At 42.0% G+C, this 71,108-nt stretch overlaps 1 pseudogene; it reads left to right on the top strand.

The window, feature by feature from the left end:
* Positions 1-21,819: 21,819 nt before the first annotated feature.
* Positions 21,820-69,433, top strand: LOC132534684 (protocadherin-23-like; annotated as a pseudogene).
* Positions 69,434-71,108: the final 1,675 nt, after the last annotated feature.

Genomic DNA, 71,108 nt, shown 5'->3' with positions numbered 1-71,108 from the left:
AATATTATTAATCCTACCAGTTAAAATCCTTGCAACAATTGCTAAGGAAGTTCCAGCCTTTACCAGCTCCCTTTCGCCGCCTTTCTCTGCCCCTTCCCAAACCCTATCAAGCCATTTCCATTTCCAACTTGCTACTACCAGGTCCGACTTTTAAAAGCCTTGGTTCTCTGATCAATAAATAATTGAATCACCTCGCCACCACCAGCTCTGTCCCTGGGTCATCTCTCTTGCATTGCTGAGTAAGTAGCAGCCCAGGTTGGTTCCTGTCACGTTCTCTCCAACCCAGAGAGTACGCACCCGAAAGAGGCACCCCCACGCTAGCAGGACACTCCACCACCTGCGAAGATTCCCCTTTGCATGGTGTTCACACATAGTGACAGGGGCCTGGTCCTCATGCATGGCGAAACATATGCTCTGCCTGGTGAGCTATCTCCTGGTCCCCTCAGAAGTCTTTTAATCTGAGAAAGTACATGTCATTCTGAGAGGTGATGCAGAAACAAAGAAAGAATTCTTTGAAACTTGGGATATATATATTCACTTGAATGATGTGTTGTTAAAGGTCCTACCCATCCTCCTCCTGCCATCCTCCTCCTGGAAACAATGGTTCCTTGGGTTAAAGGACAGAGTCTGGGAGGAATCACTGGGAATGAAGAAAACACTTGGCTTACAAGCTTAAATGTAACATGATCATGATGATGACAGCAAGAACTACAAGTTACTGAGTTTTTGTTATTGGCCAGGCATTGCTATAATTTCTTTCTTTCTTTCTTTCTTTTTTTGGTCATCACTGAGGTTCAGTGCCTACACCACAAATCCACTGCTTCTGGAGGCCATTTTTTTTCCATTTTTGTTGCCCTTGGTACCCTTGTTGTTGTTATTGTTGTTTTTGTTGGATAGGACAGGGAGAAATCGAGAGAGGAGAGGAAGACAGGGGGAAAGAAAGAGACTACAGACCTGCTTCACTGCTTGTGAAGCGACTCCTCTGCAGGTGGGGAGCCAGGGCCTCAAACTGGGATCCTTACGCTGGCCCTTGCACATTTTTTCCCATTTTGTTGCCCTTGTTGTTGGCCTTGTTGTTGTTATTGTTGCCATTGATGTTGCTGTTGTTGGATAGGACAGAGAGAAATGGAGAGAGGATGGGAAGACAGAGAGGGGAAGAAAGATAGACACCTGCAGACCTGCTTCACTGCTTGTGAAGCGACCGCCCTGCAGGTGTGGAGCCAGGAGCTTGAACCGGGATCATTGCACGGGTCCTTGTGTTTTGTGCCGTGTGCGCTTAACTGCTGCGCTACCACTGGGCCCCCATTATAACTTTTTTCTTTGCCTGTTTCCTCTAGTCTTCATATCTGTTCTGTAATATAGGCACTGTAACCATATTTCTTTGCTGATGAGGAAACTGGGTCTCAAAGACCACCAGAAATGTTGTCCAGGATGGTCAGTCAAATTGAGGAGAAGGTATCTGATCTGCTTTTTACTCTGAGACCTTGCTCAGAACCACTGCCTAGTTCTCTTTCTCCTGTGTGTTCTGAATGTACCCTAAACTAAGAAGAATTGAAAAAAAATCTATTGAAGCATTTTTTATATATATAATTTATTTCTTTATTGGGGAATTAATGTTTTACATTCAACAGTAAATACAATAGTTTGTACATGCATAACATTCCCCAGATTCCCATTTAACAATACAACCCCCACTGTGTCATTCATCATTATTGAAGCATTTTTACCATATTTTACTCTATATTATTTTATACATAGAAAGAAAAAATGACAACTCTCAACATACTATATCTTAGCACTCAGGAAGATGAAACTAAGCTGATTTTCTGAAAGAGCATCATCCTAATATGAAAAAGACTAGAGACAGTGTTAAAACTAAAACTAGTGGGGCCAGGCAGTAGCACACCTGGTTAAGCACACATAGTAAGAAGCACAAGGACCAGCTCTGTTTGAGCCCCAGGCTCCCCACCTGCAGGGGGTGTTGCTTCACAAGTAGTGAAGCAGGTCTACAGCTGTCTTTCTCTCCCCATCTCTGTCTCCCCTCCTCTCTCAGTTTCACTTTGTCCTATCCAACAACAACAGTAGCAATAACAGCAACAACAATAATAACTATGGGAAAAAATGGCCTCCAGGAGTAGCAGATTCATAGGGCAGGCACCGAGCCCCAGTAGTAACCCTGGAGGCAAAAAATAAAATAAAATAAAATAAAATAAAAATAAAAAAATATATATATATTAACTACAGTGGTCATGGTTGAAAGGCCATGTTTTAGTTGCACATACAAGTCCCTTTGAAACAACAGTTCTTCCCAAGATTTCTACAATATTTAGAGAATTCACTACTAGTTCTTTCTACCCCCATTATCCTATATTTGAATCATCCACACATTTATATTACTGGCTGCTTCCTCTTAAACACACTTCTTTTTTTATATTTATTTTATTTATTTATTCCCTTTTGTTGCCCTTGTTGTTTTATTGTTGTAGTTATTATTGTTGTTGTTGTTGGATAGGACAGAGAGAAATGGAGAGAGGGAGGGGAAGACAGAGAGGAGGAGAGAAAGATAGACACCTGCAGACCTGCTTCACCACCTGTGAAGCGACTCCCCTGCAGGTGGGGAGCCAGGGTTCGAACCGGGATCCTTATGCCGGTCCTTGTGCTTTGCGCCACCTGCGCTTAGCCCGCTGCACTACAGCCCAACTCCCTACTGGCTGCTTCCTAAAGATATTTAACTTGTCATTTATGTCGCTTATGACTAGATAAGAAATCATAAAGGCACTTTATTAGATCAAGCCTTCTCTTGGATTTTCTAACAGATTTTGAATTCCACTCATGAAAAGATGTCACAAGGGGTCACGAGAGAGTTAATCTATCAGTCGCCAGCCCTATCTTCAAGTTGAGTTTTTCCAATTATGAAAGTGGACTTTTCTTTGTAATTTTAGGGGTGGAATCTTGATTTAATCAGGATAACCACACATTTGGAGATTCATGAAAGTCTTGGTCTGTGCCCCCCCTGTATATAAAATAGTCATCTACTGGGTCAGTGAAATAGCCCACCAGAGAGTGCACTGTTTTGCCCAGTGTGTGAACCAGGTTCCAGCTGGGCCCCACAACACCAAAGGAGACTTTCGTGCTGTGGTCTCTTTCACTCAATCTCTCTGCCTCCTGACTTCTTTGTCCCTATCTAAGAAAAAAAATTTTTAAAAAATTAATATTCTAGCATGGCCCAGAAGGGTTTAATCTAGAATATATTAAGGTAGAGGACTATTAGGAATCAATATATTGAGAACAATGTGAATAGGCTCCAGGAGACAAGAGAATTGTTAAAATTAAAGAATGATTGCCTTAAAAAAAAAGTCAGCCTGGGGTGTTTAATGTACCCAGAAACCTCTCTCTCTACCCACACAGGCACGGAGGGCATAAGAAAATTGAAGACTCGGTGATATTCCTAATTCCATTACAGATTCATCAAGGAAAGTTCAGGTTCAGGGGACTTCATTTAAAAGGCAGAATGCCAGTAGAGCACTAAAATATACAGGCACCAAAAATACATGTCTACATCCTTGATCTATTTGGATTTTGTTTCTGAACTCCAATTTCATCAGGACCTAGAGAGAGAAGAGGAAAAAGAAGGACATTTGGAAGTAGTATTTAAGTGTAGATGTGACTTAGAAAGGAAGAGATGGCAGAATCACAGAAAAAAATGGGCACATATATGTAAATATAGACATATAGTCAGAAATATTAGTTGACTCACATCTGTGACCTTGGAAAAACTACTGCTGTTTCCAGTGGAGGGAATGGGGACACAGAATTCTGGTGGTGTGACCGGTGTGGAATTAAACCCATATTAGCCCATAATTTTGTAAATCAATATTAGATCATTAATAAATGTCCACAAAATTCTGAAGGATTTCCTTTTCATATAAAATGTTGGCGACTATAATTCTGTGGAGAACTGACCCCATTCTTTGATAGGACTTGATTAACAGTGCCATCAATTTAAAGATCACAGTTTTGTGAAAGAACTAAAAAAGGAAAGAAAAAAATGGGGGGGGATGAAAAATAGTCACAATGTCTTTATGCACATCTGGTCTTTATGAACTCTCTGCCCATCGGAAACTTGTAGATGTGAGAATGGATATGCACAAAAGACTCCAACATGAGGCCTGGGCAGTCGCACACCCCTTTGTGCACACACATCACCATACAGGAGAACCTGGGTTCAAGCCTCCAGTCCTTGCCTGCAGGTGGGCAGCTTCAGAAGTGGACAAGCAGATCTGCAAGTATCTCTCTCTTTCTCTTCTCCTCTCAAAGTCTCTCTGTTCTGTCAAATAAAATAGAAGAAAGAAAAAAAAAAAGTCCACTGGGAGCAGTGAATTCCAAACTCCAGCAATAACTCTAGTAGCAATAAAAAAAAATACAAAAGATTCCTGCATGGAGAGTGGAATTCCTGTAGATTGGAGAATATTGTGCCCAGCACACAGGAGGCCCTGCTAAAGAGCCCTTCACTGTGTTTCCTGGAGGAGTGGAATGTCTGTGAATGGCCTACAGCCATTCCACACATGACACATGCTGGGTTTTCTGCAGTAAATTGGAAACATCTGAGCATTCAGGTGAAGCAAGGATGTAAGCTCTGGTGGAGCACATGTTGAGGTCAGGAAAGCGGCCCTGGGGTGCATTGCTATACTCTGCTAAAATCAGGCAGTCAGAATTGTCAAGTCCATTGTACAGACTCCAGAAAATATCCTCTATGTAGATCCTTCTTTTAATATAGAGATGTTTTTGTTTCATTTCACACTTTCCCATCAGCAGGCAGGAAATGAAAAACCTGAGTTCTGAATGATGTGTGTTAGCTATTGATTATTTAGCAAGAGGGGCAGTATCGCCACTGAATTGTTTGTTGTTTATGGCTTGACCTAGACTATTGGTTTCCGGTCTTCAGCACAAACCAGAAGATGGAAATTAGAGAAAGCCAAAAATAGTGAGTAGGTCCTAGATGTCTCTAGGTCCCATTTAAATGGAAAGGTTATTTGGAAGGTTTCTCAGTGTTCATGTGATGTGAGTTTCAATATAGAGGCTGAAGTTAAAATAAGAACAAAACATCCTGTGTATACAAAAAAGTGGTTAGTAACATAGTTTACTACTCAGGAGAGGGTTCTAGCTTTAATCTTGAGTGGCACACAAGCCATGCTAGGATATTCCTTTTTTCTGTCCAAGGTTGCATGCCTGCATGATTCCACTGCTCCTAGCAGACTGTCTTTTCCTTTTGACCTCACATAGAGAGGGCAGGGGAAGTGGGAGGAGGGAGAAGGAAAGGAAGAGAGAGGCCACAGTACCATTCATTTTTGTTTGTTTGCTTGTTTGTTTGTTTGCCTCCAGGGGGTTAAGCACACATAGTATGAAGCACAATGGGTTCCATTCACAAGTGGTGAAGCAGGTCTGCAGGTGTCTATATTTATCTTCCTCCCCTCTATCTTCCCCTCCCCTCTCAACTCCTTTCTGTCTTATCCTATTAAAAAATGGAAAAAATGGCCTTCAAGAGCAGTGGATTTGTTGTTCCAACACAGAGCCCCAGCAATAACCCTGGAGGGGGGGAGGGAGGGAGGGAGAGAGAGAGACAGAGAGACAGAGAGAGAGAGAGAGACCCCTGCAGACCTGTCCCATTTACACTAGAATTTACAATTGTGTAAATTCTCTACATCTGTGATTTCTCTTGTTTACCTGCCTGGTGTTAATATGCCTGCTTCATTAGTCTGAGAAGAACCAGGAGGGGTGGGAGAAATTTCCTCTGATCCCTAGCGCCTTAATGATGATGGGAAAATGCTCATGATGAGAAGTGATGACCCATCTGGGCACATGGGCCCCAACAGCTCTCTCTGGCCAGTGCCCATAGCTTCCAGGCCCCTGTTATCTGGGCAGAACATCCTGATCACCAGGAGCTAGGCCACCTCCACCTCTTTGGCTTTTCCCTTCAAAGTATTGGATTGTTGGGAAAGTCATGACTCATTTTTTTTTTTTTTGCATAGAAAAACATAGGAAAATATATCATGACTTTCCCAAAAGCCCAATTATCTGTGTTTTGTGTAGGATTCAGGGGCCAGGAAAATCTCTGTCAGGTGACATCCTAGATGGGGCTGTTTTATGAAGAACAAACCCTCCTAGAGTCCTGGGGGAACCAGAATCACACTGTGTATGTGCCTGCAAGTGAAAAGTCACACCTACAACTCAGCTCAGTAGGGCTGACACTTAGAGAGCAGGAAGGAAAGAAAGACTTGTGTTTATTTTCTTCTGGCATCTGCCCCTAGCCTGGACCTAGTCCTCATTTACTGCCAAGGCAAGTCTCATCTGGAAAACTTAAAAATTTTCTAGCTCCAAAAAGCAATCAGTTAAAAGACATAAACAAACAAACAAAAACAAGGGTTATTCAGAAACAAAACAGCAGAAGAAATGTGTGCACAGTCCAACTCCTAGAGAAAGTCCCATGCACTTCCCCAGTTCTCACCTGGTACTAGCCTATAAAACCTCTGCAGGTCCACCAGGAAAGGGAAGCAGTGGGGCCTGCAAGGAAGGCATTATGGGTATTGTAGTTTGATTTGTTACAGCTATCTTTTTTTTTTTAAAAAAAAAACATTTTAATATATTTATTTATTTGTTTTTCTTCCAGGTTTATCACTGGAGCTAGGTAGTTCGGTACCAGCACTATGAAACCACTGCTCCTGGCAGTAACTTTTCCATTTTATTGGATAGAGTAGAGAGGAACTGAGAAAGGAGGAGAGATAGCAAGGGAGAGAGAAAGATAGATACCTGCAGACCTGCTTCATCACTTGTGAAGCGTCTCCCCCCACCCAACCCCAGGTAGGGAAGCCGTGGGCTTGAACATGGCTCCTTGCATGGGTCCTTGCGCTTCATACTATGTGTGCATAACCCAGTGTGCCACTGCCCAGCCCTGATGAGTTACAACTTTGTGGGCACTCTCCAATTTTATGATCTCAGATAGGTTCTGAATAGAATATTGACACAATTTTTAAATTTTTTATTTCTAAAAAGGAAACGCTGATAAAAACCATAGGATGAAAGGGGTACAACTCCACACAATTCCCACCACCAGAATTCCATACCCCATCCCCTCCCCTAATAGATTTCCTATTCTTTATCCCTCTGGGAGTATGGACCCAGGGTCCTTACTGGGTGCAGAAGGTAGAAGGTCTGGCTTCTGTAATTGCTTCACCGCTGACACAATTTTTTAAAAAAGCTTTATTTATTTTTGGATAGAGTCTTAGAGAAATTGAGAGGGAAGGGTGGGGTAGAGAGGTAAAGAGAGAGAGAGAGAGAGAGAGAGAGAGACTTGCAGCCCTGCTTCACTACTCATGAAACTTCCCCCCCTGCAGGGGGGAATGAGCATAAAGTTTTAATGGGAAAAGATAGTGGAAGGGAAGAGAAATGGATAGCTGAGCTCCAGAGATATTGCTGAGTTGTGTCAGGTAGTTAAACTGGGGCTACTAGTGACAGGATCAGTGCCACAATTTCCTTCTGCAAATACTTTTTGTTCTGGCTGACTGCTGTGTATAGATTTCCCATGAAAATATCCAAGGCTGGACTATTCATTAATTCTGCTCTGTGCCATAGAACCTGCTTGGTTTTCTCAATGGCTCATAAGGCAAAATGTTTTCTACATATTTTTTATATAAAACCAACAACCCCCGCATCTCATCATTCTGTAGATAACCATTATGTCACTAATAATAAAATGACTGTACAAAATCAGTTTCATAGAAGCATAAAAAAAATCCACACTTTTGTGTGTGAACATTTGACCTTTTCCATTTTTCTTATTTTACCATAAAAATGATGGAAAGTGAAGTAGTTTTAAGAAGAAATGTAAAGACTGCAGCCAGTAGTCATAATAGTCCTGGGTCTGCTGTCTGGTCAGTCAGCAAACAGTTATGTGCTGAATCTACTTAAACTTATTTTTCAATATTCATTTATTTGTAGGGCACAAACTGGTAATTAGTTATTGACTCTGTGAAAAACAAATTATTTATTTGGAGATGTCACAGGATACAAATGAGCTTCACACTGACTGATGACTTTTTAAAACTGTGTAGTTTATTTCTGCGCACAGAAGTCCCCAGTGGTGCTTATGAGAAACCCAGTTCTAAATCATTTGAAAACAATCATCCCGAGAACACTTAAAAAAATTAAGCTAGTAGGGGGTTAGGAGGTAGCTCAACGAGTTAAGAGCACATGGCTCAAAGCACAAGGACTGGCTTAAGAATCCCAGTTTGGAGTATGGATCAACCAGTCAACAACCATGTTCAGTGGGGAAGAAATTATAGAAGCCAGACTTTCCACCTTCTGTACCCCATAATGATCTTGGGTCCATACTCCCAGAGGGGTAAAGAATAGGAAAGCTATCAGGGAAGTGGATGGGATACAGACTTCTTGTGGTAGGAATTGTGTGGAGTTGTACCCCTCTTATCCTATGGTTTTGTTAATGTCTCCTTTTTAAAATAAATTAAATTTTTTTTAAAAAAAAAAGAATCCCAGTTTGAGCCCCCAGCTCCCTGCCTGCAGGGGGGTCGCTTCACAAGCAGTGAAGCAGGTCTGCAGGTGTCTGTCTTTCTCTCCCCTTCTTTGTCTACCCCAGCTCTCTTCATTTCTCTCTGTCCTATCTAACAACAACATCAATAATAACAATAACAACAACAACAATAAAACAACAAGGGCAACACAAGGGGAAAAAATAGCCTCCAGGAGCAGTGGATTCATGGTGTAGGCACTGGGCCCCAACAATAACCCTGGAGGCAAGAATAAATAAATAAATTAAATTAAAAAATTAAGGTAGCATGTGTGATAGAATGATGGATGAAATAAAACAGCTAAGGAAACAGAAACATTTGAGGAAGTTGTTTTATTCAAAGTGGCATCTACAAGGGTTGGTGAATGTCTACATTGACTCTTACGTTTCTGGTCATTTATGTCACCTGTGTCTTTGCAGTGCCCTGGAGCACTGCTATGAATCTGTTTGTGCCATGCCATTGGTTAGGCCACTTTATGTTCCCACACCAACAGTATTTTTCTCAAATCCCACCATAAAAATAAGTTGTTGGTTCTTGGATGATACAGATTATAGATTTTATCAGCATATCAAGATGCACGTGACATTCTAAGATAAAATGACTGCTTTCAAAAATATTTTTAAATATTTATTTACTTTCAGTATTCTATTTGTTTTTCACTGGATAGAGACAGAGAGAAATCAATAGGGAAGGGAAAAAGAGAGATAATCACACACACACGCACACACACACACACACACCCCTAGCACTGCTTTACTGAACAGGAAATTTTCCCTCTGTAGGTGGGGATCAGGGGGGTGTGAACCTAGGTCCTCGTACATTATAGTGTATGTACTGAACTAGGTGGGCCACCACCTGACCCTCTCCATGTTGATACTCTTACAAACTGAGGGATCTCCCCAGCTTTGCTTTCCAAAATATTACAAAAATATTCATCTTCACTTACAATGATGTCATCATAGCTGCTGTCCATTTATTAACTTACTTTCCTTTTAACAAGTAGCTCCTTGGGGTTTGCACATCCAGCTTTGCCTTTCTCTTGATCCATAGACTGGATTCATTGTTACCCTCATAGAGCTGGCAGCTGTAGCTTGTGGTTCATCTTGGTTTCTTAAAAGACTTACACTGGACCAATAAAAAATCTGAACCTGCAAATGGCACTTAAATTAATGCGCCCTTCAATATTATTAACTCTGATGAAAAGAAATCAATAGACATCTACAAAAGAGTCACTAAAATAGTGACTTTTAAAGTTGAATTTCATAATTTAGAGTTTATAGCAGTCATCAAGTGAGTGTTAGTTTTAAGGTCCCAGTAAGGGGAAAGATGTCAGAATCTTTTTACTCTGTGGCTTCTCTTGTTTACAAAGAGATTTTAAAAAGGTGGATCTCTTTGCTTTGCAACTTCTGTGATCACAAGATGGCAGTGTTTCTGAATTTTGCTGCTGCTACAGTAATTTGATTTCAAATGAAATTGAGCGGACTTGCCTTAGGAAGTCAGAATGAATGCTTGGGGCCTGGGTGCAACTTAGCATATAAAAGAAACCCAAATAACAAAGAAAACTAAGCTGACTCTTCAGAAGTGTGTATTTCTGGAAGGGCCAACTCATGTCTGGATTGGAATATATCTGAAAGCTTATCATTTTAAAATCTTTCCTAACACTCTTTTTAAAAAATTTTTGCCTCCAGGGTTATTGCTGGGCCTCGGTGCCTGCACTAGTCCACTGCTACTGGAGACTATTTTTTTCTCCTTTTGTTGCCCTTGTTGTTTATCAGTATTGTTGTTATTGCTGTCGTCGATGTTGGATAAGACAGAGACAAATGGAGAGAGGAAGGGAAGACAGAGAGGGAAAGAGAAAGACACCTGCAGATCTGCTTCACCGCTTGTGAAGCAAACCCCCTGCAGGTGGGGAGCCAGGAGCTCAAACCAGGATTCTTAACCCATCCTTGGCCTTCACGCCACATGCTTAATCCACTGCGCTACTGCTCGACCCCCTCATAGAGCTCTTAGAGGATGATACGGAAATCTTGGGAAGAAGGAAAGTGTGGAGGCTGGGAAATAGACTGGTTAGATAATATAGTCAGTAATTCTTAGGAATTGTTTTGGATGTTAAGAGAGAGGGAGAGAGCCCTAAGTCAGTGACTAGATAGATAGCTACACATGTTATTATCATCAAATGAATTATGTCAACAAGAGAAAAAATAAGCTCAGGGACAAAAATAATATACTGAGGTTGAAGTGACTAACATCTGAAAAATATTAGCTGGAGAAGACATCTTATTAAGAATGAAGAATTAGGGGTTTGGGCAGTAGCACAATAGGTTAAGAGCACATGGCTCAAAGTGCAAGAACCGGTTTAAGAATCCCATTTCGGTGGTTAGGGAGGTGGTGCAGTGGATAAACCAACGGATTCTCAAGCATGAGGTCCCGAGTTCAATCCCCAGCAGCACATGTACCAGAGTGATGTCTAGTTCTTTTTTTTTCTCTCTCTCTCTCTCCTCCTGTCTTTCACATTAATAAATAAATGAAATCTTAAAAAAAAAAAGAATCCCAGTTTGAATCCCCAGTTCCCCACCTGTAGGGGGGTCACTTCACAAGCAGTGAAACAGGTCTGCAGGTGTCTGTCTTTCTCTCCTCTCCTCTATCTTCCCCTCCTCTCTCAATTTCTCTCTGTTATATCCAATAACAATGACAGCAATGACAAGAACAACAAAATAATAACAACAGCAACGATAAAACAACAAAAAGGGGAAAAATAGCCCTCAGTAGCAGTGGATTTCTAGTGCAGGCACCAAGCCCCAGCAATAACCCTGGAGACAAAAATAAATAAATAAATATTAAAAAATAAATAAAGGAATGAAGAATTAGTATATGAGGGAGAAAGAGAATGTGTGATTTTTTTTTTTTTTTGGCCTCCAGGGCATCTCCAGGAAGACCAAATTAAAGAGAAAAGACTTTTGGATTAGTCTAAAAGAAGGAAGGAAATGTGTAGGCCACAGAGGGGCCTGGAACCACAAAAATCAAAGCTAATGATACCATGGCAAAGAGATGGTTGATTCAGTGAACTCTCTCAACCAGATTTGAGCTGCCTTGTTTCTTAAGTATATTTACTTATTGGCTAGGGATATAGAGAAATCAAAAGGGACGGGGGGGGGGGAGGATAGGAAGGGAGAGAGACAGAGAGACACCTGCAGTACTGCTTTATTGCCTATAGAGCTTCCCTGCTGCAGATGGGGACCCAGGACTTGAACCCAGGTCCTTGCCCATGTTAACATGTGCATCCAACTGAATGTGCCACAGCCTGGCCCCAGTTCTCTGCCTTGTTTAAGCAAAGATGGAAAGAAATCTGGATATGTTCAGTACAAATGCAAGTATTGTAGACCTAACTTTATGTAGTATCTCTTCTCAACAAAAGTCTGTTGGCTATGCAGCTCCAACAACCATATATATGGAAGGTCAACTGTACATATCACACACTTGAAAAGATAAACATTGTTATCTCTATGGAAGAAATTGTACACTTTAATGACATGTGGGTAATTTTAAAAATTACCTTCAACTGCTATGCCTTTAACTCTTCTGGCAATGGAATTGTCAAGGGATTATGTATAACACATTCTTAAATTGACATATAAGACCTCTAAGATCATATAAATTCAAATTATGGTCCTAGAAAGCTCTGGAATTTCAGTTCCAATTGGAGGTAAAAAGCCCTCACTGACAATGTGTTCTTAATGTTCCAGCTGCTCATATTTTCCCCCTTGGCTACATAAACCAGCAGCCTAAATCTAAATATAGCTATTAAGAGTGTGGCAGGTGGCCTATCCAGTAAAGCATACATGTTGCCATGCACAAAGACCCAGATTTGAGCCCCAGACCACCACATGGGGAAGCCTGCAGTGGGGAAGCTTCATGAGAGGTGCAGTGGTACTTCTTTCTCTGTCTCTTTATTTCTCTCTGTTTCTAACTCTGTCCCATATAAGGCTGATGCGCCGCTACTGAGCCACCTCCCTGGCCAGAACTGTAACTTCACAGCTTCCCCTTCTGCCTGGGTTGGAGACCAGGATTCAGAAGAATGAAAGAGCCCATCACCAAAGCCCACAGATGGAGCAGGTGGGTAGGGGGTATATTAAAAGACAGAAGAAAGGCTGGAGGTCTTCAAAGGAGATCATGAAGATAGTGATGGCGAAACATAACCTCAGGAGCTGGGTTTATAAATAAATATAGGAAAGGGTCAGTTATAAAAGCCTGTGGAGATAGAGGGGAAATTTCTCTGTGTCTCAGACACAGGAAGCTGTTGGAAGAGAAGCTCTACAAATGCAGTAATGGTGCTTCCTAAGCTCCTCTGGGCTGCTGTCTGATGGCTAAATCATGCGGGGTGCTTGGTGACAAGGGGATGCAGTCCTGCTTTCCTGCAAGCCTGTGCTGTCTGGATTGAACGCATCTCACCAGGCCGAGAGCTTCTGGAATTTTGTTTCTCTGCTTGTCTCTCTTCTTTGTACTGGTTGCAAAGAATTATAGAATGGAAGAAGTTGGTAGCCAAGAGCAGGTAGAAGAGCAACACCTGAGTTCCTGCAGTGGTTTCTGGCATGGTTTTTTCCATGAGGGCAATGCTGTGTTCTGGGGGAAGTCACTGGGTAAAAAATACTGGCCCAGCACCTCTGGATTCTAGAGACCTCCAACTCCAGGCCTGTGACTTCCAGGAGTCCAGATTCTCTTTTCAGACTTAGCTTGTACGGCAAATCGTTTAAAGTATTGAACCAGGGAGGATCAAGTGGTGGCAAATCTGGTAGAGAATACATGTTACAATGTGCAAGGACACAAGTCTCTGGTCCTCACTTGCAGGGGATAAGCTTCACAAGTGGTGAAGCAGTGCTCCATGTGTTCCCTCTTCCATTTCCCCCTTTCCTCTCAATTTCTTCCTTCCTTTTTTTTTTAACATATAAAAAGGAAACACTGACAAAAGCCATAGGATAAGAGACTCCACACAATTCCCACCACCAGAACTCCATATCCCATCCCCTCCCTGATAGCTTTCCTATTCTTCTCCCTCTGGGAGTAGGGACCCAGGGTCATTATGGGGTACAGAAGGTGGAAGGGTCTGGCTTCTGTAATTGCTTCCCCACTGAACATGGGCATTGACATGTCGATCCATACTCCCAGCCTCTCTCTCTCTTTCCCTAGTGGGGCAGGCCTCTGGGGAAGCAGGGCTCCAGGGCACATTGGTGGGGTCATCTGTCCAGGGAAGTCCATTTGGCATCATGTTAGCATCTAGAAACTGGTGGCTGAAAAAAAGAGTTAACATATAAAGCCAAACAAATTGTTGACTAATCATGAACCTAAAGGCTGGAGTATTGCAAATGAGGAGTTGGGGGGTCTCTGTTTTGTAGATAGCTAGTAGGCATATTTTAGTTATATTCCAAAGGGTCCATGACTATATTAGTTGTTTTTTTTTCTGATATGCAGGTGGATCCAAGTTATTGTCTGAGAAGATGATGTCATGGCTGGAAGAAGGACCAGAAAACCATATCAGGAAAGAGAGTAGCTCCCAAATATGGGAAAGGTGTCTAGATATTATTGACTGTACACCCCATCATCAAAATACATAAATAAGATAAATAAATATGGTATGACTCAAAGATGTATCTTACTAGGTAGAGGCACATTTACTGCCATGTTCTCAACCCAGATCCAAGCTCCAGTACCATGTGGGAGGTACTATTACACAGGAAGCCACTCCAGTGCTGTGGTATCTCTTCCTCATTCTGTCCCTCTCTGTCTTTTTCTCTGTGTCTGAATAAACCAGTGACCTGGAGAGGTGAAACTGCACATGTGTGAGGTCCAGGCTCCAGGAAAAAAAGTAGTAAGTCCTAACCTACTGGCAAGTTATGATAGTTGTAAGAAACGTCAGTGTGCCACCAAACAAAGAGATTCAGTGATTGTTAGAAATCATGTAAATATCGGCTTCATTTTTAGAGCCAGTTGTGGTATTTTTTTTTCTATCACAAAATGCTGAAAAACCATTGGGAATTGTAATGGAAATGTTTCATTAGACACAAAAGAAGACTATATCAGAAAGAAAGAAAAAGTATAGTGACTGTACCTTGTGGTGTTAAGAGGAAAAGGTTTCTTGCTCCATCAGTTTTCAGAAGGGCCTGGAACCTTCCTGTTGTGACGATGTTGCTTGTTGTTGATCATATAAGAGAAAAACAAGACTGACTGTTTCCAGTGTGCAAATACACATTGCTGCCTGCAAAGAATCCAGGCAAAATAGTCCCAGCCTGTGTGATTCAAGAGGATTTCAGCAAGGAGCAGCCCCCTACCAGATCTGCATATGCTTCCTGAGAAAAATAACGGACGAGTATACGGGGCCAGGAATTGGCGGCACAAGACTCCTCACCAAATATCAGTGTGTTGGAGGAGTCACTGGTGATGGTATCTGTGCCCACAACCTCTCCATCTGTGCATGCTAATCGTGAGTTGTGCTCGAACTCTGCCATATCCCTTTTATTTCCCAAACAACTGTGTCTTGATCAAATAGGATTCATGTGTGCCTGTCCTACAGAGGAGACACACTGCCGCATGTGGTTCTCTACCCCGACTGCCTTGATTCAATGGGATCTAGGCATTTTCCATCTGAACAGCTGTGGCTTGGGGAGAATCCAGGTGTTTTTCTCACTGAATATTTGTGGGATTAGTAGAACCCTGGGTATTTCCTTTGCTCTCTCCTGCCTGGGATGATTGTACCATATATTATGTATATGTATTTCAGTGACCTCTGCTTCGTCCCAGGGAATGGATCGACTTCCTTTTAACTTCACACACAGAGCAGTGTGTGAAGTTAAAACTATGGGAAGGATTAAGCTATTTATCTTCTTCTCCACTAGCTTTACCCTTCATGCTGCCTTAGACAAATATATGAATATTCTTTTTTAAAAAAAAATCCCTCTGTGTGAAAGCTAATAAATTGCCTTTCCCCATGGAATGATGGTTACTCAAAAAGAGCTGCCTTATCTGAAGGAGAGGGTCACACCTGTTCTGAGACGTCCACTTGCTAGAAACCTGTTGGACTTGGCTTTGGTTTCCCATGGAAGCAGTGAGGCAGCCTCCCCAGGCTTGGCAGCGCACAGCCCCTGGTTCGAAGAGGGTGTGTGGTTTTGGTTTTCACATCTCATACAATATATAGGAAACTGGAAAGAGTTCGCAGAACAGAACTAAAACGATTAAAGTATTGGGGGGAAATAAGGAGCTGGGATTATTTCATCTCAAGGAAGGTTTTCAGGGAAAGCAAGATGGTGTGTGTGTGTGTGTGTGTGTATGTGTGTGTGTAAGACAGAGGAAAATAACTTGAGCTGTGAAATCTGTGTGTTTGAGCAGGTTTGACTGGCCTTTGTAGCCGTCTGGTGTCTGGTGGGAGGCATGTAGAGAAGCTGATTGCAATTGTTGCAAAAAAAAAAAAAAAAAAAAAGGAATAAACAGTTGAAAAGTGAGAATGAGATCTGGGGAAAATCCTATAGGAACTATTGAGCTGTTGGAAAAGTCATGACAAATTTTGCATGGAAAAAATACAGAAAAATACATTATGACTCTTCTGACAGCCCGATAATTTAGCTAAGGGTTTGGTTTCAGACCTATAGTGTCTTATCTTCCAGACACTATAATCTTCTAATGTAGGAAGAACTTTGGTATACACAACTATAACATTCTAGCTTCTACAAAGATTTGAAAAGTCTGACTTAACATAGAATTTCCTTACTTGCTCAATAAGAAGTCATGTTGAAGCCAGGTGGTGGTGCACCTGGTAGAGTGCACACATTATAGTGTGCAAGGGCACAGGTTCAAGCCCCCTGTCCCTACCTGCAGGAGGGAGAAATTCATGAGCTGTGAAACAGTGTTGCAGATGTTTCTCTCTAGTTTCCTCTTCCCTCAAGTTCTGTCTCCATCCAAAATAAATATATATTTTAAGGAAGCCATGCTATATTTCTCTGATTAAATAACAAAAGTGTTACTTTAAATAATTTACTGAACAGTTAGTCCCTGTCTTCCCAAAGGATCAGGATAAATAACTAGGTTGATACTAAAAATGACATCTTAACACTATATCAAAATTATTCCATTTTCTGTTGGATGGACAACATAGAGTGAGTGGTGTGTGGAAGCAATTCTCAATACTAAGCATAATGTCTTTTGTTAATTTTGATCCTAAAGTGTGAGGGTGGACTTGATTCTCAAGACACCCAACCCATCAAGTTCAGGGTTATGATTTTAAGACTTTAAGAACATGAACTGTGTGGAAATACTAAAGCAGGCTATGATAGAAAACCTATTTCAATCATTCTGCTTCCATTTTCATTATGAGCTAGAGTCTTGCACATATACAGTGCCACCACTCCCAGGCTGCTTTTTTTCATTCATTAAAAAAGATGGGGGGGGTGGTAGTCGCAAGAAGAGAAAGGGAGAAAGACTGCAGCCCAGAGCCACCCCTAGTGCTGTGACACTTCCATACCATATGGCACCTGGGACTCAAACCTGGACAGTGCACACACAACAAGGCAGGTACTGGCTAACTATTCCTTCAACTCATTTTTACTTCTTAGCAAGATTTATACTACACACACAAACACACACACACACACACACACACACACACACACACGGCAATAGGCTCACACAGTTGGGTTGGTAAGTTCAAAATCAGTAGGCAGGTCTATAATCTGGATACTCAGACAATATTTCTACACATAATCTTGAGGAAGAATTTCTATTTCCCTGGAAAGGTTTAGTTTTTGCTTTTTAGGGTTAACTGATGAGGTGAGGCCACTCATATTTTTAAAGGAAAGCTCTTTCACATAAGGTCAACTGATTGAAAATATCAAAAACCCTCTACCAAGTTCCCTCACAGTAATAGCAAGACTATTGTTTCAAGAAGCAACTGATCATTATCATCAAGTTGATTCATAAAAATTAAATACTACAAGCTCCAAACAGTCTTCAACTCCAGCTCATTTAAAAAAGTAGTCCATTATCAAGAAAAATTTTCCTCTCAGATTATAAACAGTTCCTAGCTTTGTAATAGTTAATTTAAGTAATCCAAATAGCTAATAAGTGTTTAGAGCAATATTCAGTCCTGGGGAAGGGATTATAATTGTTATCCTTTTGCTGTAGATGAAGGAGCTGAAATTCAAGGCTTTTGCAAACAAGGTGACCAAGGTGACATAGGCATTAAGCAGAGGGAGTTGAAATCTAAGTCCAGATAGTCCTCTGGGCTCTCTGCTGCTCAATTATGAACTCCATGAATTTCTGCTCAAGGCCAATTGTTTAGCTTCTGAACTGCCTTTGAAATCAGTGCAGTGAGATCTGAAGAGTGCAGGAAAGACCTTGGGGAACTAAAGAACTTTGCACATGCAATTTGTTTGAGTGGTGGAATGGAGAACACTCACCTAGAAGTGACTATTTGGGAAATGCACAGCAAGCAAAGAAACAACTATTTAAAATTATACTTAAAGCAAAGTAGGTTTCTAGAAAATAGCATAATGGTTATGCAAAAGACTTTCATGCCTGAGGCTTCAAGCTCCCAGGTTCAATCCCCAACAGTGCTCTGGTCTTTCTCTCTGTATCTCTCTCATTGTACTAAAATATTTTTTTAAAAAGTCAGCTAGGAGTAGTGGAATTATGCAGGCAGGTCTTCTGGAGGAGATAAAAGAGTAATTTGTGCATCAAATTTTCATGTCTGAGGCCCCAAAGATCCCAGGTTCAAACCCAAGCACCACCATAATTTAGAGCTGAGTAGTATTCTAGTTAATTAAAAAATAAGCAAATATTATTTGTGAGGAGGATATGTGAAATAGGAAGGGTTTCTTATTCAATCCTGGGGACAGATCCTCTGGGGTTAGAAAGGTCACAGGGACACATCTTTGCCTCCCATAATTTTTTTTTTTTAATGAACTTCAGTTGAAGAAGTGTTTGCAGCTTGTGATAACTACGTTTTATGAATCCACTTGGTGAGGTGATGGTGCCTAGTTGCTTGGTGAAAGATTTCAGACAAATTCATAACCACCTAGTAAACAAATGGCTAAAGGAAGTGACTTTTAGGCACTTTCATTGCCCTGAATGACACAGAATGTCGGGGCTGGGTGGTGGCATGCCTGGTTGATCACACATTACCATGTGCTGGGACTTGGGTTCCTAACTGCATGGGGGATATGCTTCATAAGAGGTGAAGAAAGTGCTCAAGTGTCTCTCTGTTTCTCTGTCTTCCACCCCCATCCCTCTCAATTTCTGTCCTATTAAGTAAAGAAGAAAAGGGAAAGGAAAAAAAAAAAAAAAAAGGAAAGCATGGGAACCAGGTGTGGTGGGTTTGTGTGTAGGGACTGAGCACCAGTGCCAATAGTAATTATAATAGTAGTAATAATAGTAACAGTATGAAGATGTCAGGTTTGTGGAGGAGAGCCACTTGAGGAGAGGTGGACAAAGGCCTTTCTAAATATCTAGCTGGCCTTTGTGCTAAAATCTGGATGAGAAAGTCATATCTTTGTAAGGACAGAGAAATAACTCCCAGGCACATCTCCCAGCCAAACGTCTGGTCTAGTCCATTTAGGCGATCATATAGAAGGTACCATGGACTGAGTGATTTGGAAATGACAGATATATGCTTCTCATGGAAGCTAGAAGTCCAAAGTCAAAGTATCAGCAAGGTCAAGTTCATCCCACTGCCAAGCTGTTGTAGCTCTCCTGGCAAAAAGCAAAACACCCTGATATCCTGAGGATCTCTCCTGGTGCCATCATATTGTGAAGCAGCATCTTTTATTTTTTTATATTTATTTATTTTCCCTTTTGTTGCCCTTGTTTTTGATTGTTGTTGTAGTTATAATTGTTGTTATTGATGTCGTCATTGTTAGATAGGACAGAGAGAAATGGAGAGAGGAGTGGAAGACAGAGAGGGGGAGAGAAAGACAGATAACCTGCAGACCTGCTTCACTGCCTGTGAAGCCACTCCCCTGCAGGTGGGGAGCTGGGGGCTCCAACCTGGATCTTTAAGCTTTGTTTCACATATGCTTAACCCTCTGCACTACTGCCTGACTCCTTATGGAGCAGGATCTTAACAGGTGAATTTGGGACACATTCAGTCCACAACAGGTGCCAAGGTCAGAAAGAAGGCTGGATCCAGCCTGGTGGCACGGATGAGCTCAGAAAGGTGGGTTGGATCTTGGATGGAGTTTGACAAGGGTTGTGAATTACCATCCAAGTATAAGGGAAATAGACTGGTAAATTCTGAGAGGCTGATATAATTTGTGTAAGCTTTAAAAACATGGATCATCTCAGTGTTCCTTGTGGGGGGGTACATGAAAGGATCCAGAGTGGAAGCAAGGGCACTGTTGGTGAGACTGTAGAGAATAGCAGGGGGAGATAGTATCATGATTATGAAAAGAGACTCATGCCTGAGGCTACAAAGGTTCAATGTCATCTCTTTATTGTCTTAAGCCAGGGTGAGGAGGAGGGAGAGAGGAGGAGAAGAGACTGCAGAGAATGAGGTGAATGAAGAAGCCATAGATTCTTAACAAATCTGGATAACAAAAATAAAAAAGCTTTATTTTTTTTAGTAGTGTCTCCCACTTAAATGCATCATGCCTTTAAGATAATAAATCGTTTTATCATTGCTTTGTCAGATGGGACTGATGGTGTGTTTGTGGGTTGGCATTTTCAGATAACACCACTCTGTCTTAGAAGGCACCTGGCCTGGGTGCAAGCCAGGCAGGACCCCTGGGGAGCAACACTGTCTTGGATGTGAATTTTTTCCTGGAGCCTAAATGCAGAATTGGAGAACCCACCTTGTACTGCATCTGGAAGGCCATTTTTAAGAGGGCAGAGTCCTCCCTAGGCATGCTTTATTAGTGGCCATCCATCATTAAAAAAAAAAAAAAAAAGATTACAGACTACTGAAAGGAAACAAGAGACTATGGCAATTCATTGACTTTTTTTTTTTTTTCCTCTTGGGCTCAGACTGAGGCTGTTTTTCAAAGTGCTAGCATTAGTTGCCCAGCCTCCAAACTTAGGATCTCAGAGGCATCCACGCAATTCTGCAAGGTGGGGGTCCTCGCCCCCTCCCCCCTTCCTTCCTTCTGTGTGTAAATCAGCTTCATGAAACCTCCTGGAAGTGTTGTGATGGCGCTGAATGCATAAAAAGCGCTCACTGGTGGAATCTATTGTCATTCCTGCTGGCGGCAAGGAGAGACCAGACAAGCACCAGTCCCTGAGTAGTAGCGCGGCATAATCAGGCGCGGCTTGCACCATGTGTTACAGATTTCTTGCGGTTTCACCGAGGTTTTTCCAAGTTCTGCATCTCGCACCAACCCCCTTTTGCAGCCATCCTGGCCCCAGCTGTGCACAGTCCTTTGACTCCATCTGTCCTTCCGCTGGGGACTAGCCTCCCTTGCCAAATGGAGAACACAAGTTTACCTTGCCTAAGTGATCATCACCCCCCAACCCCTCTCCAAGCTCTCCAGACTGTGGGCGAGCAGGCCTGCAAAGCGGACGGTCTGGGGGCAGGAGCTGGGGGAGTGGGAGTGTGTGGCAGCTGCTCACCTTCCCCGCCCAGCCCGCGGTTCACCCCCGGGTGGGTCCGGCCTCCTCTGTCCACGCCCCCCGCGTCCAGGGCCGGACACCGAGCGCGCCCCGCTGCGGACAGAGCGAGGCTCCCGCTCAGGTTGGAGCTGGCCCAGCGTGTGCGGCATCACCGGGCTGGGGGGAGGGGGCGGGCTGCAGCCGGAGCCGCGCGAACCCAGACCCCGTTTGCGGCAGGGACGGGGCGACCCGGGGACTGCGGACCTACCCTCCTGGCCGCCCGCACCGCCTCCCACCTCCCCGCGGGCGGGGCCGCCCTCTCCCCACCCCTTCCAGTCGATCCCGCGCCCCGTCTCTCCGCGAGCGCGCACTGGAAGCCCCTCCACCCTTTTTTTGGCCGGAGAGCAAGCAAGATAGCAAGAGAGAGAGCGGGGGAGGTGGAGGGAGGGAGGATGCACCTGACTTTGCCAGGGGAGTGCGAGCAGCCTGGGAGCAGACGCCAGAGGAGGCAGAGGCGGGAGGCGGCACGATGACACCCATGGCGGCGGGCGGTCCCCAGGCGGCGGCGCGAGATGGCACCAGTTGAGGCTGTAACCCCGCCACCTCCAGGGGCCTCTCGGCTAGTTTGCCCAACAAAATTTTCTTTTCCCGAGCGCCCTCGCCGAGAGGCGCCTGGATGTGCCCGTCACCCCACCACACGCTGGCGGCCACCGGGGACCCAGGCCTCGCGGTGCGGAGGATGAGCGCGCGGCGCCAGCAGCAAGGAGCTCCCCGCGGGCTTCCTGGCGGCGGAGTCCGGAAGCGGAGCAGCCTGCTGGCGCTGCGGGTGCTCGCGTGGTTCTGGGCGGCCTCGGGCGCCTCCACCCAGGTGTTCAACCTCAGCCTGTGGTGGACGAAGGGCTTCTGCCCGACACCCCGGTGGGCGACATCCACGCCGGGCTGCCGGCCACGCAGCAGCTGGAGGGCGGCGGCTTCTTCCTGTCCGAGGACGCAGGCGATTCCCCGCTGCTGGAAGACTTCCAAGCGCACTCCGACATCCGCGTGATCCGCACTGCGTGGCGCCTGGACCGCAAATGGCGGGAGCGCTACAGCTTCGCGGCCACCACGTTGCGGGGCGCCGTGCAGGTGGACATCCGTGTCAACGACGTCAAAGACCACTTGCCCCGCTTCCCCAGCGAGTCGCTGCGGCTCGACGTGTCCGAGCTCAGCCCGCCCAGGACCGCCTTCTGCCTGCCGGGGGCGCAGGACCCCGACGCCGGGCTCTTCAGCACCCAGGGCTACACGCTGCTTCAGGCGCCCGAGGAAGCCGCTGGGCCGCTGTTCAGGCTGCGCTGCGGGAGCCCCGCGTTGTCGCCATCGCCATCCTCGGAGCCGGAGCCACTGGAGCTGGTGCTGCTGTGGCGCCTGGACCGCGATGCGGCGGCAGCGCAGGAGCTGCACATCCAGGCCTGGGACTGCTGGCGCCCGCCCTGCCCCAGCCGCCTGCGCGTGCCGCTGCGCGTGCTCGACGGGAACGATAACCCACCTGTGTTCCAGCGCGCCGAGTACTTGGGCGGCCGTGCGCGAGGACGCCCCTCCGGGCGCCGAGGTCAGCCGCCTGCTCGCCACCAACCGCGACCTGGGCGCCAATGGCCTCGTGCGCTATGGCCTCCGCGTCTGCCCGCCACCGGGACCTGGGCGGGGCCGGGGTTCAGGACCCGGACTGGATGGCGGGCTCTGGCCGCGGAGGCCGCCCCTTTCTGGGTGGAGGAGCTGAGCGGCGTCGTGCGTGTGCAGGGGCCGCTGGACGGGGAGGCGCAGGGGCCGCTGGACGGGGAGGCGCAGGCTTGGCTCCAGCTGGTGGTAGAAGCCCGAGACGCGGGGGACCCGCCCTAGGTGGCCACGGTTCGCGTGTCCTTCGCGGTGCTGGACGTGAACGACAACGCGCCCGCCATCCACCTGCTCTTCATCACCGAGGGGGGCGCTGCCCTCGTCTCGGAGGGCTCCCGGCCCGGGGACTACGTGGCCCGTGTCTTGGTGTCCGATGCAGATCGCGACCCGGAAGCGGGTTTTGAGGCGGCAGGCGGGGCAGCCGCGTCTCGCTGGCGCTGGAGGGTGCGGACGGGGCCTTCGCGCTGCGCCCCGGCGGCTCCCCGGACGTCTCCTTCCTCTGCTTGCAGGGGCCCCTGGACTGCGAGGCCCATGACCTGTATTCCCTGCGGCTGGTGGCCACCAACGCGGGGTCCCCGCCGCTCAGCGCCAAGGAGACGCTGCTGCTGCGGGTCTGCAACCTCAACGACCAGCCGCCCATCTTCAGCCAACACCACTACAGGGCTTCGGTGTCTGAGGCCTAGGCCCCAGGCAGCGCGATGCTGTGGGTCAGCGCCTCAGATGCCAAGGAGCCAGGCAGGGCTCACTCTCTGCTCCACCTCCCAGCGCACTGCACCCTGGCCGGGTGCGCGCCCGCCTACGCCATCGACCATGGACCAGGACAGCAGCACCATCAGCACCACCCGGGCCCTGGATCTCGAGACCCAGGACGCCATGGAGCTCAGGGTGGTGGCTTGGGACCTGGGGGAGCGCCCTCTGTCTGCCACCTGCCTGGTGAGCATCTCCATGGACAACGTGAATGACAACAAGCCCCTCTTCCTGCCGCAGGTGTACAATGCCAGCCTGGCCAAGCACACGCCGGTGGGACACTGCTTCCTGCAGGTCAGTGGGGCCGGCCCCGGGGTCAAGGGGAAGGCCTGGGGGTCCAGGGGGAGGTCTAGGGGTCACAGGGAAGGTTGGGGGGTTTCAGGGGAGGCCTGAGGGTCCAGGCATGAGACCTAGGGGTTGGTGGGGAGGCTTGGGGCTATGAGGGAAAGGCTGGGGGGGGGGGTTTGAGGGGAAGGCCTCTGGGGGGTGCAGGGGAAGGGGGGCCCTGGGGTCATGAGGGAAAGGCTTGGGGGAGGTCAGGGGGTCCACGGGGAGGTCTAGGGGTCACAGGGAATGTCGGGGGGTGGTTTAGGGGAGGCCAGGGAGAAGCCTGGGGGTCCAGGCAGCAGACCTAGGGGTGGGGGGCCAGGCTGGGGTTTGAGGGAAAGACTTGGGGGGCCCATAGGAAGGTCTCTGGGGGTGCAGGGGAAAGCCTGGGGGGGGGGCGGTGGTGAGGCCCATCCGGGAAGGAGACTCGTTAGGGACACGACTGCCTTTGGGCTTTGAACATAGGGCCCAGGTGCCCTGCTTTCTCTCTCCTCTCTGGTGCCAGGCCTAGTGCCCTCGTGCCTCCTGACCTCGCTGCCCAGCTGTAGGTCTGTGTGGTCACAACTGTCTTACCTACTGCTCAAGGCATTTGGATCTGCATTCTGTCCCCCAGATCTCGGTTTCCTCCGTGTTGGAGATACTGCACCCAAGTGAGTTTGGTTAATGGAAATGTCTCTACTTCGAGCAGTATGTGTGGCTTCCAGTGGAGTTGAGGCCTTCACACCTTAGTTGTGCACATAGACCAGCTGACTGTAGACACCACGCTGAAGCCAGATGCTAGAGAGCACTTGCTTACAGTTTCCTGCCCTCCATAGGAGGTCAGGCAAGTTGAGGACATCCCATTCCTTTTACCAACTATGGACTCAAGTGCTCCAGAGCTGCCTCCCTGCCTGAGATAGTGGGGCCATAGCACTCTTCATATTGATAGAATGGTGGGCTCAGAGTTCCAGGCTCATCTTCACTCAGCATGCTGGTGTTCTGGCCCCTTTCCAACTTGACTTCTTATATTACAGTTTCCAATTTCCTGTTATCCGATGTGAGATAACAAAAGCAGACTTCCAGGAATGATGTATTTATTCCAAGACAACAAGAGTAAATAAATAGAGCCAGAGAGGCCAACAGAGGAGTGAAGCTCTAACGCTGTATCTCTTAGGGCAGATTCTTCTAAGTCCTCTGCTGCTTATTTCCTGGTTCTTAGCAGGTAGGGCTCCAGCCTTCCTAACTGACATCACCTCAGATGATAACTTCGTGATAATGTAGTTGCTATTACATATTTTAAAATTTTATTTATTTTATTACTTACTTTTCCCTTTTGTTGCCCTTGTTTTTTATTGTCATCGTTGTTATAATTGCTATTGCTGTCGTTGTTGTTGGATAGGACAGAGAGAAATCGAGAGAGGAGGGGAAGACATAGAGGAGGAGAGAAGATAGACACCTGCAGACAAGCTTCACCACCTGTGAAGCGACTCCCCTGTAGGTGGGGAGCCGGGGGCTCGAACTGGGATCCTTAAGCTGGTCCTGGCGCTTCTCGCCATGTGCGCTTAACCCACTGTGCCACCATCTGGCTCCCGCTACTACATTTAAATTTTTTAAAAATATTTATTTACTCCGTTTGTTTTATTGTTGTAGTTACTACTGTTCTTGTTATTGATGTTGTTGTCGTTATATAGGACAGAGAGAAATGGAGAGAGGAGGGGAAGACAGAGAGGGGGAGAGAAAGATAGACACCTGCAGACCGGCTTCACTGCCTGTGAAGCGACTCCCCTGCAGATGGGGAGCCAGGGGCTTGAACAGAGATCCTTAAGCCGGTCCTTGTACTTTGTGCTGTGTGCGCTTAACCTGCTGCGACACCGCCCAACTCCCCCACTAATACATTTTTAAAAAACATTTTCATTTATTTTGTTTAGAGAGAAATTGAGAGGGAAGGGGGAGATAGACACCTATAGCACTGTTTTACAACTCCTGAAGCTTCCCCCTGCAGGTGGGGACTGGGGGCTTGAGCCCAGGGCTTTGTGCATGGTAGTGTGTGTACTCTGCCAGGTGCCACCAGCTCCTCCGCTTTGCTACTGTATTGTAAAAATGAATTTCATAACTGCTTCTGTCTTTTCACTTGACTGGGCAGTAATAAGCTTCATCCCTTTCTCTAGCTTGACTGGCGACTCTTTGAGTTGCTGAGATTATTAAAACTAGGCTAGAGAGTCAGTTAATGCTTGGCACTAAACTAAGGCAAATCTGTAGAAATGGAGATTTATTTATTTATTTATTTATTTTTATCCAAGGTAGAATTTGCCTGGGAGTGTCTTGGATTAGAAATGAGAAATTCCAGAAGCACTTGTCCTGGTGTTCAAGCCATAAAGCACAGTCCTGCAGGGAAGCAGACCTGCATCCCATAATCACTATCTCATTCTGGCCCATGCACCCTTTGTGTGTAAGCCATCAGAGCAAACCCAGTGTTTTAGGTTAAGTCCACTTGCCACCACAGGGCTGCCCCAAAGAAGCTGAGAAATGGAGAGGAGCTCACAGATGCTGCTGTGCACTGGTCATTTCTGCCTGGGTTTGCGAACATGCAATCTCAATTCAAGAGGTTGGACTCAATGAGCTCCAAGATATCCTTCTCCACCTGGGAGATCTGAGGATATAGCAGGAAGCAGGATCACGTGGCTGAGAAACAGCAGAGTGGATTGATTGGGGTTCTTCAGATTAGAACGGGTCTCTTGAGTTGTCTGTAGAATTGACATGATCCTGCCATGGGGTGTGAGTTCATCTCATTGTTATGAGTGAACATGTGGTGAATCCCGATGAATCAAAGCCTTCTTCCTAAGTTGCCAGTGTTTGCCGTAGCTCACACTAAATCACAGAGACTGGAATTCCTGGCAGCGCCAGAGTCTAGCCTGGATTTCAGGAACCACATTTCTTGTTCATGGGACTTTGGTGGCCTTTCCACAGCAGCTCTGTGGCCTTTCTGTGCCCTGTAAACCCTCTTTGTTTGACTCAATGTCTGACTCCAGAAGTGACCTCCATCCCATTCCTCTCTCTCTCTCTCTCTCTACTCTCTTAAACACTGGTTTAGAGAGACAAATCCATCCTAGACTGTGGAATGAGTCTGTCCTAATCAGTCACCACCAACTGAGTCTACCTGGTCTCTGTGAGGAATGGTACCATATTGGGGGTTTAGCCTTTGCCTCTGTTGCTGAGTAGTTGGATGTTCAGCAGCACCAGTCATTAGTTGACCTTGCTGAGTGAGACTGTTGGACCCAAGAATAGTCTCCATTTTTACTGTAATGGACTGGGTGCACTATACTAGCACTGCCTGGTACCTACGGAATGAGAAATTCTATTCAGATTGCTTACCTCCCAGCGCTGCAGAGGATGCTCTATGACAGACATTCACATGTAGTACACGTATTTACAGACTTGACATGCTGTCATGGATTTGTCCATACTTCTTCCCTAATTTTTCCTTTTTTAAATTTTTTATTTATTTATCATTTATTTGATAAAGACAGAGAGAAATTGAGAGGGGAGGAGAAGATAGAGAAGGAGAGAGAAAGATAGTTACCTGCAGACCTGCTTCACTGTTTGTGAAGTAACCCACTGCAGGTAGGGAGCCCTGGGTGTTCAAACCAGGATCCTTGGGTGGGTCCTTGCTCTTTGTACTATATGAACTTAACTTGGTGCGCTACCACCCGGCCCCCTCCCCTTAGTTTTTCTTTATTTTCTCTCTGCCCCCAATATTTTACCCTAATTTTCCCTTCTTGGCTGTTTTCAATTCTTCAACCAACTGACTGGTGTTTCTGACATTCATAGGATTTCATATATATTTTATCTTTTTTCCTTTTATTTGATATGCCAGGGAAAGAAATAGAGAGAGGGTATGTAGAAGATAGAGAAGGAGAGAGATAGAGAGATACCTGTAGCTCTGCTTTGGGGACTTGAACCCAGATCCCTGCACATGGTGCTGTGTGTGCTCAACTAGGTGTGTCATCACTCAGTACCAAGAATATATAGACATATATCCTAGATTTCATTCTTGCTATCACTGCAGATACGCCATCTAAAGCTCTCCCTTTGGAGAGATTTTTTTTTTTTTTTATCACAGCCTCACATTTTTTTCCAGGGTTGTCCCTGAGTGGGAATGTAGAGTGGTAGAAGTCCATTTTCAGCTTTAACCAACATATTGAACCACTTGACTTATAAATCTGGCCTGGATTTTTATCTTCCTTTGCAGCTGGAGCCAGAAATCCTTAGTGAAACTAAGAAAGAGATGTGTTTGTGCAAAAGAGAAGAATGATGTAGGGAACAGGGACACTTGTCTAGATTACTGTTTGGCAGTGGGACTCTGTTCAGGACTTCCAGATCTGGATAGACTCAAGGTCAATATGGCTGGTTGATAAAATGCTGCCAGCTTGCTACACCTTATAATTCAATCCTCATGCAAACTTCTGCTCGCATGTCATTTAGTGGCTCGTGGTCATTAATTAATCTCACCAAGGACTTGGTAGTAGGTCAGAATTTACTTTTTTTCAAAAGGATCCTCATGCATGGTAATGTGTGTGCTTAACTGGGTGCTCCACAGTCCAGGCCTCACTATTTTATTTCTTAGTTGTAGGAGGCTTAGGGAATAATAAGTTGTTCTTTGTTTTGGAGGGACTCTTCAGCTTGTTCCAAATCACTGAACACCTAACAGCTTCACTGGCGTGACAGGCCACTGAATTTTAGTAGGTCTTATTTTCCAGGGGATTAGCACATTTCTTTAACCAGGCATTCTGACCCAGGGTGCTGGCAGCTCACTGCACGTTGAACATTACTTCTAATTATGGTGCCCTCAGCTCAATGGGTTAGTGTGATGCTCTGTGGAATGTCCACAGGATAAAAGTTATTTTGGATTGGATCTTTAAGGGACAGAATTTGGTGTATATTTCTACCCATTCAGTTAAATGGAAAACAATTTATTTTGGTCACCACTTGAAATTCAGAGCTCCTGGCCAGCTTTATTAGATAGAAAGAGTGAGAAACAGAGACAAAGAGAGAGCTAGAGACACTACAGGACTGAATCTCCCCCACCCCCGTGCTTGTTACCATACCCACATGTAGTGTACTGGAGGCTCAGACCTGGGTCCTGTTCATGGAAAAGCAGGTGCCCTCTTAGGTGAGCTACATTGTTGGCCAGTTCATAAGAAGGTCAGATCCTTGGAGCTCTGCTTCCCCAGAGCCTCGCCCCACTAGGGAAAGAGAGAGACAGGCTGGGAGTATGGATCGACCTGTCCATGCCCTTGTTCACTGGGGAAGAAATTACAGAAGCCAGGCCTTCCACCTTCAGCACTCCATAATGACCATGAGTCCATACTACCAGAGGGATAAAAAATAGGAAAGCTATGAACTCAGACCTAGAGGGATGCAGAGGTCACATAGGCTCCTAAACTGAATATGGGCTCCAGATCAAATCAAATCAATGGGGTTTACAGACAACAATTTTTTAAATTTATTTTTTATATAAGAAAGGATAAATTAACAAAACCTAGGGTAGGAGGGGTACAACTCCACACAATTCCCACCACCCAATCTCTATATCCCATCCCCTCCCCTGATAGCTTTCCCATTCTCTATCCCTATGGGAGCATGGACCCAGGGTCCTTGTGGGTTGCAGAAGGTGGAAGGTCTGGCTTCTGTTATTGCTTCCCCGCTGCACATGGACGTTGACTGGTTGGTCCATACTCCCAGTCTGCCTCTCTCTTTCCCTAGTAGGGTGGGGCTCTGGGGAAGCAGAGCTCCAGAACACATTGGTGGGGTCTTCAGTCCAGGGAAGCCTGGCCGGCATCCTGATGGCATCTGGAACCTGGTGGCTGAAAAGAGAGTTAGCATACAAAGCCAAACAAATTGTTGTGCAATCATGGACCCAAAGGTTAGAATAGTGGAGAGGAAGTGGTAGGGGGGTACTCACTGCAAACTCTAGTGTACTTCTGCTTTCAGGTATATATTTTCCACTTGTTTATGGATACGTGTGAACATATGCTCTCTCTTACAGAACCTGGTGTATATCTAGGTTTTGGGACTTTGTTAGAAAGTGATCCACCTGGGATGGAATTAGAGAATGCTATGAAAGGAAAGGTCTCACCCGAGTAATGAAACTGAAGGGTTGTCATTCCACACCTGAGGTCTCTGGACACAGTCTGAGCTGAAGCATGTTGAGGTGGCAATCGTTGCATTGATTAGGTTGCGATCTGCAGATGCAATAATATTTGATATGGATTGGGAGAGGCATGTGGGGAAGTGGGCCCTATCCTAAGGTTCCAGGACTAGGAGTCAACAATATTTATACACCTTTCCCATATGAGGGAGCTACTCTCGTCCCTTATCCAGCTTTCTGTCCCTATTCCAGCCATGACATTATCTCCCCAGACAATAACTTGGTTCCACATGCATATCAAATTTTAGGCTCAGGGAAAAAACAACAACAACAAAAAGAAACTAGTATAAGCACAGGCTCTTTGGAATATAACTAAAATATGCCTACTAGCTATCTACAAAATGGAGGACACCCCCCCCCCCCAACTCTTCATCTGCACTATCCCATCCTTTAGGTTCGTGATTGTTGAACAATTTGTTGGGCTTTGTATGCTAACTCTCTTTTCAGCCACCAGATTCCAGATGCTAGCATGATGCCTAGTAGACTTCCCTGGACAGACAACCCCACCAATATGTCCTGGAGCACTGCCTCCCCAGAGCCCCACCCCACTAGGGTAAGAGAGAGGCAGGCAGGGAGTATGGATCTGGTCGGCATCATGCTAGTCAATGCCCATGTTCAGCGGGGAAGCAATTACAGAAGCCAGACCTTCCACCTTCTGCATCCCACAGTGAACTTGCGTCCATACTCCCAGAGGGATAAAAAGTAGGAAAGTTATTAGGGGAGGGGATTGGATACGGACTTCTTGTGGTAGGAATTGTGTGGAGTTGTACTCCTCTTATCCTATGGTTTTGTCAATGTTTCCTTTTTATAAATTAAAGAAAGAAAGAAAGAGAGAAACGAAGATAGAAAGAATAGGAAAGCTATCTGGGTAGGGGATGGGACATGGAGTTCTGGTGGTGGGAATTGGGTTGTGTTGTACTCCTCTTATCCTGTGGTTTTTGTCATTGTTTCCTTTTTATACATAAACTTTTTTTAAAAAAGAAAGTCTGATCTTTTTTAACGATGGTTGTTGAAAAGGATGCAATTGTTCTAGCAAAAAAAATCAAATTGACATATTTAATACAACTAGGACTATAACTTAATTGTAGTAATCTGCCACAATTAATTGTTTTTCCCAGGTTCCGTAATGAATGATGGAAGTCACTGTCTCTGCAAAGTTCTTCTGATGGAAGTCACTGTCTCTGCAAAGTTCAAACCTGTAAGTGAACCACCAATTTCTTTCTTTCCATCTGGTCTGGTGTTAGTTTTGATTTTATTATCTTTGGGCGCAGAATCACGAGCTTACCCTTGGCTTTTTCTATTGTGACCCTAACTCAGTAAGTGAAGGAATCAATGTAAGCTCTCTTTCAGCTGCTAAATACACATGATAGCAGCTAGATACTTGATGTGCAAAGCATGGCTGACTGTTAAATGCATCTTTTGCATGGATTCAGGGGTCATGGAGTATATGGAAATGCAGGTTTACCTATTAACTGAACTCCTTTCGTTATTTGACAACCTCCTCATAGATCTTTTGCTATAACTATTTCATGTTAATGTTTTTGAACCTCCTAGCATCAATGTAAACTTGAATCTTATGGTTGATACTAGGGTGGAGAATGTTTGCCGGTTCCTAGAACCTGAGAACTGACTCAGGGTTGAGAGAAATTCACTTCAGTCTTCTGCCCATGATCTGAAGTTGTCTGTAGGGACACACACATTACCCCCATCTGGGGTAGTGTCAAGTGTGAGCTGTCATCCCAAGCTCCTCCCAGAGTGTTTATTGATAAAGTTATGGATTATATCACAAAGGAATGAGGAAGTTCAAAGACACTTTTTAAAGAAAACATACATCGGGGGTAAATGTCAAGACACAAATAACAGGTGGTTAAACATCAGTATCAAAAGGTCAGAGCATTTTCTTTCTTTTTTTAAAATTTTTTATTTATGGCAGCGGGTTAAACGCAGGTGGCGCAAAGCACAAGGACCTGCATAAGGATCCCGGTTCGTACCCCGGCTCCTCACCTGCAGGGGAGTCGCTTCACAGGCGGTGAAGCAGGTCTGCAGGTGTCTATCTTTCTCTCCTCCTCTCTGTCTTCCCCTCTTCTCTCCATTTCTCTCTGTCCTATCCAACAACGACAACAACAATAATAACTACAACAATAAAACAACAAGGGCAACAAAAGGGAATAAATAAATAAAATAAATATAAAAAATTTATTTATAAAAAGGAAACATTGACAAAACCATAGGGTAAGAGGGGTACAACTTCACACAATTCCCACTACCAGAACTCTGTATCCCATACCCTCCCCTGATAGCTTTCCTATTCTTTAATCCTCTGGAGTATGGACCCAAGGTCATTGTGGGATGCAGAAGGTGGAAGGTATGGCTTCTGTAATTGCTTCCCCACTGAACATGGGCATTGACAGGTCGATCCATACTCCCAGCCTGCCTCTCTTTCCCTAGTGGGGAAGGGCTCTGGGCAAACAGGGCTCCAGGTGGGGTTGTCTGTCCAGGGAAGTCTGGTCGGCATCATGCTAGCATCCTGGAACCTGGTTGTTGACAAGAGAGTTAACATACAAAGCCAAACAAATTGTTGACCAATCATGGACCTAAGGGCTGGAATATTGCAGATGAAGTCTTGGGGGGGGGGGGTGTCCTCCATTTTGTAGATAGCTAGTAGGCATATTTTAGTTAAATTCTAAAGGGCCTGTAGCTATACTGCTTTTTTTTTCTTCCTTTTTATTTTTGCCCCTGAGCTTGAAATCTGATATGCAGGTGGAACCAAGTTATTGTCTGGGGAGATTATGTCATGGCTGGAAAAAGGACCAGAAAACTGGATCAGGGAAGAGAGTAGCTCCCAAATATGGAAAGGTCAGAACATTTTCATGGTGGTGAAAAACATCAGAAATGTAGCTAGGAGTGCTTAAAACTGCCATTGTCTGAGTGTCATTATGTCAGGTCCATTCCTTCGATGCCATAAGGTATTGAGTTTACTCCAGTTATCACAAGCACCATCTCCAAACCCTCAAAGTAGAAGCCAGACATCAGAGTTATGGGTAACTACAATGTGTGCATTACTGCTCTACTACCTGTGAGCTAGTAAAATATCTGCTATAACAAGGCTTTGCCCTAGAGTAGGATTCTTGCTGTAATGGGACAGAACTTGAAAAACAGGCCTTGTGATATTTTAATCAAAAGAAATATACCTGGCAGACAAACAACCATAATAACATATGGTTATCAAGCATAGAGCCAGAGGTAACAATCAGTAGGATTTATTTTCTTTTTTTCCCTTCAGTTTTTTTCAGTAGGCTTTCTTTTTTTATTTATTTTTTATTTAAGAAAGGATAAATTAACAAAACCATAGGGTAGGAGGGGTACAACTCCACACAATTCCTACCACCCAATCTCCATATCCCATCCCCTCCCCTGATAGCTTTCTCATTCTCTATCCCTATGGGAGCATGGACCCAGGGTCCTTGTGGGTTGCAGAGGGTGGAAGGTCTGGCTTCTGTAATTGCTTCCCTGCTGAACATGGACGTTGACTGCCTCTCTCTTTCCGTAGTAGGGTGGGTCTCTGGGGAAGCAGAGCTCCAGGACACATTGGTGGGGTCTTCAGTCCAGGGAAGACTGGCCGGCATCCTGATGGCATCTGGAACCTGGTGGCTGAAAAGAGAGTTAACATACAAAGCCAAACAAATTGTTGAGCAGTCATGGACCCAAAGGTTGGAATAGTGGAGAGGAAGTGGTAGGGGGGGTCCTCACTGCAAACTCTAGTGTACTTCTGCTTTCAGGTATGTATTTTCCACTAGTTTATGGATATGTGTGAACATATGCTCTCTCTCACAGAACCTGGTCTATATCTAGGTTTTGGGACTTTGTTAGAAAGTGATCCACCTGGGATGGAATTAGAGAATGCTATGAAAGGAAAGGTCTCACCCGAGTAATGAAGCTGAAGGGTTGTCATTCCATACGTGAGATCTCTGGACACAGTCTGAGCTAAAGCATGTTGAGGTGGCAATCGTTGCGTTGATTAGGTTACGATCAGCCGATGCCATATTATTTGATATGGATTGGGAGAGGCATGTGGGGAAGTGGGCCCTATCCTAAGGTCCCAGGACTGGCGGAAATACAGGCTTTCTAGTGGAGATGTGAGGTTCCTGCTATCTTAGGGTTCAAAAAGACAATGGATAGTTAATGTTATCATCACATAATTTGGTAATTGGGTTAACTTTGAAAAGTCCTTTTGTTAGGGTTTGCTGTATAATACCCAGTATCTTGTATGTAGCTGTGCCATTGGTTGCTTCTGATCTACTTGGTCTAGGCTTTTGAGAGAGTCCACATATCAAATACACAGCCTATATATTAAAAAGACTCAGTCTGTGTTTTAAAAACTTCGAGACATACAATTAATTTTCCCCCTCTCATATTAATTAACTAGTGATTTATATGACTACATTTTACTAGGAGTGTACATAAACACCATTCTCACCACCAAAAGTCTGTGTCCCATCCCACCCACCCACACCCACCCCCACCCCCACCCCCACCGGCCCAGGAAGCTGCATGTCTACTCCTCACCACAGGGTTTTTACTTTGGTGCCCTACTTTCAATTTAGTCAGATCCTGCTTTTAGTTTCCCTTTCAGATCTTCTTACTCAGCTTCTGTTGATGAGTGGGATCATCCCATACTCAACTTTATCTTTCTGACTTAGCTCACTTAACATAATTCCTTCTATCTCTGTCCAAGATGGGTCAGAGAAGGTGGGTTCATTGTTTTTGATAGCTGTATAGTATTCCAATTTGTATACATAGCACAGCTTTCTCAGCCACTCATCTGTTGTTGGGCACCTGGGTTGCTTCCAGGTTTTAGCTATTATGAATTGTGCTGCTAGGAACATAGAGGTACACACCTCTTTTTGGTTGGGTGTTATGGAGTCCTTGGGGTATAACCCCAGGAGAGGAATTACAGGATCATATGGAAGGTCCATATCTAGCCTTGTGAGAGTTTTCCAGACTGCTCTCCACAGAGGCTGGACCAATTTACATTCCCTCCAGCAAAGCAAAATGGTTCCTCTGTCCCCACAGCCTCTCCAGCATTTGTTGCTGCTGTCCTTTTTGATGTATGCCATTCTCACTGGAGTGAGGTGGTATCTAAATATTGTCTTAATTTGCATTTCTCTAGAGCAGTTTTTCATTTGTTTGTTAGCCCTTTGGATCTCCTCTGAGGTGAATGTTTTGTTCATATCCTCTGCCCATTTTTGGATGGGGTCATTTGCTTTTTAGTTGCTAAGTTTGCTGAGCTCTTTATATATTTTGGTGATTAGTTTCTTGTCTGATGTATGGCATGTGAAGATCTTCTCCCATTCTGTGAGGGGTCTCTTTGTTTGTTTAATAGTTTCTTTGGATGTGCAGAAGCTTTTCAGTTTGATGTAATCCCATTGTTTTTTTTTTCTGCTTTAGTCTTTCTTGCAATTGGTCTATTTATCAAAGATGTCTTTTAGGTGTAGGTGGGAAAGTGTTTTACCAATGTTTTCCTCTAAATATTTGATTGTTTCTGGTCTAACATCCTTGTCTTTGATCCATATGGAGTTGATTTTTGTTTCTGGTGAGATAAAGTGGTTCAATTTCATTCTTCTGCATGTTACAACCCAATTTTCCCAGCACCGTTTATTGAAGAGAGCCTCCTTCTTCCATTTAATGCTTTGGGCCCCCTTATCAAAGATTAGATGTATGGAGAGTGAGAGAGAGAGAGAGAGAGAGAGAGAGAGAGAGAGAGAGAGAGGGAGAGAAAGAGAGGCTACTCAGCTCTGGCTTTGGTGGTGCCAGAGATTGAATGTAAAACCTCAGAGTCTAAGGCATGAAAGTCTTTTGCAGAACCATTATGCTGTCCACCACACCCCCATTCACCACCCTCCCCTCCAGCCCTGTGAATGATTTTTAAGCCTCTGAATTCTCTGGCTTTAATTAGATGGTGTGAATGTGTGTCTGTATGGTATATATCTAAGAGAATCAACACCTTCTGCTTTCAGGTTGACAATTACTACTAGAAGGGAATTAGCTTTCTGATTGATCTTGCAGTTTGAAGACAAATGTAAAGTTCATGAGCTCTAGAAGGTGGAGACACTTTTTTCTTCCCAATTATACCAAGTCAAGTTCCAGCAGGGCTGCTTTTTAATTTTTATTTTAAAATTTACAAAAAGGAAACTGACAAAACCATAGGATAAGAGGGGTACAACTCCACACAGTTCCCACCACCAGAACTCCATATCCCATCCTCTCCCTTGATACCTGTTCTATTCTTTAATGCTCTTGGATTATGGACCCAAGGTCATTATGGGATGCAGAAGGTGGGAGGTCTGGCTTCTGTAATTGCTTCCCTGCTGAACATAGGCATTGTTGACAGGTTAATCCATACTCCCAACCTGCCTCTCTCTTTCCCTAGTAGGGTGGGGCTCTGGGGAAGTGGAGCTCTAGGACACATTGGTGGGGTCGACTGCCCAGGGAAGCCTGGTTGGCATCATGATGGCATCTGGAACCTGGTGGCTGAAAAGAGAGTTTAACATACAAAGCCAAACAAATTGTTGAACAATTATGGACCCAGTGGTTGGAATAGTGGAGATGAAGTGTTGGGGGGTACTCACTGCAGACTCTAGTGTACTTCTGCTTTCAGGTATATATTTTTCCCTGGTTTATGGACCCATGTGAACATATGCTCTATCTCACAGAACCTGGTCTATATCTAGGTTTGGGGATTTTATTTGGGAGTGGACTACCTGGAATGGAATTAGAGAATACTATGAAAGCAAAATTCTCACCTGAGTGATGAAGCTGAAGGGTTGTCATTCCATACCTGAAGTCTTTGGACACAGTCTGAGGTGAAGCATGTTGAGGTGGTGCTCATTGCATTGAATAGGTTGCGATCGGCGGATACAATATTATTTGATGTGAATTGGGTGAAGCATGCGGGAAAGTATGCCCCACCCTAAGGTTCCAGGACTGGGGGAAATATAGGCTCGATAGTGGAGATGTGAGGTTCCTGCTGTCTTAAGGTTCAAGAAGAGGAACAGGATTGGAATGACACCCCGGTGAGCCAGGAATCTTGATAAGAAAAAAGCTCAGCAAGGGAGCCTGCTAGGAACAGCTCTCTGGTCCCCAGGGTCTGGTTATGGGTGGGGGTGGCTGTGCTTCAGGAACAATAAAAAAATTCCCTTTCTTTTTTCTCTATTTTCTAACCCAAATTGAGTCACCTCCTTGGGGTCACGCTTAGAGTCCCTTATTTGCCATCCTGCTGAAGGCCAGGAATCCTACTATTTCCAGCAGTTGTTGTCGGGAACTCACGCCAGCAGCTACTCCCATGTTGTCATCTTGGCTGTGCCCCCAATTTTGGAACCATTTTTAACTTGACAGTTTGGAACATGAGTTTGAAGTTCAAAACCCATAGGGGAATTTCCAAAGCTTTGTGTTTTACCCTTTTCTAAATAATACCTTCCATTCCAAAGGCACAAAGTATTTTGTCATGAGTTCAGTATGTTGACTCCTTTAGTTCAAAAGTAAAGACTCAGGTCACTTATGGACAGTTGTTACTTTTCTAGCTATATAATTTTCTCATAAAGCAACAGACTCACGAAGTTAGAAACGTCAATAAATTAAGTTACCAGTAGAATTAGAGCAGTATCTTTTTTCCTTCTATGCTATACTACATGCTTCTCTTTATTTTTCCCATGCCTGGTGCGAATAGTTTATACTGATCCTGGTATGTGTTTTTCTAATATGGATGAATAGAATGTAAAATTGAAACCTTTTGGAAAGAGGAAAATTAATGTGGTCTTAATTTTCTCTCCACTCTGTGCACCTAATTGCCCATGTTTGAGACCAGCTCCCATCATATTAAAGGAAGCTTCAGTGCTGTAGTTTTTTTGCCTCTCTCTGCTTCTCTGTCTTGTTCTTTCTATGTGAAAAAATATTTTTGGTGCCTTGGTGTCCCCTGTAGAGCACTCACATTACATATACAAAGACCTAGTTTCAAGTTTCTAGTCCCAACTGTGGGGGTGGGGTGGCTTCATAACCAATAAAACAGTGCTACAGGTGTCTCTCTTCTCTATCGTAGTACCATTCTATCAAATGAGAAATAAAAACAAGCAAAAAAAAAAAAAAACAGAAAATGACTTAACTCTTTTCACACATATATATCATGCAAGAAACTCTCCTAGAATTATTCACGTTTGCATTCTATCTAAATTTAACATTAAAAAAAGTGCCACAAGAAAAAATGATTTGAATAAAACAGAGAGGGTGATATTTGTTCAGTGAAAGACACATCTAAATCTGTTTTTAGCATTATTCCAGTCTGACAAAAAGATCCTGTTTGTGTGTGTGTTTTTAAGGTATGTAAAGTGAGCTGACAAAATAGTTCCCTCGGATTATGTGCTATTTTTCTACAGGCTGGACAGCTATGTTCAAGCCTGGCCCTCACTGTAAAAGATACTGTGGCTCCTTCACTCTCTTTGCCTCTCTGTCTCATCTAAAAATAAGCAAACCAACAAAAGTATGCAAAGTATTGCCCCCGACTTCATAAGGATTGAAGACATATATTTCTCTTTACTGATTTTATTTTGGTTGACATACACAGAAAATAAGGAAGCTGCATCATGACTGTGCATTCTGTGTCTCCTCTATCACACTTGCCATTTTTACTGATGCACCAAATACCCCCAACCCGTTTTTTTTTTTAATTTTTTTTTCGGTCCAGTAGGATCCTCTTTAAATTGTCTTCTGTGTACTTTAACATGACTCCAGCTGCTTAGAGAGTTTCTTTGTTCTCTGATATGTGAACTTGTCCTGTCGTATAATTTTTTCTTCTAAGCTGAAATTGTTTCTTCTTCTTCTCCTCCTTCTCCCCTCCTGCTTCCCCATCCTCCTCCTCTTTCTCCTTCTTCTTGTTCTTCTTCTTCTTCTTCCTCTTCTGTTGCAGATTTCTCTGTCTCCCTCTCTCAATTTCTGTCTTTATCCAATAATAAGTAAAAATGTATTTGTTTAATTTCTTTACTGAGAAATTAATGTTTTACAGGCAACAGTAAATACAGTAGTTTGTACATGCATAACATTTCTCAGTTTTCCACACAATACAACCCCCACTAGGTCCTCTGCTATCCTATTACTCATTTCTTTTTCTAATCAATACTGGTACCTGTGAGTAGATAAGAAACATTTATAGAGTATAGTATCTACACGCTGTGCTTGTTCGCCTCACTTCAAAATTAACCTATTAATATTGTTGGCTTTCTATAACTGACTTCAAAATCATCCTCTTAAATCATTTTTGTGTATTCTATGCACTTTTTTGTTTTTTGAAATGTATTTTATTTACTGAAAATCACACATCATAAAACATAATGTACAACATGGCCTTGATATTGAACACAAAGACCCAAACCCACCTGCATATGCTATATTTCATACATGTTTTTGTTATATATGATTTCAACATTTTTCTTATATAGTTTTGCTATTATATATATAGTTGTTATATATTTGTTACATATACTAACATTTTCAATTACTGCTATAATAAAAACTCGGGGGTCCAGCAGTAGCGCAGCAGGTTAAGCACCCGTGGTGAAAAGCCAAGGACTGGCATAAGGATCCTTAACTTTCTGGAATAAGGACAAACGTTGGCAAGAATTCTTTTTATCTGCCATGATGTTACTCTTAATAACAAGAGAGTTTCTGATTATTTATAGTGCGAGCTTTTTCAGGTCTGGCTTATGGTGGTATGGAGTATTGAACCTGGAACTTTAGAGCCTAGAGCTAACTACATCTCTACCCTTGTGGTTATTTGTCTTTTTTTTATCATAATGCTCAGTATTACTTGAGTTTGTGTGTTCTTCCTTTTCTCCCACTTTTTTTTTTCTTGTTACAGTTTTTATTTATTTAGACTGTGAAGTGTAATTGTCAGCCCAGAAGTCTACTATGTCTTGCAAACTAATAGATACAGATTAAAAATGCAGCATCTTATTAAAGGGCTTTTTTATTTTATGTTTATTTTTTTAAAGGCAGACTGCTGCGTGCAGCGCCTTACTGAATGGAGTCTTGGAAGCTTGACTACCTATGTTCTCCTACAAATGGACCTTGAGAGCTTGTTTATCGATTCTAGCAGGGGGTCACAGCTACTCATATACCTTCGACCAAAGACCAATCTGTCTCTATTGAGGGAAGGCCATGCCATCAAGCACCCAGCTTAAGGAGGGACACACGTGGAACAGTGAAGGAGGAAGGGGACATCCACCTAGCCAGCCAGATCAGCTGAATCAACCCTGGAGATCAATGGGGTGACAGATGTTGCAGCCAGATCACCCTCACTTCCAAGGGCTTTTTTCATAAGTATGAAAAAGAATCACAGTGACCTCAGTTTTTAAATGAACCAACAAACTTGGCAGTAACCATTTTAGAAACATATACAAGTTTTGAAATGAGACTTCCTTTATGTTTTTAATGTGAAAGTATAACTTTTAAAATGATATTCAACACAGAGCTGTTTATCACAGTAGCAATGGTTCTGTAATTGTACTTAGCCTAACTACCAAGACATATGAGAATACTTCTATTAAATAGAATGTAATTTCTTACATTCTGTAATTTCCATGTAATTTTTTAATATTATTAAGCCTCCAAATACAAAGTTTTCAAGTATTGTATATTGATATAAAAATAACATACTGTTAACTTATAAAATATATAAAATTGTACTTTAAAACATTCAAAGTTTTTAAAATAATTATGAACAATCTTCATAAACCAGTGTAATTTAAATAGATCTGAATATTTCCAGTGGTTATTTTGGAAGGCTATTTACTGTTATTTGCATTTTGTTTTACATAATTCTCTGCATTTTTCAGTGATTTTTACTTACAGGGTTACTTTTAGTTTTTTTATTTCTGAACACACACATGCACACAAACTGATACCAATAAATTTATATGTGTGTGAAAGAGAAGTAAGCCAAATTCAGGTGTCAATATAAAGTAATGCTTAGTATACATTGAAATTCTTTAAAGCTATTATAATCGGTCAAATTTTGGTTGAAATTTTTCTGTTAACCAGGTCAACAGAGATATAAACACTATCATAGGACTGACAGAATGAGTAAGTTAAAAGCAAACCTGATATTCAGAGGAAACAGGTTTCCCCTTGTAATGGAACTTAAGAGACTTTCTGTTGGTCTTTACAAGAGGCTACTGAGTTGTATTGTCAAACAGAATAGACAGGATGTCCATGCTGACTGGGAAAGATTTCAACTAACCATTAGAATTGAATATTTGAATAGGTAGCGTGGACATTGAATAGACACATTCCAGACAGGGAAAACAAAGCTATAAAGTGATGGATGGGCTCTAGTGTTTCAGATCATTTAAGATGGCAAAATTAGAAAGTTTGTTTTGGAGACATGTTGATAAAGTACAATGTACAGATGGTAAATAGGAGATTCTGGAATAAAGAAGGAGATGGAAAGAGAGTAGGAGAAGAAGATCACCCAGGACTTAAAATATATTGTTTACAAAAGGAGGTGAATACTAAAAGAGAATAAAATTGTGAATATTTAGAAAAGAAACAAGAACAAAGCTTAATCATACATTTGTAGCAAGAAATTTTTAGTAACATTTATATGCATATGCATACATACATATATACAGTTTGTGGATAAGATGCAAAAGTAAATGCATATGTCATTCTGAATGACAGATATTTTTTCAATGAATGCATCATGATAGTCCATTTAAAAAGTAAAGAAAAGAAGAAATAGCCCTGAAAACATTAAGAGAGAAAACATTCCTGACCTATTTGAGTTCAAAATAATCCAGATGGCAGTGCATTTTTCACCAGGAAATCATGGAGACAAGAAAATAACAGCACAATATTTTCAAATGCTGAAAGCTTACCAGCCCTGAATTTTATATACAATAATAAACTATCGTTCAGGGATGAAGGAAAAAACAGACATTCTCAGGTAAAATCAGATCTACCTTAAAAGAATTGTGAAAGGGTACTCCTTCATTAAAAAAATAAATTAAGAAAGTATCTTGAAACATTAGGAATAATAAAAATTAATGCAATAAGTAAATGTGAGTCCATTATATTTTTTCTGTTTTATCTTGAGGGTTTTAAATTGTTTGAATTTTTTTTACATATGTGACAAAGTCCTTTGAATCTATTCACACATTCTACCAGCATAAACTCCTGGTTTTGACTTCAGCTGAAATTATATGAGATATAACTACCTGAAGGATTTAGTGAACAATCTAGTCATACTCCTTGACTTCAAAACTCTTCACTTGCAGTATTCAGTGCATTTCAAGAAAAGTGCTTTGGCACTCAATACTTGCTCAGTATCCATTGCTCCATTACTATGATGGAAGACACCCCACTGCATCCTGCCTGTTTGAATGAAATAAAGAAAAACTGTTCATACTCATCATTTTCACCACTCTTCGTGCCTTCTAGACCCAGTTAATAAGTGTCAAGGTGCCACTCTACTTAGAACTACTCTTTTTATGACTTCTGCTAAACCAGTCTTACTTATTCAGAGCTTTTTCAGAATTTTGAGATAGGGTGCACAGCGATTCGTATATCCTCGATGAAATCTATTCAGGTCCATTTAGTCTGGGGAGATTCTCTTTGACCTCACCTGGGGAGGGTCACATAGTGAGCACTGAGAAGTGTCAAGGTCGCCCTTATAGACAGGAAAGCCAACAGAATCAGCCTTCGGGATTAGTAGAATCAATGGAATGATGGGTGTTGCAGTCGCATCACCTTCACATCTGAGCTAGCATTTACTTCCAAACAAAAAGAACACACACACACACACACACTTGATAAAAAAGGAATGTTTTTAATTAATTTAATTTATTATTATTATTATTATTTGCCACCAGGGTTATTGCTGGGGCTCAGTGCCTACACTACAAATCCACTGCTCCAGAAGACCATTTTTTCCTATTTTGTTGCCCTTGTTGTCATTATTATTATTGTTTCCATTGCTGTCATTGTTGTTGGATAGGACAGAGAGAAATGGGGACAGGTGGGGAAGACAGAGAGGGAGAGATGAAAGACAGACACCTGCAGACCTACTTCACCGCTTGTGAAGTGACTCCCCTGCAGGTGGGGAGCCGAGGGCTCGAACCGGGATCCTTACACTGGTCCTTGCACTTTGCGCCACCTGCCTTAACCTGCTGTGCCACCGCCAGGCCCTGGAATGTTGTTTCTAAAAAGTCTCTTTCTTAATGTACGATCTTAAGTCTTCATCATATCTGTAATGTTTCTTGTTTTTAAATTTCCAAATTATTGAAACTATTGATATATATGTATGTATAATATTGAAGTCACAATTCTAACCTTTAAGTAACAATATGTCAAGATAATTGACAACCATGAAATGTTCGAATTGCATATTTCAAATTATTTTTAAAAGGATGATCAAGCACACAAATCGGTTGAAGCAAAGACTCTTTCACACACTAATAGAAATTAAGCAGGCAGACTGCTTCATTGTTTAATGGAAAAAAAAGCATAGTTTGAAAACTTTACAAATTAAGGACATTTAAATATTTTATTTGTTAAATTTATTAGTGATTTAGAAAATAACAGGGGTACAATTCAACACCATCCCCACCATCAGAATTCTATGGTATAAATATATACATTTCCATATTTATTTTTTTCAAATTATATTTATTATTTATTTATTGGGTAGAGACAGCCAGAAATCAAAACGGAAGGGCATTGATAGACAGTTGACGCACTGCTTCATCACTTGCAAACCTTTTCCCCTGAAGGTGGTGAATGAAGGCTCAGACTCAGGTCCTTGAGCATTGTGACATGTACACTCAATCAAGTGCACCACCACCTGGCCCCTTCCCATTTTCCTCAAGATAGTGGAGTCTATATATAGCAAACCTACAGCCAACATCATACTCAATGGTGAAAAATTGGAAGCATTTCCCCTCAGATCAGGTACTAGACAGGGCTGCCCACTATCACCATTACTATTCAACATAGTGTTGGAAGTTCTTGCCATAGCAATCAGGCAGGAGCAAGGAATTAAAGGCATACAGATTGGAAGAGAAGAAGTCAGACTCTTCTTATTTGCAGATGACATGATAGTATACATGGAAAAACCTAAGGAATCCAGCAAGAAGCTTTTGGAAATCATCAGGCAATACAGTAATGTGTCAGGCTATAAAATTAACATTCAAAAGTCAGTGGCATTCCTCTATGCAAACACTAAGTTAGAAGAAATTGAAATCCAGAAATCAATTCCTTTTTCTATAGCAACAAAAACAATAAAATATCTAGGATTAAACCTAACCAAAGAAGTGAAAGACTTGTATACTGAAAATTATGAGTCACTCCTCAAAGAAATTGAAAAAGACACAAAGAAGTGGAAAGATATTCCATGTTCATGGGTTGGAATAATTAACATCATCAAAATGAATATATTACCCAGAGCCATCTACAAATTTAATGCTATCCCCATCAAGATCCCAAGCACATTTTTTAGGAGAATAGAACAAATGCTACAAATGTTTATCTGGAACCAGAAAAGACCTAGAATTGCCAAAACAATCTTGAGAAAAAAGAACAGAACCGGAGGCATCACACTGCCAGATCTCAAACTGTATTATAGGGCCATTGTCAGCAAAACTGCTTGGTACTGGAACATGAACAGACACACTGACCAGTGGAATAGAATTGAGAGCCCAGAAATGAGGCCCCACACGTATGGACATCTAATCTTTGACAAAGGGGCCCAGACTATTACATGGGGAAAGCAGAGTCTCTTCAACAAATGGTGTTGGAAACAATGGGTTGAAACATGCAGAAGAATGAAACTGAATCACTGTATTTCATCAAATACAAAAGTAAATTCCAAGTGGATCAAGGACTTGGATGTTAGACCAGAAACTATCAGATACTTAGAGGAAAATATTGGCAGAACTTTTTCCGCATAAATTTTAAAGACATTTTCAATGAAACAAATCAAATTACAAAGAAGACTAAGGCAAGTATAAACCTATGGGACTACATCAAATTAAAAAGCTTCTTCACAGCAAAAGAAACCACTACGCAAACCAAGAGACCCCTCACAGAATGGGAGAAGATCGTTACATGCCATACATCAGATAAGAGTTTAATAATCAACATATATAAAGAGCTTGCCAGACTTAACAACAAGACAACAAATAACCCCATCCAAAAATGGGGGGGAGGACTTGGACAGAACATTCACCCCAGAAGAGATCCAAAAGGCCGAGAAACACATGAAAAAATGCTCCAAGTCTCTGATTGTCAGAGAAATGCAAATAAAGACAACAATGAGATATCATCTCACTCCTGTGAGAATGTCATACATCAGAAAAGGTAACAACAGCAAATGCTAGAGAGGGTGTGGGGTCAAAGGAACCCTCCTGCACTGCTGGTGGGAATGTAAATTGGTCCAACCTCTGTGGAGAACAGTCTGGAGAATTCTCAGAAGGCTAGAAATGGACCTACCCTATGACCCTGCAATTACCCTCCTGGGGATATATCCTAAGGAACCCAACACATCCATCCAAAAAGATCTGTGTACACATATGTTCTTGGCAGCACAATTTGTAATAGCCAAAACCTGGAAACAACCCAGGTTTAGGCTAGCACTAAATAGTTTTAGGCTAGCACTAAATAGTTAGATCATAAAATGGTCTCCATAAATGAATTTGTTTTTTTCCTCTCTAGATTTTGTTGTTAGAAGTATATATTTTTAAAATGAACAAGTGCCATGGCCCCAGTGGTAGTGCAGTCGAATAGGCCTTGGTAGCTCTGTCTCCCCTGTCATAAATAAATATGTCTTTAAAAGGGGATGAGAATATGCAGTCTTCATGCTAAAATGGAAAGGAAAATATGATCATTGCAATTTAATTTAGAATATATGATGCCTTTTAACTAGTGAATCAACCAAGTTGTAAAAAACACAAGTTTATTTGGAGTCAGTTTTAGAGACTGATAGAGAAACACAGTCTTGGTAGTAGCCAGGGTTTTAGGCTTCCCTTGTACTTACTATTCCTATAGTTCTATGTATCAAGTGATAAAGGACTTTGTGAGAACAAAGGTACATCATAGAGTTAGAAGACTATAAACTTCCATTCTGGCATTGTGTTTATTTTGACTACCCAGTTTAGATTAGTTTCAGCACTCCTTTAATTTCTTTACCCAATTATCTTCATCTGCAAAGAACATACTCAAAAAGACTACTATGGCTCCTTCTCACAAATGATCCCATTACTTTAGAAATGACCTTGATCTGCTATGAAAGACAATTTTACAAAGAAAAGAAAGAAGATAGCCCTGCCACTTCAAGTATGCCATGAAGGAGACTGGGAGATACATTACTCAGTGGAGTGCACCCTTAGCCATGTGTGAGGACCTAAGGCCAACCCACTGGATCACCATACACAAAGGAGGAATCACATCTGGAAAAAAGAAAACAAAATGTTCACCAGGATTTATGGGATCAGGCAGGCATGAAGCCCTGGCAGTGGATAGACTATACTATTGAGTGAAGCATGGATAGCTGTAAATAGAGGAAAGAAGAGACCAGAAACAGCGATATCAAGCTGGAGAGATGTCTAGAGTAGAAATATGTCCAACTATTCCACAGGATAATAAAAGCTACAGAACTTCTTTTAAGCTTTTGGAAAGTAAACGAAATTTCAGTGCAGATGTCAGAAACCTGCTTGTGAATTACATTCAATTTGCTACCTAATTTTCTAAATATTTATGGGAACTCAGCATAACTATTCATGTGCATATTGACTGTGGCTGCTATATTAGCCTTGCAGAATGACAGAATAAAGTAACAAGGATAACAAGATCTACAAAGATAAAATACATACTACTCATCCTTTTCTAGAAAGAGTTTGTTTTGCGTGAGAAAATTTTGCTATATTTGTTGTTTGAGTAAGTCAGTTCAATATTCAGAATTGCTCAGAAATATCAAAGTTAGTGTATGAAATGTAATATCTCTGCAAATGATGTTGTGTGAATATTTGGACTCCTTCCCCAAAAAAACACAACACTAACCTTGGAGAAAAGTGTTGTCAGGAATCTTGTTCCTCAATATCACTGACATTTATAACAGTCCTTATCATGGTTGCAAATGACACTCTCAATGTAATTGCCTTACTCCATGACCACAGTGGTGCCATAGATACATATAATATCTTTATTATTGGTGAATAGCAATCAAGTTTGAAAAGAAATTTAAACAATTCTTTGTTATACACAACTGTTTTTTTTTTAATCTCCAGTTTCTATTTGACATTGAAACTAGGTACATATTTATACAAACACAAAACAAAACAAATCTAAAAGCACAATTGTATAGTTGGGTTTGATTTTTCAGTCCGTTCATACCATTTAAGCAGTGGTTAGTAGAGTCTCTAGGATAAAATCAGAAAAAAATGTGACAAATTAATGAATAATGCAATATTTATGTCATTTTTGTTGTGACGTCTTTCTTTCCAATTACTAAGTGGCTACAGGAGCATCAAATTTCATCCGTTTTTTATTTATTTCTTGGGGAATTAATGTTTTACATTCAACAGTAAATACAGTAGTTTGTACATGCATAACATTCCCCAGTTTCCCAGGTAACAATACAACCCCCACCAGGTCCCCTGTTGTCATCCTTCTTGGACCTGTACGCTCTCCACCCACCCACCTCAGAGTCTTTTACTTTGATGCGACAAGCCAATTCCATTTCAGGTTCTCCTTGTGGTTTCTTTTCTGATCTTGTTTTTCAACTTCTGCCTGAGAGTGACATCATCCCATAGTCATCCTTCTGTTTCTGACTTCTTCTTCTAGAAGAAGATGTTTCTGACTTATTTCACTTAACATGAATTTTTCAAGAATTTCATCTTTTTAAAAATTTATTTTATTTATAAAAAGGAAACATTGACAAAACCATAGAATAAGAGGGGTACAACTCCACACAATTCCCACCACCACTAGAACTCCATATTCCATCCCCTCCCCTGATAGCTTTCCTATTCTTTAACCCTCTGGGAGTATGGACCCAAAGTCATTGTGGGATACGGAAGGTCGAAGGTCTGGTTTCTGTAATTGCTTCCATGCTGAACATGCACGTTGACAGGTCGAGCCATACTCCCAGCCTGCCTCTCTCTTTCCCTAGTGGGGCAGGGTTCTGAGGAAGTGGGGCTCCAGCACACATTGGTGGAGTCGAATGAACAGGGAAGTCTGGTCGGCATCATCTTAGCATCTGGAACCTTGTGGCTGAAAAGAGAGTTAACATATAAAGCCCTACAGATTGTTGACTAATCATGAATGTAAAGGCTAGAATAGTGCAGATGAAGAATTGGGGCTGGGAGGGTCTCCCTTTTGTAGATAGCTAGTACGCATATTTTAGTTATATTCCAAAAGGCCTGTGGATGTATACTAGTTTTTGGTTGTTTTTTTTTTTTTTCCCTGAGCCTGAAATCTGATATGCAGGTGGATCTAAGTTATTGTCTGGGGAGATGATGTCATAGCTGCAAAAAGGACCAGAAAGCTGGATCAGGCTCCCAAATATGGGGAAAATGTGTAAATATTGTTGACTGTAAAAAACCCGATTGATTTGATGTGATCTGGGGCCCATATTCAGCTTAGGAACCTATGTTTCAAATGACCTGCAATACATCAAAGAGAAAAAAAAAGACTGAAATGAGTGTCTTCAAGATCCACTCACATTCTCACTTTAGACAAAATCATAGATTCTGATGCTCCCAATTCCTGTCATCATTTAAATTGTGAAAAATGGCAGTGTAGACTTTCCCACTAAACAGAATTTACGTGCCCAGTAATTCTTATGGTGGATACCAGCTTTGTTTGTGTGTTTGTTTGTTTTTTTCTCTTCTTTATTTGTTGGACAGAGACGGCCAGAAATTGAGGGTAAGAGGAGATAGAGAGGGGCAGAGAAAGACACCTGCAGCACTGGCACTGCTTCACCATTTGTGAAGCTTTCGCCCTGCGGGGGGGGGGGGGGGGGGACTGGGGCCTTGTGCATTGTAACATGTGCAGTTCATGAGGTGCACCACTGCCCAGCCCCACCAGCTGTTTTCATTCCGCAGGTTTCTATTTCAACACTTAGCAAAACTGAGTGTTGTGACCATAGAGATATATTACTGCATATTGTACCTGCCTTGCCTTGCACTTGGCCCAGATTTGAAGCCCCAGCATCAAACAGGAGTTAATATGCTATCAGAGGAAGCGGTGGTGCTGACGGAACTCTCCCTCTCTTTCTCTCTCTCTCTCACTGTCCCTCTGTTGTCATGGCTGTCTGGTGTTGGGCTGCACCGCGCAGAAGAGAGCAGACGTCCAGAGCAAAGGGGTACACAAATCTTTATAATAGGATGGGGGGGTAGGTTTAGTTCAGACCACGTGGAGCCAGCCGGCAATGGCCGACCAAGGGGGGAGAGCAGGGAGCGAGACCTCAGAGAGGGAGAGCCAAGAGCCCAGAGAGAGAGGGGAGGGGTGAGGGGGCTTTTTATTGGGCAACAACCAGGGGTGACATGTAGGGCCAGGATTGGTTGAATGGGGGCACTCTAGGATTTAGCGGGGCATAGAAAAACCTGGGGGCGGAGCCAGGGTTGGTTGAAAGGGGGCACTCTAGGATTTAGCAGGGCATAGAAAAACCTGGGGGCGGAGCCAGGATTGGTTGAAAGGGGGCACTGTAGGATTTAGCGGGGCATAGAAAAACCTGGGGGCGGAGACTGCATCAGAATAACTTCTAAGCAACATCCCTCTATCTGAATTATAAAGTAGACTATAACAGTGACATCCCACAAACACCAAACCTTGTCTTTAGACACACAAACAAGAGTGCTTATATTGTCATTCTGCTCAGTTCTTTCATATATCAGTACATATTCCTTATGCTTATTTAAAAATAATTACCTCATTGCTCTTAAGTAAACTTTAAATGTAACTTTTTGTCTTTAAAATCAAAATATAATATAGTAAAAATGCAAAATGCTGTTAAAAAAGCAAAATGTGTATGACACTATGATGAGCTATCATTCTATTTTAAAGCAGTTACTATTCAAAAATGGCTGTTTTTTAATCTTTTGTTTATTTATTTTTCCCCTTTTGTTGCTCTTGTTTTTTGTTGTCGTTGTAGTTATTAGTATTATTGGTATCTTCCTTGTAGGATAGGACAGAGAGAAATGGAGAGAGGAGGGGAAGACAGAGATGGGGAGAGAAAGCAACCTGCAGGCCTACTTTACCAACTATGAAGCAACTCCCCTGCAGTTGACACTTAGCATATAAAGTATTTGTCAGCAAGGGAGTATCTTTCAGTCACATAAATACATAGAATCTTATACCTTCTTTTAAACATTTCTACTAATTCTACTACACAGTTTTGATATTTTATAAGTATAGTTAATTCTCATTTCTATGCTAATTTTATATGTTCCAGTAAGTCTGACTTTTTAGAAAATATATTTATTTATTTTCCCTTCTGTTGCCCTTTTTTTAAATTTACAGATATTGTAGTTATCATTGTTGTTGTTACTGATATCTTCATTGTTAGAAAGGACAGAGATAAATGGAGAGAGGAGGGGTAGACAGAGACGGGGTAGAGAAAGACATCTGCAGACCTGTTTCACTACCTGTGAAGTGACTCCCCTGCAGGTGGGGAGATGGGGGCTGGAACCGGGATCCTTACGCTGGTCCTTGTGCTTCGTGCCACATGCACTTAAACAGCTGTGCTACCACCTGACACCCAGGTCTGACTTTTTACTGTTATTTTCACTAAGGGAGGGTACTGTCATGCTTAGAAAAATCTTTGCTGCTTGAATTCTTTAAATTATATATCTGATAGATACAGAGAGACATACAGAGGGGAGGGGAGCTAGAGAGGGAGAGAGACATGGAGAGACACCTACAGCAGCACTGCTTCACAGCTTGTGAAACTTTTCCCCTGCAGGTGGGGACTGAGGCCTTGAACACCTGCAGATCTGCCTCACCGCTTGCACATTGTAACATATGTGCTCAACCAAGGGCCTCACCACCTGGCCTCTGGCCCTGCTTGAATTTTAACTATATTTTAGGCAAGAATCATTAGTAGAGTTATACTTGAGGCAAATATAAGTTATTATCAGTCTCTCCTTCAAATGACCACAGTAAAAACAAACGGCATGTCAAAAACAAGACAAAAACCTGTGAAAGGATTGCTGATCTTTAAGACCTAATAACATCAGTCTGGCGATGAAAAATTCATGTTAATTGAAACATGTCAGAAACAGAAGGATGAATATGGGATGATGTCACTCTCAGGCAGAAGTTGAAAAACAAGATCAGAAGAGAAAACACAAGTAGAACCTGAACTGGAGTTGACATATTGCACCAAAGTAAGACTCAGGGATAGGTGAGTGGGCGAGAGAATACAGGTCCAAGAAGGATGACAGAGGACCTAGTGGGGGGTCGTATTGTTATATGGAAAACTGAGAAATATTATGCATGTACAAACTATTGTATTTACTGTTGAATGTACAACATTAATTCCCCAATAAAGAAATTTAACAAAAAAGGAAAAAAAGAAAAGAAAAAAAAAGTAGGATGTATAGGGGGAACTATAAATAATAAAAATAAGGAACTCTAATCTTATTAACCATTAATAAAAAATAAAAAATACTGGAAAAACTATTGTATTGTGGTTGCTATAACATATTACTATGGACTGGGTGATTTATAAACAAAAAATATTTCTTGCATTTCTGGAGTCTGAAAATATGAAACACCAGATTATATTCTTTCTTTTCCCATGCATAAGGATCTCGGTTCGAGCCCCCAGTCTCCAACTGCAGAGAGGGAGCCCCATGATTGTTAAAGAAGTGTTACAGATATATTTTTATCTCCATCTTTGTTTGCCCTTTCCTTTCAATTTTTCTGTTTCTATCAACAAAAAGAAAAAAAAATGGTCAGTAGGAACAGTGGATTTGTTGTGCAGGCACCAAGCCCCACCCTGGCAGCAAAAAAAAAAAAGAAAAGAAAAGAAAAGAAAAGAAAAAGCATTTTTGGTTTCTATAACGCTACTTTTGTACTAGTCTCACATCATAGAAAAGTCTTGGTATGCTTCTAGTTCTGCTTCTGGGATCCCTTCTGTTACATTGCTTGATGTTGTGGTCTATTTACATGGTCATTCTGTTACATCTCACTCCCCCTGCCTCCTGGAGATTTTGGTTTAGTCCTTTCTAGTTTGTGCTTCTTCCTGCTCCCTGCCCCCTATCCTCTGTACTTGCTTGGTTCCTGACTCTTCTGCCTGAGGAGAGAGAAGCAGGAAAGAATTGGGTTGTGATTAGATTAGATTAGATTATTTTTTTGAATCGTTCGCTTGTGAATAAAGAAATACTGCTTTTCCACTCAGCCATGAGTCCCATGAGTCTGTCTCCCACCGCGAAGCTAGCCCAGCATACTGGCGCCCTGAACTTTGACTGACAGAAAAGAGTGAGGGTTGTTTCTGGTTTTTGTTTGTTTTAGCGCACTAATTGCATTCATGAAGAGCCCAGCCTCATAAGTTAATGACTTCTCTAAAGCCCAATTTCTTCATTTGGGGATTCTTCATATAGGGATTTGATTTCTAGATGTGAAATTTGGGGGTGGGATGAGGGGAGGGGAGCGGGTTCAATTATTAATATAAGAATGAATTTTTCTAAAAGTAGAAAAACCCAGGTTGTTCTTGGGAAATGAGTGATGCACTTAAAGAAATGAGGGGCTTGAAAATACACCTGGTCTATTTCAGTCATGAAATTTAACCATATAACCCCTCTAGTTGTTATCTTCAATGTATCTTCTTTTTAGTAAAATTTGTTTAAAAATTCAAGCTTCCTGATACACTTTGCAATCAGATGCCAGGCTAATTTTACAGCCCCATCTCCCCAACACACTACATTGTCTACAAATTTTAATAGACTTAATTTTATCTTCTTGCCATTATAAACATTCCTCCTCTTTCCCAAACACAAGGTTATGTGCCTATTAAGGTCCATGACAGGAACTGGGCAGTGGTGCACCTGACAAAGCACAAAGTACAATGAACAAGGACTTGGGTTCAAACCCCTATCCCCCTCCTACTGGGGAGTAAGTTTCATAAGCAGTGAAGCAGTGCTGTGGGTATCTCTTTCTCTCTTTCTATGCCCCATCCTATCTCTCTCAGTTTCTCTCTGTCTCTATCAAGACAAATTTCATACAGAAAAGAAATTACTTTTGGGAGGAGTGGATTTCTTATTCAGGCATTGAGTTCCAGCTATAAAACTGGTGACAATAAAATAAAGTAGCCAAGATAAGTGCCACCTGCATGTGTCTTTCTACTCCAGGGCCTTCTTCTCATGGAATTTGACCTAATACAACAATATATTGTTATTTACTCAAGTAAAAAAATCTCTTCTATATTTTCCATTTTTAAGAGCCTTAACTATTTATACGTGATTCTTCCAAATGAAATTTTTTTTCTATTTGTAGTTGTGTTTTCATGTTTTACTTAGCTCATGAGATTATATATTTTTTTCTTTTCTTTGGCCCATTCTGTGCACTTTTGCTTATAACTCTCAAAGACAGTCTTTAATCTGACTGAGGATGCCATCTTATCTGTAAGTTTCTTTTGAGATCCCTGGTAGTCCATTTTTTAAATTATGTACTTTGAATCATGTTAATGCTGTTTTTGTTTCTTTGAAAGCATTCATATATTAAGAAGCTTAAATGTCGCTGCTCCTCAGATTTTATATTGAATAGGAATTTCTGAATTTAGTTTTTAAGAATGTATAGCCTCTCAACTTGATTGGGAAATTTTATTACATTGCTTGTTGATATAATTTACATTTTGAAATTGTAAAGTCATTTAAAGTCATGGTTTTATTATCTCTAGTGATACTTTTTTAAAAGTCTATATATACTTCCTGTTTACCATTAGACAGAAGGTCTACATTACAAATGGAACTATTTCCTGGTTAAATGGTTTGATTTCCTTTCTTTTTTTTTAAAAATTTCCTTTTAAGATCTTTACTTGGAGAGAGAATGAATTAGTTCTTAACTAAAATATTCAGTAAGTGGGAAGCCCAAAAGCAGATAGGGGTACAACAACAAAAACAGGAAACCCCAGATCAGTATCTCTGATGAACATAGATGCTAAAATATTGAACAAAATTCTAGCCAAGCAGATACAGCAGTATATTAAAAAGATTGTTCCTCATGACCAGGTGGGGTTTATCCTGGGGATGCAAGGTTGGTTTAATATACATAAATCAATCGACATGATCTACCACATTGTCGTATGCTTTACATTGGCTTGTTCTAGCCCTCCCCCTCCAAGAGAATTGGATGAGTCCTGTTAATTTCGAGGGCCTGCTTGGCCCCGCCCCAAGGGACCCTGGGAGAGGGTTCCGGAGTCCGAGAGTTCCTGAGTTCCCCAGTGACAGAGTTCCTGAGTTCCGGAGTTCGAGAGTGTGAGAGTTTCTGAGTTCGAGAGTAAGGGAGAGGGTTCCTGAGTTCCAGAGTAAAAGAGAGAGTGCTTGGGCCGCCGCAAAGAGACAGCAGAGTTCTGTTTGGTGATTAGTTTGTCTTAGTTTATGAATCGTTGTTCCTGAATAAAGAAATACAGCTGCCCTGCCCAGCCGTTGTCTCCGCGTCTCTGTTCACCACCGTGAAGCCAGCCCGCCCGGCAAGAGCTTCCGAAATTTTAACAACAAATGGCGCCCACGTGGACCTGACCTGCGCCTCTCTCAGATAAGTAAAGACAATTTGGCTACCTATGTACTATGGCCTTCTCTTCTGCTTGTGAAGAGATCTCCAAAGGCCTCTGCTCTTTCTTCACGAGACTGTTTTGCTGTTTCTAGAACATTTATCTCTGGACCACTCTGTGGTTTCCACTCGCTCGGGCGAACTCAGAACAGCCAGCGGGAAGAGCCAGCAGGCGGGAGGCGAGGCGCGGAGCTGCTGTTTCCACCTGGTCAAACAGCCAGCCAGCCGGCTGCGCCCAGACAACCCCGCGCACTGCGCCCGCAGCCCCGCAGCCCCGCAGCCCGCAGGAGGCCTACGCCACCATGCAAGAGCCCGATGCCAGCACGCTAGAGCCCGATGCCAACATGCTGGAGCCCGATGCCAACATGCTGGAGCCCGATGCCAACATGCTGGAGCCTGAGGCCAACATGCTGGAGCCCGATGCCAACATGCTGGAGCCTGAGGCCAGCCCACAGGAGCCGGCTCTCCACCGCGTGGTGCAGGGCACTGGACGCTTGATCCCTCCACGCTGCTCGGCCACTGCGAACAGGGCAACAGACAAGGCAGGGCCATGGGGCAGGGCCGCGGCGTTCTATCATGGCCGCCACCCCTGGGCACCTAGGCCCACGCCTTCTACAAAGATGGCCTGCCTGCCCTCTTTCTATGAATTCTGGAACCATCCCGGGCCTCCCGGACCCCCGGGCTCCCTGCCAAAACTGGGCACACGAGATCTCCAGCCGCCGGTCCGGTCTGAAGACAGACAAGCTGGAGTACGCAGAGATTCGTGCAGAGATCGCAGCCTGCAATTCCTAGAAGTGGAGCTGCGCGGGAAGCCACCTCCGGATGGTGAACCCCCCCCCCAACAACTAAGACAATATAGATTTAAATTCGTGTTTAAAATGACATGTCTTCGTAACAAAGGTTTCTCTCCTTGTGTATTAATGACCATGTTTATGTGTATGTTTAAAGTTTGGTAAACAGTAGCTTTAAGGCTAAATTCTTACTAGTCAAAGATAAATGAAAAAGGTTTTCAACGTAATTCTCATAAAGATAAAAATTAACTTACATTTAAAGTCTGAGGTAAAAATTAGTTAACAATCAATATATTTCAACTAAGTTGGTCTAAACAAAAGGTTAAATAGACTTGTTGATATGTAAAACACTACCTTCTCTATTAGAAATGGTAGATCGCACAATGGCTATGCTAATTATTCTCATGCCTGAGGTTTCCTCTCCGGCCCACACCTAGGGTGTGTCTCCATCTTGAATGGGTGTAACAAAAGGTTAAAAGACGTTGTTGATATGTAAAAGTCTCAAATTCCTTCTCTATTAGAAATGTTAGATCGTGCAGTAGATATGCTAATAACAAGTTTTGTTTCATAGTAAGTAAGTTGCAGCCAGCTGCCTTTGGGACCCTAGGCCGTTCCCCGCCCCCATGCAAATGCCCGTCGAGGCAAGTAGCCCCCAGAGGCAAGAAATGTTTTTTTTTTCAGATATGGCCCCCTCAGGCCTTCCCTTGGCAACATGCTGGTTTTGGTTATATATGTTTCTGTTCACCCCACACCCTTGATACTATAGTCATTTAGTTAAAAAGAAAAGGGGGAATTGTCGTATGCTTTACATTGGCTTGTTCTAGCCCTCCCCCTCCAAGAGAATTGGATGAGTCCTGTTAATTTCGCGGGCCTACTTGGCCCCGCCCCAAGGGACCCTGGGAGAGGGTTCCGGAGTCCGAGAGTTCCTGAGTTCCCCAGTGACAGAGTTCCTGAGTTCCGGAGTTCGAGAGTGCGAGAGTTTCTGAGTTCGAGAGTAAGGGAGAGGGTTCCTGAGTTCCAGAGTAAAAGAGAGAGTGCTTGGGCCGCCGCAAAGAGACAGCAGAGTTCTGTTTGGTGATTAGTTTGTCTTAGTTTATGAATCGTTGTTCCTGAATAAAGAAATACAGCTGCCCTGCCCAGCCGTTGTCTCCGCGTCTCTGTTCACCACCGTGAAGCTAGCCGGCCCGGCAAGAGCCCCGGAAATTTTAACAACACCACATCAATAAATGCAAGACCAAAACCCACATGGTTATATCAATAGATGCAGAGAATGCCTTTGACAAAATTCAATATTCCTTCATGATCAAAACACTACAGAAAATAGGAATATATGCTTGATACTGAAACTTAAGTAGACACACTGACCAGTGGAAAAGAATTGAGAGCCCAGAAATAAGACCCTACACCTACAGACATCTAATCTTTGACAAATGTGCCCAGACTATTAAGTGGGGCATTTATCCAAAAGACATAATAACAGTAATTTGACAGAATATTGTAACCCCCATGTTCATAGCTGCACTATTCACAATAACCAAAGTTTGGAATCAACCAAAATTCCCTTCGACAGATGACTGGATAAAAAGTTATGGGACATATACTCAGTGGAGTACTACTCATCAATTTAAAAAAAAAGATTATTTTACACCTTTTGGGATAAAATTGATTGAACTCAATAACATTATGCTTAATGAAGCAAGCAAGTAAGTAAAGGAAAACCACAGGATGGTTTCACTTGTATGTGGAATTTAGAGAACTGAACACACATACCTGAAACAAAGAAACTAAATACAATTCATACTTAGACTGTGGAAAACTATAGTAGTTACTTAGATGGGTGGGGGGCAGGCACAAACTTCTAGTGGCAGGAAAGGTGTGACATTATAATCTTTTTGATTTAGATAATCATAAATAGCTATTAATGTGACCGTTCAGAAGGGAAATAGATGTAATACTTCAAGTTCTCTAACTGCCTAGCCCATAGCTCTAAGTACAAACATTTGCTTTAGTCTAAGTAGCCAATAACTCAGACTTATAAAATGATCAGTCTCTGAAACTGGGTTTCAATTGTTCAAAGGAGCTCTAAAACTATACGTGCACATGAAGCTTTTTAAGCATCTAAGTCAACTACAACTTTAGGCCAGACAGATCAAGGCCATTTGGTCCTGTCAGCATGTAAAATACAAAGATGTTCAGACACCACTAAAGGGCACAAAGTGAGTTCTAGTATATCACTGTAGATGCTATCCATTGGATTAACATAAAAACAAACTCCCAACTAACCTGGTTTTGATAATAATTATTTATTCCTATTCTGAATTCTTTCTGAGACTACAAGAAACTCCTTGCATTCTCTTTAAGATCCTCATTTCTCTTAGCCCTGGAACTTCTAGGACTATGCCTATACTTTTTATTTTTTTACACGTCTCCAGGATTATTGTTGGGGCTCAGTGCCTGAACTATGAATCCACTGCTCCTGGAGGCCATTTTTCTCCTTTTGTTGCCCTTGTTGTTTTTCGTTGTTGTGGTTATTATTGTTGTTGTTGTTGTTGGATAGGACAGAGAGAAATGGAGAGAGGAGAGGAAGACAGAGATGGGGAAAGAAAGACAGACACCTGCAGACCTGCTTCACTGCTCATGAAGCGACCCCCCTGGCTCGAACCGGGATCTTTACACCGGTCCTTGCGCTTTGCACCATGTGCGATTAACCTGGTGTGCTCCCCCCCTGCCTATAATTCTTGATATTTCTTCTCTCTGATTCCTTACCACCATACCACCTGTGGTGACCCCAACCAAATCACTACTAGTGCTGCCATCCAACTATGCCATGCTTAAGTGAGTGGCTGAGAAAGTTGTGGTATATATACACAATGGAATACTACTCAGCTATTAAAAATGGTGATTTGACTTCCTTCCCCTCATCTTGGATGGAGCTTGAAGGAATCATGTTAAATGAGATAAATCAGAAACAAAAGGATGAAAATGGGATGATCTCACTCACAGACAGAAATTGAAAAACAAGATCAGAAGAGAATACACAAGTAGTACCTGAACTGGAGTTGGTATATTGCACCAAAGTAAAAGACATTTCCACACAATTCCCACCACCAGAACTCTGTATCCCATCCCCTCTCTTGATAGCTTTCCTATTCTTTATCCTGTTGGGAGTGTGGACCCAGGATCATTATGGGGTGCATAAGGTGGAAGGTCTGGCTTCTGTAATTGATTCCCCAGTGAACATGGGTGTTGGCAAATTGATCCATACTCCCAGCCTGTCTCTTTCTTTCCCTAGTGGGGCAGGGATCTGTGGAGGTGAGGCTCCAGGATACATTGGTGGCATCATGGTAGCATCTGGGACTTGGTGGAGTTAATAATATAAAGCAGAACAAATTGTTGCCTAGTCATGAACCTAAAGGCAAGAATATTGCAGATGAAGATTGGGGTCTTAGTTTTGGAAAAAGATAGTAGATCTATTTTAGGTATACTCCAAGGGACCCATTATTTTGCCTGAGTTTTACATCTCATTTGCAGGTGGACCCAGGTTTTTGTCTGGGGAGATGTTGTCATAGTTGGAAAAAGGACTAGAAAGTTGGATCAAGGAAGAGAGTAGCTCCCAAATCAAATCACTTCTAAAATCAAATCCCCCTATTAGTGTCATCCTGTGGGGGAAGCCCCAGAGCTAGCTTTCTCCCAGGAGAAGTCAGGTCACCTCATATTGTTGCTTTGGAATAACCACAAATGACTCTGATCAGATGCACAAAGTGCAAACTTTTTATTACAAAGAAGTGAGATAGAAGCCCTGCGAAAAAGGCATTAAGAGGATAGAGGAGATAGCATAATGGTTATGCATAAAGATTCTCATGTCTGCTCCACCATAAACCAGAGCTGAGTAGTTCTCTGGTAAAAACCTAAATAAATAAAATAAAAACTTCAAAAAATAATAAAACACCCCAGATTAAGGCTCAGAATAGCTCCTGTGATAGATTACTTGAGGACTATGATAGAATGGCTCTCCCAGGTGTTCCCATTTCTTTTAAATTCCCAATTCTAGTCCTGTCTGGAATCAGCTTCCCATTGGTCTGCTGAGATCATCTGTCTCCTATTGGGTTTCTGTCTTCCAAGTGTGGTTACCGTTCTAAAGCTTGCCCACAGTGTAAAGTGCTTCCCTTTGTGTTCTTAAAAAACCTTTGCTACTATTTCTCTGGTGCTGCCGTAAAGTTCCTCCTCACTCATAGGGAAAATAGGTGTACCAAATAGATGAACCAAAGAGTCACAGGCTCAGACAACCTCAGAGAAGTGAGGTTCCAGGCCTCCTATCCTCCAGGATTGCTCCTAACAGTGAAGTGGACAAAAAGAAGAGAGATGGAACACCAAAGGGAGAGAATAGCGCATGTAAAGGGACAATGTAAGGCAAGTAGTAGAAAGAAATTATTAAATGTTAAGTAAAAGATAATTTTAAGTGTGCATCAAATATTTTCTTGATTATGAGTATGTGCCAGGTATTATACTAGGGTTTAAATAACACTGGTGATCCTCAGGTTGATAAACTGTTTTTGTTTGTTTGTTTGTTTTTGTCTCTAGGGTTATCACTGGGGCTCAGTGCCTGCACTATGAATCCACTGCTCCACTCCTAGAGGACATTTTCCCCCTTTTTTGTTGTCCTTGTTGTTGTTATTGGATAGGATAGAGAGAAGTTGAGAGGGGAGGGGAAGACAGAGACGAGGGGAGAGAAAGATAGATGCCTGCAGATCTGCTTCACCACTTGTGAAGTGACCCTCCCTGAAGATGGGAAGCCCGGGGCTCGAACTGGGATTCCTGAAGGCGGTACTTGATCTTTGGACCATGTGCTTTTAATCTACAGCACTACCACCTGGCCTCTTGTTGATAAACTGCTTAAAGGATCATTAGTAAAACTTGGGAGCTCTGCAAATACTCATCTTATTTGCACAAATGTGTGTGTACACACATGTGCACACCGGCGTATACAAACAACAGAAACATTTTGGAAAAAAAAATCTGTTTTGACTATTAGCTGTTTCCCCTTTGTGCTCAAGAAGGCTCTGTTTTAATATAGCTATAGCTTCTAGTCCCTTATTTACTATAACCATCTGAGCAAAATGATCAGGTTCATTTTTGTTCTTGTCGGCAAGTTGATTATTTGCACTTCTGTCTCTGGCTATCAGTCACTTAAATAGGCCAGAAAATATTCTCCTCTAGAAAAGAGTTGTCAATTCTAGATAAATGCCAAAAACTCTTGTGAAAAACATGATAGTATGGTAAGATACTGAGGAGAATGCTCTGAGTAGAAAGCATAGTTAAAGCACAAAAATAGTGCTAAGTCAAACTGAAACTACTGGTTGCCTTAAAGTGCTTCCTATGTCCTATCCACCTAGATCTTCAATTAACCGGAAGCACAGTATTGGGACTATATATATAACCAGTCTATGGCCATCCTACCCTGAACATGCCTGATCTTGATTATACTCATGCATTCACATATGGTAAAATGTGATGGGTATAATATAATAGCAACTCTTCCTACAATATTGCATACTTAAAAAACAGTATCTCTATGTGTGGAAAACAGTTTGATTTTATTCAGTAAAGTTGAATACACATTCTATGACCTAGTAACTATGTCTCTAGTAATATACAGATATGCATGCACATATATGTATATATAGATAAATACATATAATTTCAAATGCCTAGTATTAAAATACAAACTGTAAATTGTCACCCAATAGACTATAATTTACCATTTATCAAATATAATTTAGTAGAGCAACAAACCAAAAAAAAACTAGTCACTGCAGGAATCCATGGGTATATATTTAACAAACAGGATTAAATAATCTTAGAAGAACATGTAATATTACTCAGGATTTTCCACTGAAACAAAATACATCTTATATTAATATACATATGTATGAATATAGTTATATATATTTATTATTAAAATTAATTGCTCTCATAACTACAGAATTAGAAGAGTTCTGCAATCTACAATCTGAAAACTAGATACTCAAGAAGTTGAGGTTATAACTCTAGTCGAAAAACTCCAAAGACAGAAGAAAACGGAGGGTGGGAGTGGGGGCAGTCTGTGTAGTAGAAATCCCACATCAAGACTGACTTCCCAGCTGACAGAAAAAGAAAAAATGCAAATCCCTCCTTCTTCCACTTATTTGTTCAGCTTCAGTAAATTGAAATATGCCCACCCACATTGTGGAGGACAAGTGATTTTAAAAAGTGCACTGATTCAAATGCTAATCTGGAAACAACCTCACTGACACATCCAGAATGTGACATAAATATACAATTTATTTTCTAAATTTGAAATAAGTATGCTCACACATACCTATGTTTTAAACCATAAAGAAAAACAAGGAAATATAGGCATTAACTCTCAGGAGAATATGATGATTAGTAAAGAGAATACCTTCTTTTGGGGCTGGGGAAACAGTTTGATGTTTATGCAAATTAATCTATGCAAATGAAATGCCTGAGGCTCTGATCTCCCAGTTTCAATCTCCAATACTACTCAGCCAGAGTTCAACAGTGCTCTGGTAGAAAGAGAGAGAGAGAAAGAATGAATCAGGGAATGGGTGGTGGTGTACCCAGTTGAGTGCACATGTTGTAATGCACAAGGACCCAGGTTTAAACCCCTGATCCCCACCTGCAGGGGGAAAGCTTCCTGAGTGGTGAAGCAGTACTGCAGGTGTCTCTCTGTCTCTCTCCCTATCACCCCCTTCCCTCTCAGTTTCTGGCTGTGTCTATCCAATAAATAAATAAAGATAATTAAAATAATTATAAACAAAAACTGTTGTTAAAAAGTGAGCTTTAAAAAAATCTACCAATAAATAAAGAGGGAGAATAACTTCTGAGAAATTCAGTATTAGATGCTATAACAAATTCGATTCACATCATAAATTGATATTGCCTTTTCTTTTTCATTTGTTTAATTATGATATATTTAACAAAATTATATCTGGAGAGTAGTTTAAAATAAATCAGAATTGTCTTTAGTGACAATTTGCTGAAAAATGGTATACACAATGTAATAGTTACATTTGACTTACAAGGCATAGTCATAAAGATAATTTTCTTTTTTTCCATTTTTTGTGGTTCTAGTGATGCATAGGCCTATCATATTCTAGGGTATATACTCCCATGATACGCCCAGCACCAAAGTTGTGTGCCCCACCCTCCTCACGAAGACTTAGAGACAGTTTGTTTTTTATTTTTGGTTCTGCTTCTGTTTTTGTTTTTGTTTCTGCTTTTGCTTTTATTTTTGGAAGTGAATGTCTTTCAGTTTTCTAGATTCCCCATATGAGTGAATCCATCTGGCAGCTGTCTTTCACTTCTACTTATTTTGTTACACATAATCACCTCCATTTTCATCTATTTTGTCCTAAATGACACAAGATTATATGTTTGATTGCAGAGTCGTATGAAATGAATACGGTTTTCTAAATAAAAGGTACATATAACTGACAGACAAGAAGAAGTGCTTTATTTCACTTATAATTGGAGAAATGCAAATTAAAAATACACTAAGATTCCATATCACACCTGTGAGACTGGCCTACATCAACAGAACTGGAAACAACAGGTGTTGGCAAGTTTGTAGAGAAAAAGGGACTCTGCTACATTGCTGGTGGGAATGCAAACTGGCCCAGGCCCTTTGGAAGACTGTATGGAGAATCCATTAACAAATAAAAATGAAATTAACCTACCAGGACCCAGAAAGAGAAGAGGAAAAAAGGAAAGACATTCAGAAATAGTAATAGGTATAGGTGTGACTTAGAAAGGAAGAGAAGGCAGGACCATTAGAAAAGATGGGTAAAGTGATAGGTAGGTAGATACAGATAGATAGATAGATGATAGATAGATAGATACAGAAATAATAGTCCACTAGTATCTGTGACCTTGGGAGAACCACTGCAGTTTCCAGTAAAGGGAATTGGGGACACAAAACTCTGGTGAGAACAGTGTGGAACTGTACCCCTGTTATCTTATAATTTTGTAAACCAATATGAAATCACTAATAAAAAATTGAATTACCTTTTGATCTAGCACTGCTACTCTTAAGTATTTATCCAAAGAACACTGAAACACTAATTCGAAGAGACATATGAGCCACTATGATCGTAGCTGCATTATTCACCATAAGATCATTTTTATACATCGAATTTTACAAAAATTAAGCAAAAGATTGAGTGAATAGAACCTTCCAGAGAGAGTGAAGTTCACAATATGCTGGGCAGCCAAAGTGAAAAGGGGGAGCTTAGAGAGTTGGAAAACACTGAGTAGAGGCAAAAAGTGACACAAAGTAAAAAGTTCTCAGTAAAAAAAGGAAAAGAAACACACATTCTGAGAGCAAGGGGGCCCCTGATTCCAATTGTCTGAGTCTACTACACTAAAGTTACTTGGGCCTGTAAATTTCTCTTTCCCTCAGCTAGTACCAGCCCTTATTTTAAAATGTCGTTGTTGAAAAGATTGTAAGCAAGAAGGGCAAATTTCGAACTGAGGAAGAAGTCCAGCTGTAGCAGGTAGTAATATCAACTTGCAGCAGGCTTAAAGAGAGGGTTAAATATTTGGGGAAGAAATTTCTTCCAATCAAACAACACAAGACTGCAGGTCAGCACTTTGATGTGGTTTGCAACTTACCTACACACCTGGAGGTCACTTAATCAGCAGGCTGACTCTCAGCACAAAGACTAGCAGCCCTGAGGGTTTACAAACAGTTTGTGTGTAGGGAGTGGAGGGAGGACAGGATGAGGGAGGAAGCTGTGGATAGTGGATTTAGGGTTAGACTCACAAGCATGGAGTGACAAGTTTGATCCCTTTCATTGCATGTACCAGAGTGTCACTCCAGACCTCTCCAATAAATGAGTACTTGAAGAATAAATATAAAGGAGGAGGGAGGAGTGAAAGGAAGCATAATTTGACAAGATGATTTTGAGTAATTCTTTAATAAAACCATTTTTCCTTTGCACTATTAATGTCAAGAGACTTTTGTCACAACTTCAACGGGTTCTTTTTCAAATTTCACTCCAAGATGATTAGAAATGATTTTATTTGAATAGCAAACTGCAACTGCTAAAAATTTTAAATTATTTACCCTGATTTCTTATTGTTGAATAATCCTGTTAGGTTAGCCTGGGTGAATTTAAAATCAATGATATAGTAATAAAAACACTTTCTATGTTTTAAATAACTAGATGTTTTTAGAGATTATGTCAACAAGGGTAAACAGAATCAAAGTTTAATAAAAATGCTTATTAAGATATCACTGCTTTATGGCCCAGGAGGTAGAAATGGATAAAGTGTTAGACTTTCAAGTTTTAAGGTTCCAAATTTGAGTCCCAGCATTATATGTGCCAGAATTATGCTGTGGTTCTCAAATAAACAAATACATCACGGGAGTTGGATGGTAGCATAGCAGGTTAAGCGCACATGGTGTGAAGGGCAAGGACCAGCTCAAGGATCCTGGTTCGAGCCCCCGGCTCCCCACCTGCAGGGCAGTCGCTTCACAAGCAGTGAAGCAGGTCTGCAGGTGTCTATCTTTCTCTCTGCCTCTCTGTCTTTCCCTCCTCTCTCCACTTCTCTCTGTCCTATGCAACAACAACAACATCAATAATAACTACAACAATAAAACAAGGATAATAAAAGGGAATAATAAACAAGTATTAAAAATTTAAAATAAAAAAGGTACATCATTGTTCACATTTATTATGAATACAGAATGCCACAGAACTAGTTGTAAACTCACTCTTTTAGGTGCATCTGACCTCTTCATTTTCTTTGCTTTAATTCAGCACTAGTGACTCACACATGAGCAATATCACTGCTTTGGAACCAACTTTTTCTCTCACTGATTTATGTTTTTAATCACACAAAGAGGAAGAGAGACCAGAGTAACTGCCATTCCACCATGCATGAAGCTTCACCTAAAGTCATGGTGCTCCTATGTAGTGCTGGGGCTTGAATCAGGCCCTCACAGATGGTATGGCACAAGCACTATATGTAAGCTACCTCCAAGCCTAGGCCCCACCTTTTGCACATAGGCCTTTTACTTTCATCATGAGTGTCCTGGTGTTGCAAGCCTATGCTCCTCTGCTTGATTCTCAAGCCAGCTCATTAGCTGTTTTCCCATACATGATGCAGGCCTTTCTTGAATTTTCATTAGTTCCGTTGCTGTCAGTGAAGCAGATCCTTTAAACAGCTCTGTCACTTAGTTCCTGTTCTTTAAGATCATAGCTGTAAGTAGGATGGAATTTGCCTGACTGATGAGCAGTAACTATCACTGATTTTCAACTTTCATAGTACTTAATCATTTTGAACATTGATTTCAAGTCAATTACTTGACATGGCCTCTTACTTGCAACAACAGCAGTGGATTACATAAAATTCCAGGCTATGGTGAACAAAACAACATGAGGCTAAAATCAAGCACAAGGAAAAATGACGCTACTGAGAGATGTGGTAAACACAAGACTACCTGTGAGACTACTGCCAGTTTAGAACACTACCAGCTCACTAGGAAACTGGAAATCGTAGACTAATGCTTATGCCCTCCAAAACAAAAAGATTGGGTGTTGCTTGTCCAAATACCTAAACATAAACCTGAAACAAACAAATGCTTGCCTGGTAAGATTAGTTTTTATCTTCCTAAATCAACTCTCTTTTTCTCTGTCAGAACAAACACTTCATCTGCCCAGAGATCAGTACTGTTAAATGAAAAAAAAAAAAAGAAAAGAAAAGAAAAAAACTATACAAACTTCCCAATTCTGTTAACCCTGAGTAAATGATGACAGTGTTCTTATTTATCTTCACAGTAAGGGCCCCAGCTTTATGAAAGGGATTTTTGAGTTGAACCATCACCAAAGCAGACTTTGGGCATTTTCCTAGTTCTGTGTATTCATGATAATCAAATCTCAGAATCATCTTACATAACAAGGCCTTTTAAAGCTGAAACTGGATATAAAGGTCATCTCTGTCTCCCTAACTCCCTCTTGTATTACTTAAACCTTGACCTGAAACAGAGAAGAAAAACACAAAATGAAACTTGGATTGGTGGTGGTATGCTTCACCAAAGAAAAGGACTATGTGGGGAAATAGGTGGGGAGGAGAAGGTGAAGAGGGCCTTGAGGTCCTGGTGCATGATAATGGCAAAGGACCTAATTTGGGGGTGAGAGTTTTTTTTTATCTTTATTTATTTATTAGAGTTTTTTATCTTTATTTATTCCCTTTTGTTGCCCTTGTTGTCTTATTGTTGTAGTTATTATTGCTGTTGTTATTGGTGTTGTCGTTGTTGGATAGGATAGAGAGAAATGGAAAGAGGAGGGGAAGACAAAGACACCTGGAGACTTACTTCACAGCTTGTGAATGTGAAGCGACTCCCCTGTAGGTGGGGAGCCAGGGGCTCGAACCAGGATACTTTCACCAGGATACTTTCACCTGTCCTTGCGCTTTGCGCCACATGCGCTTAACCTGCTGAGCTTAACCCGACTCCCGAATGAGAGTGTTCTGTAGAAAATTTCTATGAGGCGATGAGGAACTGTACTCATGCGTCAACAACCATACTTTAAACAATTACACACACACACACACACACACACACACACACACCTTTTTCATCCAAAATGCCACTAAAAATATTTTGAGAAACTACTCCCCCTCCCATTTCACATAAGATTTTTCTTTCTTTCCAGGAAGAAGATCATTCAGGATAACTTATCCATCAACTTACTGGCAAGAAGAATCTTCATTTTCTATGCTAAGTGGCCAAGGTTTAGCTTTGTCTGCTAATACAAGGACGAAATTGCCTCTTATTGTGCTGCCATTGGAATCACTTCTGCAGGGGCTGCCCTAAAACAAGGTTCTGAGCATTGACTTGCACTCAGAAAATGCTGGGCACATGGTAATGCTCATAAAATACTTTTAAATAGATGCCTACATAGCAAAGCTTCTTATAGTTAGAAATATATGGGGCTACAAACTATTAGAAAAGAGGGATCTGGAAGGTAGCGCAGCAGATTTAGCGCATACGGCGCAAAGCGCACACCAAGCGGCGTAATGACCCTGGGTCACTTCACCGCAGTGAAGCAAGTCTACAGGTGTCTATCTTTCTCTCCCTTCTCTGTGTTCCCATCCTCTCTCAATTTCTCTCTGTTCTATCCAACAACAATGACACCAATAGCAACTATAATAATAACAACAAAGATAAGCTACAAGGGCAACAAAAGGGAAAAAATATCCTCCAGGAGCAGTGGGTTCGTAGTGCAGGCACTGAGCCCCAGCAATATCCCTGGAGGCAAATAAATGAATATATAAGAATTCATGAATATATACGTACATATCTTTTTTTCATATATATCTGTTAGTGACATATCCTCCCATATGCTAGGTAGTTTCCTACTTCTCATATATAACTAAAACAATTTTTCTTGGACTAGATAAAAATTCAAATTACTGATTCAGAGAAAGGATCTAAAGTGCTCTTACCACTTCGCATGACTTTGTGTCATATCTGAGTCAAGAGAAGGTAATGAAGAACACGAGTCTTTCCTCTTGGCTTCTATCTTCACATCATTTTCTAGTCCAATAATTTCAAGTGAACATTCTATTTCCTTTGTTCCTAAAGTCAGTCCTGGCATGTCATTTGCTTATCCATTTATTTGTCGAAGTCAAAGTTGGGATCCACACCAATGATCGCTCATGACTCCCGGTGTCTCCTATGGGATAGCACCAAAGATGGATCCTGGAAACGCAAAACAAATTAAGACAACTCAAAAAGTTTAATAATCTATCACTCATATTTGTTCCTGAAGAGTTTATGTCTCAGGTGTTGTGAAAAACATTTTTAAATATGCCACTTCTCTTAAGAAATTATGATTTGTTTAGGCATTTATACTTTACAGGTGAGATAAGCAATGCTTAATTTCTAATTTGCCCAAAATAACTCCTAAGGTGTCTTGATCTGCTCAGCCTGCTGCAAAACATTGAATACTAGATTGCTTGACAAAAAAACAAAACCTAGGAAAAAGATGGCCTCCAGAAACCAAATTGATAAGACATCTTTATGCTAGAATTTCCAGCCTCTAGAACTTGGAAAATTATTTAAACTCTGCAATAAAGAAAGATGTTATGTGTCCTTTGAGACAAAATGGACAGAACTGGAGGTGATTATGCTTAGTGAAATAAGTAAAGAGATGAACGACAACCACCAGATGGTTTGACTCGTATGTGGAATCTAGAGAACTGTTATACATGAACTTGCAAACAAACAAAAAAGCAGGGGTCTCAGTGGTGGCGCATCTGGTTGAGTGTGCATGTTGCAATGCACAAGGACCTGGTTCGAGTCCTTTGTCCCCACTTGTAGGTGGAAAGCTTTGCAAGTGGTGAAGCAGGGCTTCAGGTGTCTTTCTTTCTCTCTCTGTCTCTATATACTCCCTCCCTCTTGAGTTATGGCTGTCTCTATCCAATAAATAAAGTTAAAACAAGCAAACAATTTCTATGACTTTGTAAGAACTAGTGGTTATCTTTGGGAAGTGGGAGGGTTGGGACACAGAAATCTGGTAATGGGAGCAATGTAACCCACTATTAATCACAAATACAAAATGAAAATAATAAACAAGCACATAAAGAACAAAAAGTAACCCCAGCCATACTAACACCATTGTCTTAGATTTCTAAGCTTCTGGAATTGTAAAATAAATTACTATTGTATTTACCAGTTAATTACTAAACACATTTTTTTTTTCAAGGACTATACTATGTGTTTTTTGTGGTTGGTTCTTAGTGTGATTGGCTACCCAATGCAATCAAATGTTAAACATTTTACATGGACAGTAAATCATTAAACCAATAAAGAAAAAATGAGTTCAGCCTTTTATGAAAAGAAAATATTTTATATGGCTATGTAGTAATATAATTGTAAATATCTATTTACGAGTAATCTTAGGTGCTCTGTTTTTCAGAGACCAGCTCTGTTTGACTTTTTAAAAGTTCACTTAAATCTTGATTGCCTGGAGGATGCTGAAACAATTGAACCAGTCTTCCAAATGCCAAGCGAGAATTATTTGAATTTAGGGGGGAAAAAATGTCAAGTCAGTGGCATAAAATTCAGCACACCCGAGGGGTTGATGCTCATCATAGTGTGACAGGTTTTAGAATCAAAACAAAGAATATTCAAAAATTGACTTGGGATTGCATTCTTCATAAGCACTACAAAAAAAAAAAAGGAATCAAGAAAATTAGAATTGAATTTTGGAATTTATTCCCGTGTATAGTTTATACTAGGTGAAAAATTGTATTTGGTATGTGAACTTGGTCTAACTTATGTTTCAGATAATTGTCTTAATAGTTAATGTGAATTTTCTTTACCTTCGCATAGTCTAGAAGACAAGCTTTTGACTGATCTCAGATCACAGATCTCCAGACTTGACTGACAGATAATTATTCACTCTCACAATGAGAACAAGTTTCAACTCACTCAATTACTTAAGAAACATTTACCAAGAACTTAACGTGCACCTGGTATTCAATTAGATGCTGACACTACTAAAAGCAACACAGAGAAATTTGTTTTAGAAGGATGAGAGCCACATATTAAAACAAAGTGTTAGGGGCCGGGTGGTGAAGCACCTGGTTGAGTGCACATGTTATAATGCACAAGGATCCAGGTTTGAGCCCCTGGTCCCTACCTGCAAGGGAAAAACTTTGTAAGTGGTGAAGCAGGGCTTCAGGTGTCTCTGTGTCACTCTCCCTCACTATTTCCCCCTTCCCTCTCGATTTCTGGCTGTCTCTATCCAATAAATAAATAAAGATAATAAAAAATTTAAAAAAGATGTTCAGTGTATGAGAGCAAATAGCCAGGAGGTGTATGGAAAACTGTGAGCACTGGAATCTGCAGGGCAGAGAGAAATGGCAGGAGCAGAAGTTCAGAAGAGATTCTTCTGATGACTCCACTTCTGAATCAGGCACTGATCTCATATGCAGGCTGTTCCTGCTTGTTCTGATTGGAAGGTCTGAGATGATCTTTTGTGACTAAGAGCTTTTCACTTGAGTGTGTCTCAAAGACAGATTTTGGTTAGTCATGGAGGAAAATAAATATCACCATTTTAAGACATTTAAAAAATAGCTTTTGACTTTTTCTTTTTTTTTAATATTTTATTTTATTTATTTATTCCCTTTTGTTGCCCTTGTTTTATTGTTGTAGTTATTATTGTTGGATAGGACAGAGAGAAATGGAGAGAGAAGGGGAAGACAGAGTGGAGGAGAGAAAGATAGACACCTGCAGACCTGCTTCACCGCCTGTGAAGCGACTTCCCTACAGGTGGGGAGCCGGGGTTCGAACCGGGATCCTTATGCCGGTCCTTGTGCTTTGTGCCACCTGTGCTTAACCCGCTGTGCTACAGCCCGACTCCCCGAATTTTTTAAATA

The sequence above is a fragment of the Erinaceus europaeus genome, chromosome 19, assembly GCF_950295315.1.
Source record: "Erinaceus europaeus chromosome 19, mEriEur2.1, whole genome shotgun sequence".
NCBI classification, from domain to species: Eukaryota; Metazoa; Chordata; class Mammalia; order Eulipotyphla; family Erinaceidae; genus Erinaceus; species Erinaceus europaeus.
Note: the sequence above shows the minus strand (reverse complement) of the source record. Positions and strands in the feature narration are given on the sequence as shown.